Source organism: Alligator mississippiensis, chromosome 1 (genome assembly GCF_030867095.1).
Source record: "Alligator mississippiensis isolate rAllMis1 chromosome 1, rAllMis1, whole genome shotgun sequence".
In the NCBI taxonomy this organism is placed as follows: domain Eukaryota; kingdom Metazoa; phylum Chordata; order Crocodylia; family Alligatoridae; genus Alligator; species Alligator mississippiensis.
This window is the reverse complement of record NC_081824.1, coordinates 74502670-74574758: the sequence shown is the minus strand read 5'-3', so window position 1 is coordinate 74574758 and position 72089 is coordinate 74502670. Positions and strand designations below refer to the sequence as shown.

The following is a 72089-nucleotide window of genomic DNA, read 5'->3' as shown; positions in this document are numbered from 1 at the left end:
GAACCTGTAATAGATAATTAGAAACAACTGAAATTAGACCTCCATTTAGGAATCAGGCAGCTGAGACAACAAATTATTCTCCTGGACTTGCAGGCAGCAGATCTTATTAAAAAATCTACTAAAAGATGTTTCCCTATACTTTGATCATCTCTGGGCCTTTAGAATTGCTATTATAGCAAAATATTATTAACTACCTCTGGCTTACCTGAGAGGAAATAAACCAAGGGGGATGAATTTGAATACACTTCCTAGAGAGGCAGAAAACAGCAGAGACACTACAAAATTCAACAGGAGTTTTGTTCCTGGAACCAGGATTTCACTCTAGGAATTTGTTTGACTCTTATGGGTGGACCAGAGGTAGGAAATCTTTGCTGTTGGAATTGAATAATAAATATTTTCCCAGCAGGGCAATCAGATCTAGAAACTCTGCAGCTGATCACCTGGGTAGATGAACTGGATCTGACCATATCATCAACTAAGATGTGACTGTACATGAGGAGAGGAGCTCCAGGGGTTTGTTGGCTACCTGCCAGTGCAAAACGGCTAGAATGAACCAAGAATTTCAAAGTTTTCACCCTGAGTCTTCAACAAACTATAATAAGATGAACAGACAAGCACTTGGTATGGTAAGATAACAATGGCAATGCTGAGAATGTAGAGCAATGCACATCATCATAGCAAGAGCTGAAAGTCTCAACGGAAAGGTTACGAACAAACTGCAGTGAGTTAAAAGTAGGTGGGGACTTGGCATACAACAGCTGATCTGTGTTAACTGTTTGTGTGTGCCTGCTCTCACTCTGTCGCAAATGGGAGCTAACTTGGAGCATCTTAGCTCTCAGTGAAACATGACTAGCTGAACTACCTTGGTTCAGCTTGCACTTACTGGGCACATCTACGCATATCTATTAACACGCAGCAGTAAGCTCTGGAATTTATTGCTCTGGAGCTTATTGCTGCCAAGCGTGCTTCTGCATGTGCATCCAGACTGCAGCACATTGAGCCAGGTTGGGGCAGCCCTAGCTGGCTGGGGGAACAGCCTGCCAGCCTGGGGCTGTTCCGACCCAGCTCAACATGGTGCAAAGGGCCTGTCTGGGGCACAAGGGTGCTTCAGTGCAGTGCTAGCTGGCAGCTAGCACCGGCACTAAAGCACCCTTGTGCAGCCAGCCAGGGCTGCCCCATTGTAAATACAAGTAATGCCCTGCTGAGGAGTTTATTAGTTTCCTAAACCCTAATATGGGTGCATGTGCAGGTACCGAGACATTTATTGCTCACTTAATTAGTCAACTGTGCAGTAAACATCTCATGTAGAGATGCCAACTACCAAGTATGAGCTTGTGCATGGATAGTTACCAGGAAACAGCTGAGGAGTGGCAAACCCATTCTCCCTTTTACCTTACTCTAATTTCTTGGTTTGTCATACTGCTGAAGTTGTTCTAAGATCCTCATTTTTATGGCAGAAAACACAACTAGGAATTTTTAATAACCCTTGCATCACAAGCAGAATTGAGAGAGAGGGAGAAATGCAGAAAGGGTCCAGAAACAGTTGGCTTGGATGAGGTCAACCCTTCAGGAAAATATCGTTATTTTGTATGTTTACACATCACGACTCTACACATTGCTAGGCAACAAGTTAATAGCCCAGTGAATAAAATACTTCTTCTGCAAGCCTTATGAGCTGAAGGAAAGCACCAACACAAAACAATATAATAAAACTTCATGCCAAAAAAGTGATGTATGATCATTATAAATTAAATCATTTGTGGGACAAGGATTTCAAAATGTTGGGACCCCTATGGAAAGTTTAAGAGCCATGCAAGTATCGCCGCTGGTTACTAATTTTTTACCATTGCAACTTAGTTTTTGAATGGTTCTATATATTCTTCCATTAAATAATCCAACATAAGATGTATATAGACGGGCACTGAATGATTAGCTAGCTCTGTCATTGGAAGTTAGGTTTGAAACACAACTGAAAGTCGCTCAAAGGAATTTTGAGGCTGCATGTGGATCATTAATTAAGAGGTAACACTGCTGAAGCCCTACAGGTAGGGTGTGCACTGAACTGTATGAAAGATAATCAGAAAATAATTCTGTGAACAATTTTCCTGGCAAAAAACAGTTCTTGCTAATGAGAGGAATTTCAGGTGAAAAACAATACTAAACTTACCTAATGACTTACAAAAAGCCTCTAGTTTTCTGCTAACAAGTACAAAAGACACATTTAAATGTGTGTGTGGAAAAATACAAACAGCCTAGGTAAAAAGAGCTAAACACCTACTTTAAGTATCTTATACTGGTAGCCCTTCCATATTGCAGAGAGACTGATCTAGCTACATGAAAGAAAAGCAAATACTCTGTTGGTTGGGGTATTCAGCTGGGGTATACATGGCCTATATTATATGGAACAGGGTCTTGAACGTGAATCTTCCACATCCCAAGTAAGTACTCTAACCACTAATTCATGACCTGTTCTGGGATGGGTCTTTCATGATTTTTCTTTCTATGAAAATTTTTGAAACATCCTAATTTCATTCCATATCATAACAAGAACAAATAACAAAACCACAACATTTTTTTACAAAATGGAAATGTTGTTTTCAGGTTAGTACTATTCCACATGGGGGATTATCAAGATAATTAATTCTGCTAATTGTAAGAAAGCAAAGGAGATTTCTGAAGACAAGTAGAGCAGGTCAGGAATTCCTGTCCCAAATAGTTACAAAAGTCAAAATCTGAGAGAGGATGGAGTGAGGGGTAGGGAGACTGGAAGGTAGATTAGGTCAGGTTAATATTAATCTTATTAATTTAACAATGTTTTGTGTTATTTAAACTATAACTTAACTATCTATTTTAACTATAACTTAAATTTAAGTTATAGTTTAACTTAATTTTAAAAATGTAAAATTTAAACTTACATTTCTAAATACAAGTTGTTGCAAAGCAAAAATGAAACTTTTAACTTTGAAAATGTCAGAATTGGATGCCCTGATCCTTCCCAGTCTTTTTTTTCCTCATTTTTTAATGGGAAATTCATTGAAAAATATGCACTCTCTCCAAAAAATCATTTTAACAAATTGGCATTTTACTACGAAGAAATGTTACTGATGAAAGCACTTATTTAGTCCAGCAAATAAAATTATAAAGACAGTGAGAAATGGGCTCTAGACATTCAGGAACTGAATATGTGATACTAAATACCTGATTATGATGAACTAAACAGTAGGGATGCTAATACATTTTAATTTAGCAGTGGATTAACATCTCAGTGACAACATTTCCAACCTTGGGAAATGGAAGAAGGGTTAAACAGCCAGAAGCAGCACAAACTGCAGCAGAAATGAGTTGCTTACTAACAACAAACATTCCATCTTTGTCTACAATTATGGTCCCAACAGGTGAAGCTATAATACACATATAGGACAGCATTTTTTATCACCTTGTTTTCTGTGTTAGCAAAAGTGAAAAGAAGCAAAAAACATTTGAAGCAGGAACCAGTCAAGGAAACAGGGGAAGGATACCACCACGGGAGAAATAAATCAAAGGTGAGTCAGGACTGTTTTAACCTGTGCTGCAAGCTGCTATTGTGTGACAATGACTGTCAGGCTAGGCTGTGCTGGTCTCTGACCTGCTGCCTGGTGTTGCTAAGGATTTAATCCAGGGGTAGGAAATTATTTTGGGCAGGGGGCCGCTTACTGAGGTTTGGCAAGCCATCAAGGGCTACATGACAGGCAGCCCAGGACAGATAATATTAATATTCTAAATTTTTTAGCGGCCCCACAGGTTGGATAGAACAGCCTGGCAGGGTGCATCCGGCCTACAGGTTGCATTTTGCCCACCCCTGATTTAATCCCTGCCTGCTGGATCTGCTGCTCCAGGTTTGAACCCCTGTGATACTAACAGGTGACTGTAAACAACAAGGCTGGTTCTATCAATTGCCTACTTTCCCTAAATTGGTACCTATTTAGAGCACACCACACTTACATAGGCAATGGGGGTAGTCAAAGGGGGGCCAGTCCCCAAGCACAGCCATGTAGTTCCAGTGCAGACCCATACTGCAGTTTTGCGGGGGGCAGGAGAAAGGAGCTGTGGTTCAACCATCCAACAAGTCATCGAGGTTCTACTTTGAATGCTACAGCTAATTGCACACTACACCTGTTGTCTGATGTCTCCTTACCCAATTGTAAAGGTGGGCTTCCAGTTACCACCCCTGGAAGTGGGATCTATCCTGTCATGGGCTGGGTCTTCTGGGGCAATGGGACCCTGTTGGGGAGAGCTGGCTGGGAGGTCAGAAAAAATCCTGGCCCTTTTTGTCTGATCTGAGTCCATTTCAGAGCCTATGTAGCTCTGCTGGATGGCCACCAAGTCCATGTGGCTTGGCAGGATGGCCAGTGAGTCCATGATCTGGCCCATCACCCAGGTTGTTGTTTTGGCCTGCAAGGGCTGCATGTCTTTGACCAGGGTTGTGTTGGAGTCCTTGTCTTCCTTCTAGGAGGCATGGGCCTCTGTGTCCAGTGTGTTTTCAGACAGGACCATGTTACTGACTGAAGATGTGAGACAATTCTTTGTTGTGGGTGCACTATGAGAAGCCATGCTAGAGGAAGGATGGGTGGATGTGTGGGTCTGAACTTGCTGTGGTGGGTAGTGGATGGGTTCAGTGACCTTCCTGATGACTGGATGGTTAGGTGGATGGAAGACCTCAGTGCTTGGTGGCATATGAGGTTGGTTTGGATGCAGGCTCTGATGCTGGTCTTGGGTGGGAGGTGAGCATGAAATTGCAGGTAAGTTGCTGCCCCCTCCTATCAAAACCAAAATAGCAGTAGGGCACAGCTATAGGGGCCCTCCCTGCTGCACCTGGACTCATGCCCAGAGCTCAAGATATGGCAGTAGTTCTGGTTTCACACCCAGATATTAGGGCAATGAAATGCTACAAGTTACCACTTCATTTGCCAACACCTTCAGCTTTTTGCCTTGCCTCCAACCCTGAGAAAGTAGCAGCAATGGGCCTCACTCTGGTACAAACAACCCATTAGGGAGAGATAAAGGCACTTTATCCCAAGCAATGCATTGCAAACCACAGAGCAAAGACAGGAGAAAACAAGCAGCTTTTAAATGATAAAGTCTGCCACTTGGTCAGTCAGTACAGACCACTATAGCAGTTCATGTCCCTTCTAAGCACCCACAGCATGGGTGGTACTGTCCCAGACTTTTCTAAATGGTGAGGCTGACTTTAAAAGTCAGTCTGAGATCCCTCTTGTCCCCTCAGCCCGGCAAACCTGGTTTGTGCAGTTCAGGGTCATTTCACAGCAGGAAAGTATTAGTCTCAGGGTAAGCTAGGGCCCTGAGTCCATGGCATAAAGGAGGGAGAGAAGATAGTGGCAGACCCCCCTGCCCCTAAAAGGTTTTCAGGGCCTTCCATGATCCTTCCACATACAGTTCATATTAGTGTGGGCTCTTCACAGCAGTGATTGACTGAACCCCTCAAGGCAGGAGCAGGCAGGGAGTATTTGTTTCCTTTGTATTCTCAAGCCAGGTATTTTGAGTGGTGCAGTAGCCTCCTGCCTGCAACCTTTGTGAGGTCTGCTTTCCTACCTCTGATCATGTGCATGGCTCTCCTCTGGACTCTCTCAAGCTTCTCCACATCCTTTTTGAATTGTGGAGCCCAAAACTGGATGCAGTACTCCAGCTGCAGCCTCACCAAGACTGAGTATAATAGGAGGAGGATGACCTGGGATTTACTTGAGAAGCATCTATGGATGCAGGCCAGCATTTTGCTCACTTTACTAGCCTCAGCATCACATTGAAGGTTCATGTTTATCTTGTGGTCAATCATGACCTCCAAGTCCCTTTCATCTGTAGTGCTAACCAGCGTAGCACTGCCAAGCCTATAAGCATGCTGCAGGTTTTTCCTCCCAAGGTGGAGAAGCTTGAATTTTTCAGTGTTAAACTCCATAAGGTTCTCATCCATCCACTTCCTGAGCCTGTCAAGGTCAGCCTGGATCACCCTCCTGTCTTCAGGTGTGGACACTTTACCCCAGAGTTTGGTGTCATCGGCAAACTTGGCCAGTCCGCTTTTGATACCAATGTCCACATCATTAATGAAGATGTTAAATAGTATAGGCCCGAGGACAGAGCCTTGGGGGACTCCACTGGTCACAGGGCACCACAACGATTGACTTCCATCAACCACCACCCTCTGGGTCCTAGCATGGAGCCAATTCCCCAACCAGCAGATCGTGGTGTGGCCAAGGACACAGATGGCCAGTTTTACTAAGAGGAGATCATGGGATAGCAGATCAAAGGCTTTTTTAAAGTCAAGATATATGACATCAATCTCTTCTTCTTTGTCCAGGTGATTGGTCACCTGGTTGTAGAAGGAAATGACATTGGTAAAGCAAGACCTACACACAACAAACCCGTGCTGGCTATCCCTTAGGATGTTGTCATCCACCAGTCTGTTAAGAATGGCCTCTTTGATAATCTTTTCTAAGACCTTCCCTGGGATAGAGGTCAGGCTGATGGGCCTATAGTTTGCTGGATCCACTTTCCTCCCTTTCTTGAAGATAGGCACCACATTGGCCTTCTTCCAATCATTGGGCACTTCACCAGAGCACCAGGAGTTCTTGAAGATCCATGCCAGGGGCTGAGCTATGATGCTGTCCAGCTCCTTGAGTACCTTGCAGTGTAAACTGTCAGGGCTGGCTGACTTGAAGGTGTCCAGCCTCTCAAGGTGTTCCTTCATGAGATCAGCATTGATGGAGGGTAAGGAATCTCCCTCACCCGGGCCTCCCTGTCCTGTAGTGGGCAGGGGTGTCCCATGGGACTGATGAAAGACCAACACAAAGTACCCATTTAACAAGCTGGCTTTTTCCTGGGCGTCAGTTGTCAGTTGTCCCATCTGGTTTAGCAGGGGTCCAATGTTGCCCTTGCTTTTCCTCCAGCTCCCCACATATCTAAAAAAGGACTTTTTATTGTCCTTGATATTTGTAGCTAACTGGAATTCTGTCGGGGGTTCGTGACATCATTCTATGATCACCATTTTGGCCCTCAGCCTTAAGTCTGACAGAGTGGTCAGTCAGCACCTCTTACACATGCAGTGCTAGGTGACTGGCCTCCATTTGAGAACATGCGGACATGGCATTTGTAGGAGCTCTACCTCAACTGGCAAAGACTTAGGCAGGGGCTCCCTCTTGATCTTACAGATGTTGTGCAGCATGGGTGCAGAGGCCACAAGCCAGGGCACATTGTGTTTGCTGGCATCCATGTCTGTCCTCAGGCACCTCCAGCAAGGCTTGACATAGCCAAAAGCATGCTTCTCATCCATTCTGCAGCTGCTGAGCTGGTAGTTAAATACTTCCTTCTGAGGATCCAGGCATCCAGTGAAAATCTTTATCAGCAGGGGTACAGTGGATATGCAGGGTGCTCAATTAGTACAGGGCATTGGCACTGAATACGTGGGAGCCCAAGGTCCTTAGATCCCTCAGGAAGAGGGTAGAGTGACCACCTGTCCTTAATTGTAGGGACAGTCCCAAAATGGGACCATCAAGTTCCAGCCCTGGGGTGCATGACTGAGGCAGCATTTATACCAGATTGCCAGTCATCATCCAGGGATCCGTATCATCCAGGGATCCATATTTTCCGTTCACTATGGAAAAATGTGGCAAAAAGCAGGTTTCTCCTTGTAAGCTGACACATTTTCAGCCTGCAAGGGGCTGCAGGAAAAGGGACACAGGGGGCGTCATGTGCACAGTCAGGAATAAAGCCACAGGAAGTGGTGGAGAGAAGCTCCCCCAGCTAGCTGCCCATCCAAGATGGTGTGTGTGGCCCAGGGCCAGGGCAGGGAGTAGGATAGAGTCACAGGCAGCATATCTTGGGGGGAGCAGCTCCCAGCTGCTGCCTGCACTCCAAGGGAGCAGGGCATGGAGAAGCACATGTCCCACCCCCCAGATTCGTGCATGGGGTGAGGGTGGGAGGCCCATTGTGACCTCAGCATTCTCCATCCTGCTGCCCTCCCCCTGGGAGCCCCACACGAGCTTTGCCATCATGGTGAGGCACCCCCTGCTCACCTGGCAGCAGAGGGAGGGGGGCACAACTCTGGCGAGAAGTCCTGAGGCTGCAGCAAGCAGCCTGCATCTACTGCTGCTCCCCATGGGCTGTGCTTGGCTCTGCTCCAGCCATGTCACAAGGGTGTGTGTGGGAGGGCATCACCTTAGGCCCTCCCCCAGCAAAAATAAAAGTCAGCATCTATGGCACAGGGAGTATAGTCACTCCCTCAGCCTGGATGTCAGGCATGGGGGCCACATATAGCTATGGATCATCCATTGCTTGGCAGTGAACACACACAAGCTTCTCCCTGCAAGTGTTACTCCCTCACTCTGGGCACAAATGGAAGCAATCATAGTAGCCATCAGAGCTCATTATTGGCACCTTTTTCACTCATTCTTGTTTATGAGCTCATGACACTGGGCTAGCAGGGCAAAAACCTCATATGGATCCATAGTGGCCAGTGGTGGTGGAAGCTCTGGGTCCAGGTCAGTACTGGCAGTACAAATGCAGCAGAAATGTAGGTCTGTAGTTAGGGGCAAGAGCTTCAAATGGCGCCAAAATCCCTCCCACAAAAATGTCACCACCCACAATTTGAACACCCAGTGGGCACTTTTCTCAGTGCTGGCACAGTCAAGGCAACCTATGGACAATTTACCCGCACATGCATCTGGGGATATGTGTTCTCTCCAGCCACACACTTCTGTGGCTGGAAGAAGAGCGGTTGTGCATTTAGCCACACTTCCAACCCAGCTGGAAGGGTGATGTGTGGATATGCCAAGCCCGCAATTACAGAACAAGTTGTAGCACAGGTCCTGCAACAAATGCAACATTTTTTTTAATAGACTGTAAGTCTCAAATGCCTTAGCATAGTTGTATTACCATGCTTCTGATAATTACCAACATAGTCTACTCTGCTTTCAGATTCAGTCTGAGATACAGTTGTTGCCTGCTAGCTAGATTTACAAATATTCAGAGATCCTGTGCTAAAACATTATGCTAGCATTATGAGCTGTGACAAGTAGTGATATGTTTTAGCTGTACCTTAATAAGTAACTCAGAATAGCCAAAGACAGTTGCCAGGGCAATGTGCTCTCTGCTAGTAATAAAGATGTGTCATGCAATGCTAAAAAGCTGCCAATTTGTTTGATATATACAGTCTTGACCACACTTGACTACTAAGCGCTTGTCCACATGTGGTTTTGTCCTGATCTAATTATATTGGTTTAGAAATCCATAGGCTTAAGCAGGTTCAAACTTCTAGTGCACAATCAAGCCATGGATAAATGTTACATTTGTAGCACTACAAGTTCCCCAGCACGTTGAAGTGCTACAAATAATAGTGCTTATGTTGTTGTCCTGTGGGGCCAGGCCAACTCTCAGGATCTCAAAATTGTGCTGTTAGATGGGAGGGTGTGACACAATTGCACGTACATACACACACACACACACACATCAATTGGGTGCATACACGCACACTAGGCACATGCACACACAGTAGGTGCATACACACGCACTTGGTGCACATGCACATCCAAGATTACCAGTCTAAGTACATGCACACCTATCAGCAATTCAAGCACACACACACAGGTGAGTTCCTAACTTGGGCGGTGTGGTATGTGTGTGCTTGGGGTACTGGGGGTACCTAGGATGCTTGGTGACTATGGGAGGGGGAAACCAAGGGTCAAAGATTTCTGGAAGGAAGGAGATAGATGGGGGTTAAGATGAGAAAGGGAAAAATAAGAGAGTCAAAGTGCCAGGGCTGGGATTAGAACTGGCAGACTAGAGGGGAAGCTAGGGTTACTTAAGGTCAAGTGGCCCCGGGGTTACTTGAGGTCATTGGGGCTTAGGGTTCTTAGGGTTAATGTGCCCTGGGGTTACTCAGGGTTACCTGGTGCCAGGATGGAAGCAAGGGAAAAGCCCGGTGGCAAGGAGGAGACAGCCAGGAAACAGAGGCAGAAAGCTGGGAGATCATAGTTTCATAGTTGGTAGGGTCGGAAGAGACCTGAGCAGATCATCAAGTCTGATCCCCTGCCATGGCAGGAAAGAGTACTGGGATCAAACGACTCCTGCAAGGTGTTCATCCAGCCTCCTTTTAAAGACCCCCAGGGTAGGAGCCAGCACCACTTCTCTTGGAAGTTGGTTACAGATCCTAGCCACCCTGACAGTGAAGTAGCGCCTCCTGATATCTAGCCTGAATCTACTCTCTGCCAGCTTGTGACCATTATTTCTAGTCACATCTGGTAGTGCTTGGGGGAATAGGGATTCCCCCAATGCCTGCTGGTCCCCCCTGACTAGTTTGTAAACAGCCACTAGATCCCCCCCTCAGTCTTCTCTTGTGGAGGCTGAACAGGTTCAGGTCCCTTAGCTCTCGTAAGGCCCACCCTGCTGACCCTTGATCATGTGGGTGGCCCTCCTCTGGACCCTCTTCATGTTGTCCACATCCTTCCTGAAGTGTGGCGCCCAGAACTGGATGCAGTACTCCAACTGCAGCCTGACCAGTGTTGCATAGAGGGGGAGGATCACCTCCTTGGACCTGCCTGAGACGCATCTGTGGATGCATGACAAGGTATGGTTGGCCTTCCTGACTGTGTCCCCACACTATCGGCCCATGTTCATTTTGGCATCAATAATGACTCCAAGATCCTGTTCTGCCTCTGCACTGACTTATCAGGGGGTAGATAAGTGGTGGCAAGGAGGAAACAGCCAGAAAACAGAGAGGCAGAAAGCTGGGAGACAGCTGGGAAATGAAGGAGGAGGGTCAGGAGGCCAAAAAGACAAAAACCCAACTTGGGGTTTCAAAACAACAGGTTTATTAAACAGACAACACACTACACAGCCCCACAAAGTTATTGGTTCCTACACATACATACCCACACAATGGTAGCAGGAGAGAAAAAGGCTTGGTGGAGGGATTGAAGTTAAGGTGTGTAGGGACAGAGTCCAGGTCCTTTGCTTGGGGAAGAAAGGTGGGTGATAGCTACCTATCCTGGGCTGTGAGTTGATCCTTGATATCCATTTGGGGTCTTCTCCAGCAAGGTGCTGTTTGCTAGAGAGGGCAGGGCTTCTGGGTGGATAGGTGGTGCGGCGTAGTGCTGGTTCAGATGGAGAGGGCATCCCACTGGGTCTGTCTTCACTGCCTCCTTTTATACAGGCTGACCTTCTATGACCCTAGTGGCAGGGGCATGCCCAGGCAAGGGTCAGCCCCTGGTGTAGTAAGAATATGCATTCCAGGCTAGGACATCCAGTTTCAAGTGTCTGTAATGGAGGGTTGGCTGGTTTCTGCAGCAGTCTTTTTATTCCAAATCTTGAGCCAGGGGGGTCAATGCAGGGTGATGGCTGGGTCACCGAGTTGATGGTTTGGTCATTCAGAGGGAGCTATTTTTAGACCTACTGCTATTGTCTCTCAAGCACCCTCATTCATCCCCATTCATTCAGGAACTAGTTTACATAGGAGGGGTAGGTATGAGTCACAGTTGCAACATATGGTATAGGGCAGGGGACACAAGATGGAGGCTTGACATTACTTGACGGACATAGGCCTAAATCATATAAATTCAATATAAAACAGTAAAAATCAATACAAACATAATAGAACACTATTTACAATATAAAAAGGAGCTTATTACTATGTGGGAGTATAAGAACGTAGCTTGCCTAGTATTTCTTGTAATCACTTATAAAGGATAGAGGGGGCAGAGAGAAAGTCAGAAATGGTTGAGGAAGGGGAGGGAATGTATTTTTAAATTAAAAAAAAAAGAAAAACTGGGGGTTTTGCTACACTTATAGTCACAAGCACAAGCAGACCTGTAGAGCACCCTGGCTACACCACTACCAAGTTGCTTGCTGCCAGGGGGCATAAGAACGGGTGCTGGGCCCTGGGCTCTGTTCCACCCCCACCAGGGGAGGGGAACATATTAGTGAGCCTGCTCACTGACAACCTGCCAACCTGCCCTGGGGGAGTGGGAAGAAGGAGGAAGAAACAAAGCTGCAGGTCCCCCTTGCTTATTTTTTTCTCTTGAAAGCTTCTTTCAGGAGTACTCAGTGTGGTCCTGACTTCCTTCCTAATTAAGTCAATGCCAAACATCTCATTAACTTCAATAAGATCAGAATAAGTCCAAGACTGAGGAGTTTTTAACTTGGCCACTTTTTCCGTAGAATAATTCTTACTCAAAGCCTTGCTAGATTGCTCATATATACAGTGGCTGAATGTAAAAATAATCAGGTTTAGTGCTGCTTAAAAAGTTTTAAAATTCAAATTTGGCACCTCCTTCATCTAGCTCTTGTCAGCTCCTCACAAAAATACCTTAAAACACAGAGAATTTATGAATGGACCATTAAAAGCATACAAATAAAGTTGTTTTACTGAGGCAAATAGGATTAGCTACCTTAAGGCATTTGTATGCATGAAATGTTACTTAAAACCACTGTGTAAAGTCATAATATCATTAATTATGCTGCAAATACCAGGTGGGGTTTCAAATATGTAACAGTAATGATTCCCTTTGAAACTTACCAAGTCTAATTTACTTCTTTTAAGACTAATTGCAGGAATTTCAAATATAGTACATGTGGCAAGTGCTGAGTCTCTGCACACAATGTCAGCTTTTCTCCTAATTTGTTGCTGGTTGTTGCAGCACCTAGTAATGAAACCCTTTCCTTCCCAGTTTCCCTTGACTTCTCTTCTTTTGAAAGTTTCTATTAGCATTGTTACTTTCTTAAACAATTTATTACAAAAAAGAATTATTATTACATGTCAACAATTAATAAGGTGTTTGGAAAAGGCCAAGTTCTATTTAGGCAGCTTGCATTGTGATGAATGAAGTTGCACAGATGTAACTGAGAACAGAAAATAGCTTTTCTATTAGCTGATGATTTTTTTTGTCTATAATTGCTGTTAGTCTGCGGTACATCTGAGGACACCAATGAATTTTATTTAACTCTAGCTTCCTCCACAGGTTTTCAGTATTGCAAATATGTGATAGGAATAAGAAAATGGAATTTTAAAAGAGAATGACAAAAGTAATTAACTTGCAGTGTATGTATTCCAGAGAACCTCTCTCTCTTCTGCTTAGCATCTTGTCAAAAGGTGATTGGCTGTTGCATGGCTACTGCCAGGAATGCCTGATCCATGGTTTAGATATTTTCCCAATTGGTAGTCAGCTCTAGATTTGCTCTGCAATAATATTCTGATAGTAAGTCATAATCCAGTAAAGAGATGTCATCTTTAAGATGCAATATGAAATATCCTGCTTCATATGAAGTCCCACTGAAGTCAATCAGATTATTTGTGGAGTAAGGTATTGCCACATATATAAAAAAAAAGGTGTAAAATATGATTCCCAAATAATTGAGATCAAGGATATTTAGGGGCTTTACAATGAAGATAAGAGATCTGCATAAGAAGAGGCCAAGTGAAAGGTGGTTTGTAGCAGTATGTCTCATTTGCGTCTCTTGCATTCTAGCATATGCCAAAGCAGAGTAGAGATTTTCTGTGATTCGTGGTGGCTTCTTTTGTCCCCACAGGGGATATATTGTGCTGATTGAGAATAGCCAGTATACACTGAGAGTCAGCTGTGCTCTTGTTCAATGATATACATTTACAATAGGAGTTGGAAATAGAGCAAAGCATTAGGGCTGTGTGAAGCTTCAGTCCCTGTTTTGATTCGGCAAAGATTCACCCTGATTCAGTGGCCAAATCTCTGAATCCAAATCAAATCAGAGGACCCTTTAATCTCTCCAGATGGAATTGGAACCCTTCGAATCAATTCATATTCAGACTGATTTGGACATAGACACAACTTTAAATGTGTTTTCTAGATACCTCTAGGTAGCAGGCAGCTCGTGAATCCTGAGATGCCAGGGTGCATGGAGTGTCCCACAGAAGCACAGGGGGCACCCCAGTGCGCTCAGCAGCAGACCCAGAAGTGGACCAGAAGCACTTCCAGGTCAGCCAGAGACCATGCCAGGGCCCTGCCCCCCCCCCCGCTCCGCGCCCCCCCCCCCCTGCAGCTGGTGCCTCCTGGGTCTGAGGAGGCACAGGGGCCCCCCTGTAGCCAATCACTAAGCCAGAGGGGCACAGGGGGGCCTCCCCTACACGTTCCCCGGCAAACCTGAGTGGACCAGAAGTACTTCCAGGCCATTTCTGGGTTCGCTGCCAAGCATGTGGGCCCCTCCCCCTTCCTCCCCCCTGCCCACTCCTGTGAGACACTCCATCCACCCCAGCATCACAGCATTCACGAGCTGCCTGGTACCTTGAGGTATGTAGAAAAAACATTTAAAGCCGTGTCTATGACTGAATCACTGAGGATTTGAATCAGCATCAAATCTTCAGATTTGAATTCAGCCGAATTGAATTGGGGACAGTGATCCAAATAAATTAATCGAATCACTGTCCCAGATTTGGGCTGAATCTGAATCTGAATTAAATAGGGCCCATTTCACACACCCCTAGTAGTATGTTCTCAATTGTCTCTCTGGTTTTTTTTTTAATTTGAAGTACTAATAATATCATATAGGTTAGGTTTTTGCTCTCTATGTGTTACACTTGCTTTTAAAATTCCAACCTTGAAAAGGGAGAGAAAATCCAGAAAGTAATTTGCTAATAAACATATGAATTACCTTTTATTCCTTCAACCCCATTCTGTGCTGTGATTCTCAAAGTGTCTCATCACTGGCAGTGACAACCCCAGGGGGATAAGTCTGTATTCTGTGTTATCTGGCCAAGAGATCTCAATAGGGACTGGGGCCCAGACATTTTTACTTCATCACTTCTGCTTCCAGGCCCAATGTTTTTTCATCTGTCTAGGATAATCAGTGGGAAACTGCAAGCAGGTCTAAAAACATGCAGGTTATAGTAAAACAAAAAATATGTAAGAACAGAGAATGATCAGGTAAAGGAAATGGCTGCATATTCCATAGTTTGCCACTTGGGAAACCTGATCTAGCAGGCACTAGCTAAAGTTCAGGAGAGATCAAAGGGGATTGAGATGCTACGTTTTGAGAATAGAAATGAGGAAATAACTTCAGAACTAGATGAGGAATGTTAAGAGATGGAGGGCAATAACTACAGCGTGGAGAACTCCATTTCTTCACTGCACGAAATTAAACATTTTGTTGGTGAACTGCTGGTGTAATCTTAGACTCCCTGATACTTATAAAAAAAAGGGTTAGAGACACAATTATTTGGAACTTGGGTATCAAGAAGGGGCTACTGACACTACACAAGGAACAGAGATGAATTCTACAAGAGGCTGTATGACAAAATGTCAGAGAAGAATAGAACAGGTCATACCTTTGTATAAGAGATTTTAGAAAAAATAAGAACCCAGGGTATAATTTTCAAAACACATTAGGCCCAGATCCTCAAAGAGATTAAGGTGCTTAACTCCCATGAAATAAGCACTTACATATGTTTATAGATCATAAACTGAAGAGGGAGGACGCAGGCTACAGAAGTACAAAATTTTGTTCCTTCAGTTACAGTTAAAAAAGAATGGCTATCTAGCTCAGTTTTTGCTGGGTTTCAGACTGTATGCAATCCATTACCCAGAAATTCTCATTGTCCCAGCTGCCTGCGGAGGGTTCGGGATTGAGAGTATGGTCGAGGGTAAAAAGGTAAGAAAGATTTATTGACTTAACAAAAACACAACTACACGTAGTAACAAGACAAACAATGACAGACAAAAGCAATTCAAGTCGGCAACTTATCGGCAGTCCCCTCTGATGCCTGATACACAGCAAGCTTCTCTTTTCACAAAGTTCAGCGAAGTCGGGCATCCCTGAACAACACTGTCCGAAGGGTACCGGGAAGGACCCTGAAATGCAGTCCTTGGGCTCCTCGAGGTCCACGGGCTCACTGATCCAGGCAACAGCTAACTGATCCTTTTCACAGAGCTGTATCTTCCTTCTGAATGGTTTCCAGATATTCCAGCCAATTTAAAGCTTCTGAATGGTTCTGATAACATACAGCCACTCAGATTCCTTTTACTTCAACTGTCCTTAGACTGACCAATAGCAGTACAAGCCTTGCATTCTTTTGATAAAGTAATTTTAACTACGCCACAGGGCGTTACTACTTCAAGGCTTCGCTAAATTTACTAGGCCTTACTTTATACAAGGCGTCACTACATCTTAAACTTTAATTAGGCTTTTAGCAACAACATATAACTTAATATCTAAACAAATACAGAAAGACACTTTGTCTAATCTTCATAGGGCCTTCAGCAAGCACCTTTATTACACAGGCACACTTTTCAGCTGTCACACTCTACTCCTTGCTTGCTGAAGCACTACGATGGCTATAATTGAAATGCTAAAGCCATATGCGCTACATCGGGAAATGAGGAGGAATCTATAAATTTAACTTGCATAGCATGAACAGATTTACAACAACAACGATTAAAACACCATTTAGCTGTTGCCACTAGGGCAATGCAAAATACTATGATGCTTAAGATGGTTAGCCACGTAGCTGAGGTGACACTTGGTGACACACGAATAGTACAGATTACATCTTACCATTTACAAGGCTCAGGCACATTGACAGCTAGACTGATGATTCACCCACCCTCTTGAGCAAGGAGAGCCAACTAAGTGCTTTGTCGAGCCTTTGCCTCAAGGCTTTGCAGCTTATTTTTCACTTCATTTCAGTTTTCTAACCATGACATGTCTACATCTGATACCCATGAAGTAGGTATCGTAAAGTTGAGAGGTATAGTCTCAGAGGAAATTTTTGGCTATTTTAGGGCAAAAGTATGGTTACTTAATTGCAGTAGAGCAACGGCTCTACTTTTAGCTCTTAAGCAACATGAATTGCATAAAGTCCAGGTGGTACCATTTTTATGCAGCAAATGACCCGGTCCTTCCTAACAAACATGTTGTCCTATTGTTACATATGACACATTAGGTAACTCGTACATGCAGGTCATGTTAGGTGGGCTGGGAGGCCAGCCTCTCTATAGGGTCTCTAATCCAATCAAGGTGCTACTAATTTGAACTAAGGGGGTCTGTGCTACATGCTGAGGGCCATCGGGGGTAACTATTTCCCATATGGGGTGATGCAGATTCTAGTTGCAAAGGCATTCTCTGCTTAGCCCCATGTTTATTAAATAAGCAGTGGTCTAGTTTTCATCTTTTACTCCCTGCACTAGGATTTAGGCAGTGAACAACAAAGCATTTAGGAGGGTTGGTATTTTAACTTGTGACCTTCAGGGTGTGGAGTTATACACGGGCAGTGTCAGGGCCTCCCGTGGGGGAATGGCCAGAGATAGTAGTGAACACCCCGTTTTCTTACAGATCACATTTATCCTTCCTTCTTTGGGAGCCTGTAACTATGCTTCACCTCCCAGAGAGTGAAAGAGCTCCCACTGTCGCTCATGGGGACGATGCTGTATCAGATTAACGAAACAGCATTGTTCTGGCAGAATCATTGCACTAATTTGCTTTAGGAACTTTACTGGTATAAAAGGATGAGGATAAGTGTTGGAGACTTGCGGATACAGTTTCCTTTTGGTTGTATTGAAGTGGGTACCATTTTACCATGCCTCTGTGTAGGTATGATTTACAAACTATGTAATAACTTTGTTCTAACTTGTAGTGCGCTTTCCTACCTGGTGGGCCTCACACAATCATTGGAGAGTGTTGTCAGCCATAGGAATGGGAGGGGGCAGATTCTTCCATAAACGCAATGGCTCAAGAGGCTGAACAGATGCAAAATGCATTATTGAGGACACAAACTCAGGGGCGTTGAGCTCATCGGGGTTTCCCTCAGGAAGTATGTAACAACAAACTCTCAAATAAGCAGATCTACCACAATCACCTCCCACAGTTAGTCATTCCAGCCTTCAGGTAGGGAATGAACCCAAGATAATAACTGGTGCCACAGGTGCACTGACAGTTACCACCTTGCCAGTTAACTATCCTGTTTCTTATACTCAGAAACCAGGACTTCACTTGCTCCGGGGTGGCAGGTTTCTTCCAGTATGGATACTGCAGCTGGACCACATGAAGGCCATTTGAACGCATTTCCGGGGGATGCTCTTCAGGGTCAGGCCACTCTTTGAGGTCTTCAGGATCAAGTTCATTAATATCTGGGTAATAAGAAGGATAGTAGACACGCCCTGCCCAGGAAACACAATAAAGCATTAATAAAAAGAGTATATTCATAACATAGCATCGCAACATGTCTTTGATACTAATGGATTCTATCCATGCAGGCTTATAATACTGGATGCTTTTTGTCAAGGCTGGTAGTGATGGGATGGCAGCCATCAAGGGGTCAGTATTAGCATTTAAAGCTCAAAAGTCACTAGTCAATTGCCACTCTCCATTTGGTTTGCACACTGGCCACAATGGATTGTTATACGGAGAGTGGGTTCAAATAGTAGTCTCATCTTTTAATTGCTGGCTGATAATACACTGGATAGGTTGTGTGACCTCGGGGGGAGTTTGATACTGGGGTCTGTGTACTTCTTTCATGGGAGGCAGGGTTAGTGGGATTATCTACATCGTGTTACAGCTGTTATAGCTGTTTCTTCTGGTTCTTGGTGAGGCACTGCGCACTTAAACTGCCAATTATCTTGTTCAAGGGCAAACCGCTGTTTTCTTAGTACATTAAGTCCCAGCAAGCTTGGTCCCCCTTTAAGTATTACTGTGGCCGCTGTTACCTTAGAGCCATTGGGTAACGTGAAGGTTGCTCGGACTAGATGTCCTGGTCATCTGGTGCTTCCGACTCCAATTACTTGATAAGGGGTTCCTTTCTCCTCTTTCCAATCTGCGGAATCTAAAATGCAAATCTGGGCACCTGTGCTTAATAGCATATCAATTGACTTTTCACTTTTACTTAATTGAATCTGTACAGGTATCCAAATTAAGGGACTAATATTAACTTTAGATACCGGTACTCGGCCTGCTACTACCCCCATTATGGCTCCTTTCTTTGGGGGTTGGGCTGGCGGGACTCCTTAGGCCATGTGGGTAAAAGCTGGTGGCCCCGCATGTGCCTAGGAAAATGTTGACAGTTTTGCTATCAGGGCAGAGAATCTCTCCGGTGACACAGTTGGTGGTGCAGAAGGCTCTGCTTTTGGTCTTGCCCTTTTGGTACAGTGTTTAGCCCTCAGCCCTTGCAAGGCATTGATGGGCAGTCTATTGATTTGCACTTTATTATAACAGGCAGCTAACAAGTCTTTCTATATTTTTTCTTGCGGAGTCTTGAGCCGGTCTTTCTCGGCTTTTCTCAACAATTCAGGGGGGTCAGCAGGTTTATCTTTCACTGAGGCCACTGCCATGGCCTTGGCAGTTTTAATTGGCTTGGTAAGCTTTGGCTTCTGCAAAATGGGTAAAAGCTGCACTACTTGCTGGATTGCATCTCTTACCGGGTGATTCACCACTTCTGGCTCAAAGGCCAACAAGGCCAAGGTGCACTCTGTTGGTGGTTGCCGGCAAAACCTCCTCCACAGCAGTGCTGTCATGACTTCTGCATCTGGCATGAGTCCAAACCGCTGCACAAATGATATTACTATAAGTGGCTGCAGTGGCTTGGACTGCAGCAGAAAACAGAGTAACGTTTTCATCACTTCCTGCAAACTGATTTAACTGGAGCTTAGGGCGCGGAATGATTTTTGTAGCTTCGGCTCTATTCACTGAAATTGCAAATGCCCCTTTACTATACATTTGAACTAGCCAGTCTATTACTGGCTTTTCTGGCTTGAATTCATGCTGCTTTTGAATATTTTTAATCTTTGCATGGGTAAAGGAATGCAGCTCTGTTCGGGGATTCTCTCCTTTCAGCCTTGAATGAGTTATCAACATAGGAAAAACTTGGCTGAGTTTCTCCCTTGGGGTGGGGAAGGCCTGGCTAGGTTCCTCCCTCTGGGCAGGAACATACGGGGGTGTTTCAGCACCAGGCTCATCATAAATTTTCTCCTCTCCATCAATCTCCTCCCTTTGATCTTCCCAGAGCTTAACTTCTGGTTTATCTCTATACAGACACTTGTGGGAGGATCGCTCCCCAGCCTGTGCTAACTGCACTTTTTTCTGGAGGGGAGCGGCCAGGCACGGGATCATAATTTTTCCTTTCTTTCGTTTTAATGTTTCCAAGCAGCTCTGTGTAGCTCACGCAGCCTTGCACACCATGCTGTTGGAATTTCTCACATCTTTTAACTCCTTACTCAGCTGGGTGACCTCTCCCCAGAGCTGGGCATTCTCTTTGGCCCCTAACCACAGGCATGTTGCCAGCAGCCCTTCTCGGGCTTACCCCAGGCAGCAGCAGCAAACCTAGCCCAATGATCAGGTACAGTTCCCGGGTCACTCCAGGCAGGTCTCAAACTATCCTTATCCCACCTGGGATTCTCCATCCCTGTCACCTCCTTAAGCAAAGCCACTAACGGGGCCCACGTAACTCCCTCTATTCCAACCTCTCTCTCCAGACCAGAGCCTCTCAATCCTGTTTGTGATGTCAATTTATGTCCCAACTGCCTGTGGAGCGTTCGGGATAAAGAGTATGGTCGGGGGTAGAAAAGTAAGAAAGGTTTATTGACTTAACAAAAACACAACTACACGTAGTAACAAGACAAACAGTGACAGACAAAAGCAATTCACGTCGGCAACTTATCGGCAGTCCCCTCTGATGCCTGATACACAGCAAGCTTCTCTTTTCACAAAGTTCAGCGAAGTCGGGCATCCCTGAACAACACTGTTTGAAGGGTACCGGGAAGGACCCTAGAATGCAATCCTTGGGCTCCTCGAGGTCCACGGGCTCACTGATCCAGGCAACAGCTAACTGATCCTTTTCACAGAGCTGTATCTTCCTTCTGAATGGTTTCCAGATATTCCAGCCAATTTAAAGCTTCTGAATGGTTCTGATAACATACAGCCACTCAGATTCCTTTTACTTCAACTGTCCTTAGACTGACCAATTAGCAGTACAAGCCTTGCATTCTTTTGATAAAGTAATTTTAACTACGCCACAGGGCCTTACTACTTCAAGGCTTTGCTAAATTTACTAGGCCTTACATCTTAAACTTTAATTAGGCTTTTAGCAACAACATATAGCTTAATATCTAAACAAATACAGAAAAACATTTTGTCTAATCTTCATAGGGCCTTCAGCAAGCACCTTTATTACACAGGCACACTTTTCAGCTGTCATATTCATTACCATATTTCCTCTTTTTGCTCTTGAATTGTGTTTTATTCTGTTTGTTTGAGATCATTGGTGCTTAGTTGCCTAACTGATGTGGGCAGTTTTGAAAATCCCGCTGGGTACCTAACAGCTTCTTTAAATACCCTTAGTACTTGTCTCTAATGCTGCTTCAGATGTAAACTCTCCCGCCCACCCCAAAAACGTGCTTCCCTTTAAACTTGGAGCACCCCTATACTGAGCACAGCACATGCCCAGAAGAAGCATTGCGTTAGTTGGACCCTGCTTGCCCAATGTCTGTATCGATCGGGTGATTAAGTGTGGCTTTTTGGCCCTTTTGTCTAATAGCTGATTGAATCAGCTATTAGACAAAAAGACCAAAAAGCCCCACTGAAGCAGGCAAACTATGCAGTCACTGCAGAACCGGGTCAAAGTAACGTGCTACCTCTTCTAGTAAAGCACTCTTTTTTTTCCCCCGCATCTGTCAGCATCCTAAGTCACTTTAGAAAATGGGAGTTAGATTTCTAAATCACTTAGGCCATAATCTTCAAACATACTTAAGTGCATATCCCATGGGAGTTAAGCACCTTAATCTCTTTGAGGATCTGCACCTAATGAGTTTTGAAAATTTTACCCTGGGTTCTTATTTTTTCTAAAATCTCTTATACAAATGGTATTATTTATAGGATAAAAATCACATTTTTACCATATGTTTTTCAGAAATTCTTTACAATTTGATCTATAGACCAAAATTCTGTCTTTATTTACACTTGTGCAATATTGCTGGTGGCAGTAAAATCCCAGATGCAGACAAAAATATGACCTGGTTCATTATTATTTATAATACAGTAGTTTGCAAAGTCATACATATATATGATGGATCAGAGGTGACCAACCTGCAGCATGTATGCCTCAAGTGGCACAGGCAGCCTATAACAGGAAACCCAAACCTTGTTACCTGCATGCAACGGGGGGAGAGGAGAGAGGAACAGACTCCTTCTAGGACCCAAACTTTTGGGATTCACAGGGGAAAGGGGATGCAGCAAGCTACTAAAAAGAGCCTCAAACCCAGAGGCCAGGAGCTGCTAAGGAGCTGAGAAAGGCTGCAAAGCTGAGGAAGCCGGTCATCTCATTAAGCTAAGTAGGGACACTTGGACAGCTCTTTCTGCCGTGGGGCAGTGGCCGGGTGAAAAATGAAGGCAAGGCTTAGAAATATAAACCCAGGCTCTGAGCTTGGAGTAAGAGGAACTCCTAGGAGCTGTGGAAGGAAGGTTCAGTAGCTCCAGACAGCATTAACCTTTGCTGTAACCCTGGAGGGTTAGAAGTAGTATGCAACAAGGTGATCAACCTTTTTGTCCTGCTTGTTTTGTTTTGCAATTGAGTTAAAGGACCAAAGGACTGGAAGTGGCTGTAGGGGTGGAGGATCCCACAAGCAGGCACTAAGGCTGTGTGAAATTTTGCCCAGCATTTTGTTTCGAAGCATTTTGAGCTTGAAACAGTAAAATCAAAACTAAACAAAAGCCTTCGAAACAGCATTGAAATGAAACAAAGGAACTTGAAATGTTTTGAAAGTTTTGATATATTTCAAAGCCAGGCTTACTGGCTTCAGTGTCACTCCCAACCAGCAGCACCCGGCTCCTGTCATCCGGCAGACAGTCCTGCAGGGGGGTGCAGGCCGCCAATCTGCCTGCCAGATAACAGACTGGCGCTGGGCACAGCCCACACTAGCGCTGGGAAGCCTGGTGCTGCCTCTGGCCCCAGGTGGCAGCACCCAGCTCCTGTCACCCAGCAGGCAGATTGGGGGCATGCACCCCCAGGAGGACTCCAGCACAGCCCCTGCAGCCCTCCTGGGAGTGCCCACAGGCCCCCAATCTGCCTGCTGGGTGACAGGAGCCAGGTGCTGCTGCCTGGGGCCAGCAGGACCAGGGCAGATCAGCTGGTGAGGGACCTGCCACCCCGATCCCAGAGTGGGGGAGGGTCCCTGCACCAGCTGATCTGCCCTGGGCCCACACCTGGAGCCAGCTCCAGTACAGGGCCTGGGCAGATCAGTTGGTGCAGGGACCTGTCACCCCTATCCTGGGGCAGGGGAGGGTCCCCACACCACCTGATCTGCTCCGGGCCCCCACCTGGACCCAGCTCCAGTATGGGGTGGGGCAGATCAGCTCATGTGGGGACCTACTACCCCAATCGGGGAGTGGGGGAGGGTCCCTGCACAAGCTGATCTGCCCTGGCCCCATACTGGAGCTGGCTCCAGGCAGGTGCAGGCCCCCAGCCAGATCAGCTCGTGTAGGGACCCTCCCCTACCCCAGGATCAGGGTGGCGGGTCCCTGCACAAGCTGATCTGCCCTGGCCACGCTGGCCCCATGCAGCAGCACCCAGCTCCTGTCAGCTGGCAGGCAGATCGGGGGCCTGCCAGCACCCCCAGCAGGGCTGCAGGGGCTGTGCCAGAGTCTTCCTGGGGGGGTGTGCCCCCAATCTGCCTACCAGGTGACAGGAGCCAGGTGCTGCTGCCTAGAACCAGCAGCAGCACCAATCTTCCTGGAACTGGGTGTAGGCTGCACCCAGTGCTAGTCTGTCATCTGGCAGGCATATCGGGGGCCCACACACCCGGGAGGACTCCAGCACAGCCCCTGCAGCTTTCCCGGGGGTGTAGGGGAATCCGCAATCTGCCTGCCACATGAGAGGATCTGGGTGCTGCTGCCTGGGACTGGTGGTAGCAGCTATCTTCCCGGCACTGATCCCAGGCAGCAGCAATCAGCTTTCATCTGGCAAGCAGATTGGGGGCTTGCACCCCAGGGATGACTCAGGCACAGCCCTGGCAGCCCTCCTGGGGGTCCTGATCTGCCTGCTTGCTGCATTTTATGTTTCCCCATAATAACCTATGAGTGAAATATTGAAACAGTGTCAAAACAGCAAAACAGTTTTGATGAAATGAAACAAAACAGTGCTTTCAAAATGAAATGTAACTCAAACAAAACACTGTTCCAGAGAATCATCAAAACATATGTTGAAACAAAATGATACTGTTTCGCACAACCCTAGCAGGCACTGTGCTCTGAAGGGCTGAGACCTGGAGAGCCAGGGCCAGAAATAGTGGACCTGAGCTGAGGGGTTTCAGCTAAGGGAAAAGGAGCTGAAGCTGAAAAAGGCTGAAGCCTGAATAGGATTTGAGGCCTGAGAGGTCCAGTGCTGACTTTCTGCAAAGACTGAGTAGAAGGAAGAGAGTCCTACAAAGGAGCAGATGGACAATCATCATCAGTGATGTAAGGGCATGGCTATGGGGGCAGCAAGGCAGCCATGATAATAGCCCTAAGGCACCAAGGAAAGGGCTACCCCTGTCTCAAGGGCAGCCTCACTCTGAATACATACCAATTATCATCAAGTCATGGCAGATGAGGAGAAGAAGGCACAGTAGGCTGGGGAGTATGAACAGGAAGAGGTGGGGACCAAGCCCAGAACTGTCACACAGCTTCTGTCCATAGCACATGGCAGATGGGAAAGGGGACAGGCAGCAGAGTGGCAAGTAGGGCAGGGAACAGAAAGCAGAGAAGGAAGGGAGCATAGAGCAGAAAGCAGATCAGGCAGGGAAGGGGATCAGAGTGGCACTCAAGGAGGTTTTGGGGCTGCTTATGTGCCATGCCTGCCAAAAAAGGTTGGCCCTCACTGTAATAGATAAATATACTATGTGACTCAAAGGACTTGAAGATCTAGAAAGAGGGAAAACAGAAAGAGGTAATAAACAGGCACAACATAAAGCTATCCCTATTATCACAGAAAAAGGTCAAACTCCATGAAACTTTATACAGTAGGATTTTAGCCAATATGTAGTAATATAATAATTTATATTGCTGTCTTGGGTATTAAATGGCTCAGTACAGTCCCACAAGTAGTGTTATATAAGGCACACAAATATCTGCCACACAACTATCCTTTCCACTCAGATCCTTAAATCCAATAAACAGATGGATCTGCAACAGATAAAGATCACTGTTAAATCAAGGCTTTGTAACAGAAATGACAGAGAGAGGTTAGCTAAATGTCCAGTTTAATGAAAAACCATATGTCTCATTTTGGTTCTCCGATACAAACTTCCTCCAAAATGTGCTGTTGAACTTACCTCATAGACTTTCTTAATAGTATTTTAAGGAACACAGCATTTCAGTAGCAACTAGGCTATGAGAATAGGCTGGAAAAAAAAATATATATATATAATAAAGTAAAATGGACTTGTGTGTGCATGGAATAAACAGAAGGGGGACATAATTCTCTTGTATGAATGAATGTGGTATCCCTTTTTGGTCAAGCAGGTAGGCAAAATGTAGGTCTTGTGGGTTGTTTCCATTAGGAAGAGGAATTGAGGATTCCCAAGGAAACTCATTAGAACTAGCCTGGGTTCCTCAGCATAGTCATGCCCTCAGTGTTCGCTTTTAGGGTTGAGCCCAGCTCTACTTTCCTTTCTACTGCCTTTTTGTGTCTTTCTGTGGTGTTTCTCTCTCTGCTGCAATCCAGTTGATTCACCACCCCACCTCTATTTCCTGATTCTCTAGGAGGCCCCTTGGGCTGCGTGGGTCATCTCATCTCCTACTCCAGTCAGGCAAAACAGTAGCATAACCAGGGGTGAGTAAGCAGAACACAAGATCCAGGCACTGACTTAAAAGGAAAGCGTCTTCCCAAGAGGGAGGGTCCTCCCAAGATTCCCTCTGTTTGCTCATTTCATTCAGCATTTCCCAAGCCTGGTGGGCCCTCTCATGCCCTCTTAATAGTGCCCTCTACCTGCAGTTTTTCTGAACTGTTTCTCCACATCCCTCTTTGCAGGGCCCCAGACATACCTGTTCCAAGCCCAAGAAAGTTTCATAGATTCATAGATTCATAGATGTTAGGGTCGGAAGGGACCTCAATAGATCATTGAGTCCGACCCCCTGCATAAGCAGGAAAGAGTGCTGGGTCTAGATGACCCCAGCTAGATACTCGTCTAACCTCCTCTTGAAGACCCCCAGGGTAGGGGAGAGCACCACCTCCCTTGAGAGCCCGTTCCAGACCTTGGCCACTCTAACTGTGAAGAAGTTCTCAGTTGTCTTGCTCTCTTCTCACCCTTGCTGCCCAATTTGGCTCTGTATATTGTCTTCAGGTGTGTATGTCTGTGGCATGTGGTGGGGTAGATAAGCCCTCAGTACAGAGCAAGAAGGTTTTGGGGGCAGGAGAAGGGAGACATACATGTCAAGGCAAGCCGCACCACAGCAGGTGAAAGCGACCATTAGGGGGCCCAAGAGTGGTCACCAAATTTGCAAAACCCTGGTCCAGGTGTAGACCTTGCTAGTTATTTCTAAAACAGGGATTGGTGCTAAAAGGCCAGTGTTTCAGATGGAGAGCCCTAGGGTTCCAGGTCTTGGTTCAAAACTGAAGCTCAAAAGTTTTTTAGATTTCTCCTAAGTGAAGCAAGGCTCTTATACTCAGCTTCAATGAGGACTTCCACAACCTCTCTCCTATGCAGCTGCTTAAGTCACTCTTGAAAGTTTTATACTCACAAAGATCAAAATGCCTACAATGATACTGAAACAGAATAACCAAGATAAAAGTAAAAATGCTTTTTAAAGAAGTAGGATAACTGAAAGCCAAAGAGTGTGCCAGTAAGCAAGAACTAGGGAATAGAGCATTACATGAGAGAGAGAGAGGACCACTCAATAAATTTCACCAGAATGATATCTTGCAATGTGCCATATATTTAACCATTTAACAAAAGGGTCAAGGCCTTGGAGTGGATGTCCTGATGCACACTGTTGGTGCTCCACCGAGGCTGAGACAAAGGTTTGCCTGTACTGCCCTGGGCCCTTCCTTCATGGAATCATATTTATTGTGCATCACCAGGTTGCATTCCTTTGGCTGCACTTTCAAGGCTGAAGCACACATTGTTCTTCATGTCTTCTGGAAGGAAATTTACAGTGTTAAAACAGCTCCTAAGCAAGGCCTGTGCACTGCTGAACCACCCAAGGATGATACAGGAATCAGACATAAATACAGGGTAGCTTGAAGAAAGTTTGCTCATTTGGGAAGTTAATGTAATTTACACACTGCTGACCCTTCCTTATTAAACTATATAGTCCCCTTTACCTGAAGCAGCAGCAGAAATTCACTGTACTACGTTCCCCTATTCATGCAAATGCTTTTTATGCCACTTTCTATTTATCATAACAGAACACAAAGTTGGACCTAATAGAAAAGAGGCATACTTGAACACATGCCAGGGTACAAAAGTAAAGGGATGTGGTTTAATCATATAAGTTAGGCGGCCAAGAGGCAGTGTAGATCCTTTAAATCACATGTTGAACTGAGCAAGTATAGAACCAGTAAACCCTTGGGTCCTTCACGGCAAGGTGCAGGCTGATAAACTAGGCACCTAAATGGGCAGCATGTAGAGGAATTCCCCAGCAAGGGGCAAGTTGATCAACAGGATGGGTGCCTATCCTGCAGCAAGTAGTGCCATAAAAAGGTAACCTGTCCTAGCTCTGTACATACAGTAGCTCTAGAGCCACAAGTATTAGTACAGTGCTGTACCAGGATCATTAGCTCATCTAAACAGTAGGGTTTATTGGTCTGAGCACCACAGGAAGGTGCCAATTTTACTTCTGATGCTCAAGCTGCCACACACACAGGATCTCTGAACGGTGCTGCCTTTCACAGCACAGCCCCATGCCCAGAAGTGTATCTGGGAAGGAGAAGGGGGTGGAATGACACCCGCCCTCCCAGAGAGTCTTTGCCCCAGGAGGCACAGTGATAGCCATGCACCTGGAGTGAGAGGGGAACAAGCAGGGCCTCAGGAGAAACCGCTGGGGAGCTGATGCCATTCCTTGTGCCTCAGCTGCAGCAGGCCAAGCCTGTGCCACTACAGTAGCAGTCACAGGAGTAACAACTGCCACCTGAGTAAGGCAAATGACAAGTTAAGACCCCGCTCCCCTTACCGTCTCCCACCCTCTACCCCATCTTCAGTGGACAGCACAATTCCCATACACATACACCTCTTCCCTAAGTATTGAAAGAGCTCACCACATCTCTTCTCCCAGCTTTTATGTAACAGTCTAGTGGTTAGAGCTCTCCCATAGGGAGTGAAAGACCTGGGTTCTAGGATTCAAATGGATTTCCCTAGAAGAGTGGGCTAACCAGCAGGGTACACAATGTCCTGCCTGGGGAAACCAGGCCCTTGCCAACAAAGGGTAATTGGGTCAGAAGGAGAGCAAACATGACTGCTACCCAGTGTTGGAGGGACTGGGCTGGGAAGGACGAATCCTTGTGCCTCTGGTCTCCTAAATTTATTTAAGTTATTTATTTATTTATTTATTTATTCATTAAGTGCCTGCTTAATGTAAAATGAATAAGCAGTCCAGGGACTAGGGACCAGAACCCAGGGCTCTTTTCTCCCCTGCTGAGTGCTCACATCACTGGACTACAAAGTCAGGGTGCCACTTGCTCTCTCTACTTCTGTTCCCATAACTCTTGCATTCCTGCCTGTCCAATGCTCCAGCTTAATCTGCAGGGGTAGAGGGTGCCGCCCAGATTATTCTGTAGCCTGGTAGTTAAAACACTCTCCTGAATGTTGGAGCACTCACTTGGGTGGGCCTCAATCTCTTTCATGTAAGGACAGCTCAGAGCCTAGGTCTTTACTTTCCTGGTTGAGTGCTTTAACCACTAGGATATAAAGAAAAAAAGTGAGCAGCAGCAGCATCGGCATCACCACAATAACAACACTCAGAAGAGGGCAATGTAAGCCTAAAAGCCACCTTAGTAAAATGCTTAGGATAAGCAACTAAAGAAAGCTTGCAGAAAAAGATATTTTTTTGCAATTTCTCAGTTGGTCTAATAAAAGGTATCATTTTGGAACCAGGACTTCTAGATTTTTGCATTAGGATACGCAATGCCATTTTTGTGCCTTGACATAACTAACTAAAAGCAGAACAAGTTGGTCACAGTTTAGAGTGACCTCTGTATAACCTGTCAGCGAAAAAGTCAAAAGAGGATGTGGTAACAGTCTGAGACAGCGGGATACAGATGGCAGTCTAACAGGAATGGCCACTATAAAAGATGACTGGTGGACATTTATGGCATATGAAACATACAAAACAGAACTACAAAAAATGTATAAAATCATGAAGAAAAAGACTTAGGCGTGGGGGAGAGCAACACATAGGAAAAGAAGAAATAACACTTATTTGGATCCTGGACCAGTGACAAACACCTAGCCAGATGAAATCATTGTATTCATTGGGAGGCTCATGTGAGAATATTGTTGTTGACTGCTAGGGCTTGCTTATAAGTTAGGTGCTGCATTTAAAGCCTGGGTTAAATATTGGCATTGCTTCTGTGTTCAATAAATTAGGATTTTAGACCAGAATAGTCTGACTGATCATTTCATTTCTATTCATCCCACCCCCTAACTAAATTTAGTACAACAGACAATAGGTCTGGATCCCAAGTAGACAGAGGGGTCTACTGTGCAGCACTAAATCAGCCACAAACAACTGATGCCTCCCGTGACTGGGAGGGCACCATGGTGGTGTGCAGTGAGCAGGGACTGCCTACAGCCACTGCTGGCAGTGTTGGCAGCAGGGGGGGTTAGCGAGTGGCGACTGCCCGCAGAAGCCAGCGGTGGCTTCAGCGGCGGCCGGTCTCATGGGGGGCACGTACTCCCTTATGACCCCGTTTCACGTCACCTATGAAGTCAGCCATCTAAGCTCTAGAGAGGAGTAGAAGTTCAGACATGGCCTTGTATTTAGTGTTTCCCATTGGCCAGCTCTAAGCAGCTCTTGATCAGCATCTGGAGTCTCTGAATAACCCTTCTGTGGTCCCTAACGCTCCTCACTGACTGTATAGGAAACCTAATCTACTAATCTTGTTTCTTCGAATTTCTTTTCTAGGCCCAGGCTCCTAATTTTTAAGCAATGGAACACTTAAATTGGAGGTGCCTAAGTGGCCAATCCAGATGTTGACCTTACTGCATATGTGTTTATTTTATAGCCCTGGTCTGTCTCAGTGGACATGCTCTGGAGCATGCCCCACCTGCCAGCTCTCACACACACACCAAACCCAGAAACCTGTCAGTGAAGGATGAGTTCTTGAGAATGCAGTCAGCAACATTTTTAGCAGCAGGCTGGAATTACCCAATCTGGGCCTCAGAAAGGCTGACACTCAAATCCAGCCACTGCTGCTGTTGCCACTTCTCTTCACTGCAATGTGAGTGAAGCTCCCCACCATCCAACTCCAAGTGAAGCCCCCTACTACCCAGCTGTGTTGCAAAGGCCTCTGCTACCAGAACGTCACCAAAGTCCAGTGGCTCCTGGGACACTTCTGGCCCCTGAGCTATAGGTTGCTGACCCATGACCTACAGGATGACTGAACAGCAGTACCCTCCAACCACGGCACAGCAGTCACTTTGCAGCCCAGATCTTGCCTGTTTGCACATCCATGGGTGTACAAGCTTGCATGAAAATTGTGAGTCTCAGCAAGCTTGTAAGCCATTTCAAATATTTCAGAAGCAAACTGCAGCCCAGGGGTCAGTGATGCTGTCTATCATTGCAATAAAATTATGTGATTTGACTTAGTCATGTCAGGATAGCTTCCTAAATAACACAATGCTGCAATGATTGACAAGATGCAAGGACTTCTGCATAGCATGTAAAATTCTACAGATGGAGCACAGTTCACCAAATTAAAAGGTTAGTGGATGAGAGGTGAATTTGATTCTGTATTTCCATATATGTCACTAATGTTCTCCAGTCTTACTGTCACAGCAGTAACCTTGAACCATTAGGATGCATCTCAATACTGATTACATTAAATAGGGAAGTGCTTTCAGACTCTGGCTTTTGCCCACAGTAGTTGAGGTAGCATTTATAAAGCATGTTCTCAAGCTGTTCTCTATCTGTAAAAATTAATGAGTCATTTTTAAGAGAACAGCAGTTATAGTCTTTTCCACTTTATAAAACTATAATCAAAAGAGAACTATCATTTCCCTAGATGACAATGTACAATTTATAGCTGGAGAGAAGCTGAGAAGGTTTCTGCAGTTTAGCTGCAGAAGTAAAAATGAGTATGGTACTGATAGAGCTGTCTATGAATGGAGTCATACCAAAGTCAACTGTGAAGGCCTTGCAAACACTAGAAATGAAGCAAAACAGCTCACTCACTGAAAAGCTATTAAGGACAACAAGAATTACCCTCAAAATTCTCTTGTTGTAAGGAAGCAGACATAGCTTGGTCATATACATCCTGCCATGTTCTGCACATGTACCAGCACATGCTGACAGCCTTGTGCATAATAAAAGTAACAACAGCAGCAGTGACATGTTGCTTGAACAAAGGAAATGTGTTGATGCAGTGTTATGCTCAGAACAATACCAGAAATGCAAGATTCAAATACAGTTTCATATGAGTCACAAGGTACTTGGACTAAAAGCCAAAAAAGCATGATCCTACAATGTGACCTTAAGATATTCATGACCCAAGCCAGTCCCCATTCAGCAGCCCAAATGCAATTACCTTGTCCATGCCCACCAGCTCTTTCTTCTTTATTCTCAATGCTCACAACACTTTTAACAAATATAAATTATAAGATTATAAGATTTACCATGAAACAAATCATTTCCAAGAGATCAACAATCCTGCCTGCCCTGGTAATAATGCACAGAACTCTGCCTTCATTTCTATGATTGCGTCTTCTGACAAAGGTCCATTGCTTCAAAATAGATGCTCTCTGAAAGGGCAATAATTACTAAACTGAACAGATAGAAATATTGGGCATTTCTGCAGCAAGACAGCACTTTCTTTCCAATCATGCAATGAAGAAAAATCTCTCTTGTACATCTCTGCAGCGAACATTTTTTGACTATAGTGACTGATGTCCCTCCTACATTCACATCTTGTTTCAAATTAGGCAAGGAGTTTTTGCAAGTGGTTTAATTTTTTACATGCCTTTTCTATATGGAAATCTACCTACCTGATTTCTTACAACAGCATGAGAACAAAATTGAATTCCTCTGGAAATCCCTCCATCTCCTACTTTCACACATTTCACATACAATAGGTTCTCATTTTTTATCACTGAATTATAGCCTGGCTTGTCTCTCAGGTGCTTCTGTTCCAGTATGGAAAGCCTGTACTAACAGTAACAGTCCCAGTAATTTCAACTGAAACCTTCAGTTCCTTAAAGACCTGACTGGAAAGGGGTGAGATTCTTCATGTGCTTACAGTTTATTATGTGCTTAAGTGCTTTTACAAATTAAGGTTGGTGCAGGAAGATGTCCCAAGTTTCACCCCCTCACTATCCCTCCTCCCCAAAGGTTTGCAGGATAATTCCAAACACATATATCTCAAACCACTAAAATTTAAAAAATAATCTAAAATCAGAATGCAGTTTTGCCTGGGGATATATTTTTACAATACTTGTCTGCCCTGGGTCTTTTCATACTATCGCACTTCATGTTATTGCTGCTGAAGTATTATTTGAAATCAGAAATAATCACAATTACTGTTGCATTGTGCTACATGTTCCTTCAACTGGACAGATTTCTGTTCTTCATCATGATCTGTGATCTCAACACTCTGCATTTCCATTTCAAAGTACAGTTCTAGTTTTGAGAGTTGTTTTTTATTGTTATTATTTTGTTGATGGCACTGATGAGTACCCTTGAAACTTTTATATGTTTTTTTATACTTTGGGAACAGCTTTGTATGTTTTGAAAAAGTATTTTATCTAACCAAGGGCATAGAGTAAGTTGTTTAGGCTGGGGGAGATTGCTTGTTGCCTAGTTGCTTATTTGCTGACCTCGCTAGAAGGGAAGGCCATATAAGCGAGGTCCCTGGTGGGGTTGGAAGGGGGGTTACTTGCTGGGCTTGCTGCACAATTTACCACATCAGCAAGTTCAACCTGTCACGTAGCTATATAAGGCTGATGCCCACTTGGGTGGGTGTGCTTGCTTTGCGAATGATTGCCAAGCACCGCTTTCTGCGCAGAAATAAAGATTAAGTTGGATCCTTCACCCCTGTGTGTTTATTGGCACAAGCACACTGGGCACAAACTCACTGTCCTTTGGGGACAACAATTTCTGGCGACCCAGATGGGACCTAGTTAACTGCTTTGCCCGGTTCACCTCTTCGGCTCCGGCAACAACTGTGGACGGCGCGAGGGCCAGGCGCCACCGACCTTATTCGTCGGAGGTCTGACCATCTCCTAGTTTCCTGATGGAGTCGTGGAGGGGCACAACAGCGCAACGCTTGAAGGACCAACTTAATCGGGTGGGGCGAGGGAGGTCTCAATGGACTGGTGAGTACTTCTTTTAATATTTTGATCAGGTTTGGGAAAGAGACGGCTTTAAAAGTTCCGACCGTGTAGACGCCCTAGGCGAGTGAGATCGGGTGGTAGTCCCATGAACTCCCTTTAATCAGTTTGGTACTGAGGCTGAGCGGCGGTCACCATCCGGTAGTTGGATAATGGGAACTAACCAGTCTAAGATTCCGTCCTGCAGTCCCCTAGGATGCATTCTGAAAAACTGGCCAAAGTTTGGAAGCAACCCTATGACGAAAAACCAGATGATTCAGTATTGCAATACATGTTGGCCACAGTACCAACTCGTGGATGGTGCAGCCTGGCTGGAGAATGGGTCTTTGGATTATAACACAATCTTGCAGTTACAGTTGTTTTGTAGGCACCAAGGAAAGTGGGATGAGATGCTTTATGTAGAGGCGTATATGATTTTGTATGGGGATGGGGCTACACAGAAGTCGTGTGGGATATTTAGGGGAAGCGGGGTAATGGCTTTACAGGGGGTTACCGCAGCATGTCCGGAGGAGCTGGAGGAGGACGACGTACAATTGCTAGTTGCCCCCACGGCTCCTCCGCCTTATCCGGTGAGCCCTGCATCACCACAGGGGACTTCCACGGCTGAAATGGCTCGTCAGGGACTCCCGGCTGGCTCATCCAGTCCGTTGTCCCCCACCTCCCCTGACAGCCCTGGGGTGCTGTCCCCAGGTCCGGCAGATGCGGGTGGTAGCAATCTGGCGGTAGAAGGGACTGTAGAAGATGGGGCGTTTAGCCCTGTGGCGAGTCACTTACGATCAGGGGCCCAACCAGTAGTTCAGGCCCCTTTGCGCCAAGCGGTGGGTCCTGAGGGTAGACCAGTTTTTGTCCATATGCCATTCAGCACGGCAGACTTGATAAATTGGAAACAGTCCGTGGGCCAGTACCGCCAGAATCCGGAAGCAATGGCACGGTTGCTTTCTACCATTTTCCTCACCCACCAACCAAACTGGATAGATATTCAGGCCTTATTGGCCGCTCTTCTGACTCTGGAAGAAAAGAGGTTGGTCTTAGAGAAAGCGCGCACGATAGCACAGCAGCGTCACCCAGCCGATGATGTAGATGAACTTTGCCCTAAGGAAAATCAATACTGGGATCCCAACACCCGGGGGGGCCGGCAGGAGTTAGCGCTGTATCGGGAGTTTGTGCTGGCTGCTCTTTGGAAGGCTATCCCCAAGCAGAAAAATTTGTCTAAATTGTACGAAGTGCGGCAGGGTCCGGAGGAGGATCCGTCCAGTTTTTATGGGAGGTTGTGTGAGGCGGCCAGACAGTGGACGGATTTAGATCCGAAGCTGCCAGAAAATGCCAAGATGTTTAACACACTGTTTATAGGACAGTCAGCCCCAGATATTAGGAAAAAACTACAGAAGGCTGAAGGAGCAGCTGGAATGAGCGTCAGCCAAATGATTGAGATTGCTTATAAGGTGTACTCCAACCAAGATCAGGTTAAGGAGAAAAAGGAAGAGAAAAGAATGAAGGCTCAGGCGTCGTTACAAGCATCGTTGTTGGCAGTGGCAATTGTAGATCAGAGGAGTAGAGGATGGGGCAGGGGAAGTAGAGGGCGTGGAGGAAGAGGAGGCATGAGCTATGCTCCAGGAGGCTACGGCCAGGGTCCCAGGCTGGGACCTAACCAGTGCACTATTTGCAAGCAGGAAGGGCATTGGAAAAATGAGCGCCCCAAGAGGGGGGAGAAGAGACGAGAGAAGGAAGAAAGATTGTTGATGTTAGATGGCTCTGACCAGGAGTGACGGGAACCAGGGGCGAACACTGAAGTAAACCCTGTCTCCCCCGACGAGCCCCTGGTTAAAATGCAAGTAGGGGGAGAACTTATTGATTTTTTAGTGGATAGTGGAGCCACACATTCAGTTGTAACCAATTTTAAAGGACCCTTATCAAAAACCAAGATCCCCATAATCAGAGCCACCGGCCAGTGGACACATCGTCCTTTTGTGCCACCCATGGAATGCAAATTGGGAGGAAAGAAAGTGTCTCATCAGTTCTTGTATATGCCTGAGTGCCCCATACCCTTGTTTGGGAGGGATTTGCTGTGCAAATTGCAGGCCCAATTGACCTTTTCAGAGGACCAAATTACTATGAAGATACCAACTGAGGAGGCCTGGAAGGCCCAGATGTGTCTCCTATTGCGGGAAGGGGAGGAAGGGAGAATTCCCCCTGAAGTAGAAGATGCTGTAATGCCATGGGTATGGGCGGGAGAGAAGCCAGGAAGAGCCAAACTGGCCACCCCTGTAAGCATTGATTTGAAGCCGGGAATTACTCCGCCCAGGGTACCCCAATATCGGTTGAAAATAGAGGCTTGGAAAGGCCTAGAACCGCTTATAAAGCGATTCCTTGAACATGGTTTGCTTCGAGAGTGCCGATCATCTTTTAATTCCCCCATTTTGCCTGTCAAAAAACCCCACAGTAACGAGTATCGTTTTGTGCAGGACCTCAGAGCCGTGAACAAGGTCACGGTGACCCTCCACCCGGTGGTGCCAAACCCTTATACCTTGCTGGCTACTTTGTCTGCAGAGGAACAGTGGTTTACCGTCCTGGACCTGAAAGACGCCTTCTTTTGCATCCCACTTGAAAGAAACAGCCAAGAGATTTTTGCATTCGAATGGGAGGACCCGAATACTAGGAGAAAAACTCAATTGTGCTGGACAGTTTTGCCTCAGGGTTTTAAGAACAGTCCCACTATTTTCAGCACTGCCTTAAGTACCGATCTTCAGAAGTGAGACAGAAGAACGTCAGGAACCCTGTTACAGTATGTGGATGATCTGTTGATTGCAGCAAAAACGAGGGAAGAGTGCCACCTACTGACCATAAGTGTACTGAACTTCCTGGGACAAGTGGGATACCGGGTGTCTCGGAAAAAGGCCCAGATAGAGCAAGAGAGATTGCGGTACCTAGGATTTGACATCTCGCAAGGCCAGAGGATGTTGGGCCCTGAGAGAAAAGAGGCCATCTGCCGGATGGCAGTCCCAAAGACCAAGAAACAGTTGCGAGGCTTTTTGGGGATGGCAGGGTTCTGCCGGATCTGGATCCCCAATTTTGGACTAATAGCCAAAGCTCTTTATGAAGCCACTGCTGGTAGCGAGGGAGATTTGCAATGGACAGCAGAATGCCAAAAGGGCTTCGACACTATCAAACAGGCCCTCGTGATGGCGCCGGCCCTGGGCCTACCTGACCTAAGTAAACCATTTCAGCTTTACGTTCATGAATGCCAAGAAGTAGTGTCAGGAGTGCTGACCCAGTACTTAGGTAGCTGGAAAAGAGCAGTGGCCTACTTCTCCATACAACTGGATCCTACTAGTTTGGGATGGCCAGCATGCCTGCAAGCAGTGGCAGCTACAGCTATGCTGGTAAAGGAATCTAAGAAACTTACTTTAGGACAGCCAATGACCGTGTATACCCCACATTCAGTGCTGGCGGTGATGGATGCAAAGGGGGGAACCTGGCTTTCCCCTGGACTCATGGCTAAATATCAAGCGGCTCTCCTGGATCAAGGAGACATCAATCTGCAGACCTCCAATACACTGAACCCAGCTACACTACTGCCCTTGGAACAAGACGAAGGATTACAGCATGATTGCATTGAAACTATTGAGAGCGTGTATGCTAGCCGGCCGGATCTTAAAGATGCCCCACTACCTAATGCAGACCTTGAATTCTACACAGATGGAAGCAGCTTCATGGACAATGGAACCCAAAAGGCGGGATACGCCGTGGTTACATCATGGGATACCGTGGAAGCAAAAGCCTTGCCTCCAAATACCTCGGCACAGAGAGCTGAGCTTATTGCGCTGACCCGAGCTCTCCATTTGGCAAAAGGAAAGACAGCCACTATATACACGGATTCGAAGTACGCTTTTGGAGTCCTACACGCCCACGGAGCTATATGGAAAGAGAGAGGACTCTTAACGGCAAGCAAAAGCCCAGTAAAGCATGGAACAGAAATCCTGAAACTACTTGAAGCCGTGATGGAACCAGCAGAGGTAGCTGTGGTGCATTGTAAGGCCCATCAAAAAGGAGATGGTGAAGTTATAAGAGGAAACCGACGAGCAGATGCTGCAGCAAAAAAGGCTGCCAGAGAACAAGTCAAGGAGACTCCAATATTGGCACTGGTGCCTCAGGTGGTGCTACCTGAAGACCCTCCCAAATATACTGAAAAAGAGAACCAACTCGCAGAGAAATTGGGAAGCAAAGAACAACAAGATGGATGGTGGGTCTTGCCTGAAGGACAGGTCCTGGTGCCGAAATTGATTCTTAGCAAAATGCTCCAAGAGTACCACCAGAGCACCCACATGGGAGCTGACGCCATGACCCAAGGTCTCCAAAGAATTGTAGTGGGACCTAAGATGAGGAAAACAGCAGAACAAATAGTGTGAAGATGCCCTGTCTGCTGTGCCAACAATCCTAAAATTTCCCCCAAACCTCCACCAGGAGCAGGAAGGCAAGGACTATTAGCAGGAGAATGTTGGCAGATAGATTTCTCTGAAGTTCCCAGGAAGGGACACTACAAATACTGCTTGCACTAAACACCTATGACTTAGTGGGGCTAACAGAGACCTGGTGGGATTCATCCCATGACTGGGCGGTACATATTGAGGGCTATAGATTGTATAGAAAGGACAGGTCGGGGAAGAAAGGGGGGGGTTGCACTTTATGTCAGTGAGCAGTATACATCAACCCTCATCAAGACAGAATCCGAGGTTGAGGAAGTAGAAGGATTGTGGGTTAGGCTACATGGGGGGCAAGGAGAAAGGGATTTGGTGGTAGGGGTCTGCTACAGACCCCCACACCAAGGGGAAGAAATAGATGCGGGGCTCCTGAGGCAACTCTCGGAGACCATAAAAGCTAAAGAGGCGGTAGTCATGGGGGACCTAAACTACCTGGACATCTGCTGGGAGACGCAGACAGCAAGGTCCCATCGCTCACGCAGGTTTCTAACCTGTGTACAGGACCTCCACCTGACACAGGAGGTGCATGGTCCCACTAGGGGGAATGCCATACTGGATCTGGTATTGGCAACGGGAGATGACATGATAGGGGACCTCCAGATCGGTAGCCATTTGGGAGACAGTGATCACCTTATAATAGAATTCAACATAAGACGGCGAGTGGGTAAGGTAACTAGTAGGGTAAAAGTGCTAGACTTTAGGAAAGCTGATCTCAATGCACTCAGGCGATTAGTCAAGGAAGCACTGCAGAGTAGGAGTTTTGATGGGATGGGAGCCCAAGAAGGGTGGCTGTGCCTAAAGGAAACGATCCTTCGGGCACAAAGCAAGATGATCCCCGAGCGAGGCAAAAGAGGGAAAGGGGCCAGGAGGCTTCCATGGCTGACCAGAGAAATCCAGGGCAGCCTAAGGGACAAAAGGGGAGCACATAAAAAGTGGAAACAGGGTGAGATCACTAAAGATGAATATACCTCCTCTGCTCGTGCTTGTAGGGAGGCAGTTAGGCGGGCCAAAGCTACCATGGAGCTGAGGATGGCAACCCAAGTAAAGGACAACAAGAAATTGTTTTTTAGATATATTGGGTGTAAAAGGAAGGCCCAGGGAGGAATAGGACCGCTGCTAAATGGGCAGAAACAATTGGTGACAGATAGGGGGGACAAGGCTGAACTCCTCAACGAGTTCTTTGCCTCAGTGTTCCTAAGTGAGGGGCACGACAAGTCTCTCACTGGGGTTGTAGAGAGGCAGCAGCAAGGCGCCAGACTTCCATACGTAGATCCTGAGGTGGTGCAGAGTCACTTGGAAGAACTGGATGCCTTTAAGTCGGCAGGCCTGGATAAGCTCCATCCGAGGGTGCTGAAGGCACTGGCCGACATCATTGCAGAGCCACTGGCGGGAATATTTGAACGCTCGTGGTGCACGGGCCAAGTCCCGGAGGACTGGAAAAGGGCCAACGTGGTCCCCATTTTCAAAAAGGGGAGGAAGGAGGACCCGGGCAACTATAGGCCGGTCAGTCTCACCTCCATCCTTGGTAAAGTCTTTGAAAAAATTATCAAGGCTCACATTTGTGAGAGCCCGGCAGGACAAATTATGCCGAGGGGAAACCAGCACGGGTTTGTGGCGGGCAGATCATGCCTGACCAACCTAGTCTCTTTCTATGACCAGGTTACGAAATGCCTGGACACAGGAGGAGGGGGGGATGTCGTATACTTAGACTTCAGGAAGGCCTTCGATACGGTATCCCACCCCATACTGGTGAACAAGTTAAGAGGCTGTGATGTGGATGACTGCACAGTCCGGTGGGTGGCGAATTGGCTAGAGGGTCGCACCCAAAGAGTCGTGGTGGATGGGTCGGTCTCGACCTGGAAGGGTGTGGGCAGTGGGGTCCCTCAGGGTTCAGTCCTTGGACCGATACTCTTTAATGTCTTCATCAGCGACTTGGACGAGGGAGTGAAATGTACTCTGTCCAAGTTTGCAGATGACACAAAGCTATGGGGAGAAGTGGACACGCTGGAGGGCAGGGAACAGCTGCAAGCAGACCTGGATAGGTTGCACAAGTGGGCAGGAAACAACAGGATGCAGTTCAACAAGGAGAAATGCAAAGTGCTGCACCTAGGGAGGAAAAATGTCCAGCACACCTACAGCCTAGGGAATGACCTGCTGGGTGGCACAGAGGTGGAAAGGGATCTTGGAGTCCTAGTGGACTCCAAGATGAACATGAGCCGGCAGTGTGACGAAGCCATCAGAAAAGCCAATGGCACTTTATCGTGCATCAGTAGATGCATGACGAATAGGTCCAGGGAGGTGATACTTCCCCTCTATAGGGCGCTGGTCAGACCGCAGTTGGAGTACTGCGTGCAATTCTGGGTGCCACACTTCAAGAAGGATGCGGATAACCTGGAGAGGGTCCAGAGAAGGGCCACTCGTATGGTCAAGGGCCTGCAGACCAAGCCCTACGAGGAGAGACTAGAGAAACTGGACCTTTTTAGCCTCCGCAAGAGAAGGTTGAGAGGCGACCTTGTGGCTGCCTATAAGTTCATCACGGGGGCACAGAAGGGAATAGGTGAGGATTTATTCACCAAGGCGCCCCCAGGGGTTACAAGAAACAATGGCCACAAGCTAGCAGAGAGCAGATTTAGACTGGACATTAGGAAGAACTTCTTCACAGTTCGAGTGGCCAAGGTCTGGAACGGGCTCCCAAGGGAGGTGGTGCTCTCCCCTACCCTGGGGGTCTTCAAGAGGAGGTTAGACGAGTATCTAGCTGGGGTCATCTAGACCCAGCACTCTTTCCTGCTTATGCAGGGGGTCAGACTTGATGATCTATTGAGGTCCCTTCCAACCCTAACATCTATGAATCTATGAAAATACCTGTTAGTGCTCGTGGACACATTGACTGGATGGACCGAGGCCTTCCCGTGCCGAGCCAACAAAGCAAAAGAAGTGGTCCAAGTGATGTTAAAAGAAATGATTCCACGATTCGGAATCCCGGAGGGATTAGCCTCGGACTGAGGGCCACACTTTGTGTCAGAAGTAACCCAGGCAGTTTCCCAGGCTCTGGGGATACAATGGGACCTTCACACAGCATGGAGACCACAGTCAAGTGGACAGGTGGAACGAATGAATCAGACTCTGAAAAGACAACTGGGTAAACTTTGCCAAGAGACTCAGTTGAAATGGCCCTAAGCTCTGCCTCTTGCCTTGCTTAGAGTGCACATAGCCCCTAGAGCTAAATTGGGAGTTAGTCCATTTGAATTAATGTATGGCAAGCCATATCCTAAGAATCCAGTGGTGATGCATGGGAGTCAAATGCATGTAAAAGGGGAAGGCTGGGTAAAAGATTATTTGTATTCTTTGTCTGCTGTATTGTCTTCTCTCCACAGGTATGTCCAGGAGCGACTTCCACTCCCCTTAGATACACCAGTCCATAAGTTCCAGATCGGAGACGAGGTGCTGGTCCGAATGTGGAAAGACGAGCCGCTTCAGCCCTGGTGGAAGGGACCGTATCCTGTGATTCTCACCACTCACGCTGCAGTAAAGGTTCAGGGGGTAAAACCGTGGATACACTACACTCGGGTGAAGGCCGCACTAGAAGCACTACCTGCGGGAGAAGTTGCTGAGAGTGTCGCACCGGAAGCCGACACAAACGGACACCATTGGACAGCAGAGCCAGTAGAAGGACTTAAATTTCTGTTTAAACATCAACCATGTGGAGGAACATCGGTTGAGGATATTTTCACGTCATGCCTTATAGGGGTGCCCACTCCATTGGAAGCACTCTGGAATCAGACTTGGTTCGCATCTGGGGGAATAGGAGTTCCAATCAATTACACTAACTACCCCATGCAGGGAACCATTACCACAGAAAGAAACGCCAGTACCTTTGAAATAGATTTGTTGACAGTCACCTCCCCTGGTAACACCAGCTGTGCCAATTTTGTGAACTGTACCAAAGCTTGTAAAAGCCTAACCAAAGAAATGAAAATTTTCAATTGCTCAGACGTGACTAATGTATCTTGCAACTACGGTCATGTTGTATTACCCCGGGGGTGGTTCCTTCTTTGTGGGAAGACTGCCTATTCATATATCCCAGCCAATGCCACAGGAGGCCCTTGTGCTCTGGGCCGGTTGACTGTCTGGCTACCAGGTATGCCTATGACCTCTAGTAAACGTCACCGGAGAGTTTTGAATGTGCTAGATGAATCCTGTGATAGTGACGTAGACCTCCTGAGTAAGGCCGAGGTAGTGTCCTTAGCAGTTTCCATAGTAGGGGTGCCAGGCCTAGCAGCGGACGCCGAGAGGCAGCTTAGTAAAGTGGCCTGTGCCCTGGCAAAGGGCCTAAATACAACTTCACAGGCCCTAGCTGCCCTCAATACTGAAATGAAAGAACTAAGAGGAGCTACTCTGCAAAATAGAGCAGCCATAGATTACCTGTTGCTGAGGCATAACCACGGATGTGAAGAGTTCGAGGGAATGTGTTGTTTCAATTTGACAGATAATTCCGAGTTGATCGAGTCAAAAGTGCAGAACTTGAAAGAAGTTCTGTCCCACATCAAGCAAAAGGAAGGGTTTGATTTCTCTTGGCTTACTTCTTGGCTTCCTAATTTTTTCTGGCTTAAACAAATTTTCCTGTTAGCTGTAGCAAGTATATGTGTTTTCTTGATGATTTGTTGTGGAGTACAATGTGTACCTATGTGTTGTGATATATTCAAGAGATCATTCCTTCCCCTGTTAATCGTGTGAAATCATCAGTTACAAATCTGATCCAAAAGAATCGGGAGGGAGCCAGGAAATTCCTGACGATGAAAAAGATGGTTGAGGACTATGGTCCTAGTCCATAGGGCCATAGCCTCGAAGGGGGGATTTGAGTACCCTTGAAACTTTTATATGTTTTTTTATACTTTGGGAACAGCTTTGTATGTTTTGAAAAAGTATTTTATCTAACCAAGGGCATAGAGTAAGTTGTTTAGGCTGGGGGAGATTGCTTGTTGCCTAGTTGCTTATTTGCTGACCTCGCTAGAAGAGAAGGCCATATCAGCGAAGTCCCTGGTGGAGTTGGAAGGGGGGTTACTTGCTGGGCTTACTGCACAATTTACCACATCAGCAAGTTCAACCTGTCACGTAGCTATATAAGGCTGATGCCCACTTGGGTGGGTGTGCTTGCTTTGCGAACGATTGCCAAGCACCGCTTTCTGCGCAGAAATAAAGATTAAGTTGGATCCTTCACCCCTGTGTGTTTATTGGCACAAGCGCACCGGGCACGAACTCACTGTTCTTTGGGGACAACAGCACTGCTAGCATTATTTTCTTCCTGTTGGCTAAACTAAATTTGGAGCATTGTGGGGCAGAAGGAGAGGGGAAGGTTAAAACTATATGTCATTATTGTGACTTTTCTACTCCCTGGATATGGGCTAATTAAATTATTCAGCAATCAAGTGCTTTCTTAGGGAATTGCAAGTAGTCTATAGTCAATAAGTGAGTGATAATATATTAAAGTTGTTTTCCTTGATTTGTTTAAAAGAAATGTCATTAACCCAAAAGCAGATTTTAAGGTATAAAGTGTAACAGGGATTTACATATTTGCAGGTATGATTTTGCATCCACAAATATTTTTGTCCACAATATTACTCCAGCAACAAGTTGTATGTACAAATGATAGTGAGTGGACATCTGCCTGCCTGATTTGTGATATTTTGAAAGCAAGGACAAGTATTGATACGCGTTAGTGAACTAATTTAATGCTCACTCAATCAAAACTATATTTTAAAAATGTATTCATATCCATTAACATATGAAAGATTGGAAAGATTGGAGTGCCTTTTTTAAAAGAAGCAATTCTTTTAAGCAAGTGCTCTTTTGGAGGGGATGAACATTTCATTCAAAGTTCACTGAAGTATTTCTATCGCTTCCAATGGGCTTTTGATCTGGCCCCATGCTGTTATTTTTCTTTTACAACATCAGGTTGAATTTAGACCTTTTGCATTTCTGTTGTTTGTAAAGACTCTAGTATGCCTTTAATAACTGCTAGAGATGCACTGTCCATGTAGATTCAGTATCTTTTGAGTCTTCTGCTGGCACTTTTAACACTATAGAAGGGCTTATTTAAAGCCAGTGTAGTCCCTGTCACTCTTTCTACATGACAGCATGTAGAAATGTATTGTAAGGCATTGATTCATTTGAATATCATGAATGCCTTTTTTAAGCTCACCCCCCCCCCCCCCCACACACACAAAAACCCCCACTGAGTCAGTCTCTTGTACTTGTTTCTAACACAGTGGAAGATTGTTACTGTTCCTAATGCTGAAGAAAGGTGCTAAGGTACTTCTGATCTATAACTCATCCACCTTTTCTCATCTACTATTAAAAGTTTCTGACAATGGCATTGTGGTTGATTTTTTTTTTCTTTGAGGAAGTTGTTCCTTCTCACTGATTACAGCTTTCCAGCCATTGACAATTTTGCTAAAAAAGTAAAAGTGTTGAAATCTGGCAATAATGTTGACATTCATGTGGGTGAGACTAAACCTGTCAGATTATTAATCAACGAAGAGAGGCTGTTAGGGAGGTGAGACTTTAAATACAGAATAACATATCAACTACTGGAAAATAGGTAGCAACTCCCTTAAGGAGTTCTATCAGAATCCCTTTAAAAGTCATTTCTATCAGAAACTCAAGAAGAAAGAGTCTACATTTATTGCCTTGACAATTAGGCAAGGGAATTATAGTAATAATGGGATTTTAATATTAATCTTGTGATAGTTAGGAATGGGGCTCTGTTGTGCTGGGTGCTGTACAAAGGGTCCACTGCTGATGCATTTACTATCTAACACCCACTCCTGCACTGTGATTTGTATGAACAGACTGATGTACCAATACTGAGACTGTCTGATGTAATTGCGGCTCCACGTTGGGGGACAGAAGAGGTATTAAAACATAAATGCCAACAGTGGCACAGAGCAAATGGGTATATGTGGTCTATGAATAAGCGTAGGCTGAAAATCAGAAGCGGGGTTCTATTAGCGTGAGATTCTGTAATAGCTTTCCAGCTGGACTGCTGGGGAAAGGAATGAAAGGATTTATGTGACATAGCTGCTCGCAATAGCAAAGAACTAGAGTCAAAGACTTGGAACAGCTGCAGCACCCTGGGATTTTATAAGATCCTTTTAAGGTTGCTGCAGAATATCAGGTTTGCCAGACATCTTCATGATTCACAAAATAAGCCCAGAGATTTCTAATAGGAATCCACAGCATCAAAAACTTTCTGACCTGCTATGGACTTTCCAAGATCTTTGCAACAATAGAATTACTTTATTATTTTTCCATAATCAAGAAATTAGTGAAAACTAAAAGCTGGCATTTTTGGAGGGGTGCCTTGAGTCTAACAGGGTGGGGGCAGTGCTTTGAGTCTAAAAAAGCCTGAGAACCAATGACTTAGAAACTGCCTTTTAGTAATATGTTCCAATGATTCTCTATGATGGTTGCAAATCATGTAAACATTTAAAAATCTGTGCCTATATTTTTTAGAAAACCTCAGTCTGTGTCCAAATTTTTCTCTAGGAACCTCGGCCTAGTTTTATATTTAAGCTACTATCAATTTCTATTCTTCCAAAAGAATTCTTGAAGCAGTGCCTATTTCTATTTTTGTACAATATTGGGAAAAATGAGTGGGGCAAGCAAAAGCTATTCTCACAGTCAGAGGAGCTTCTGAATAAATCTCATTCATGGATCCAAAAATCTACTAATCAACTATTTCATTCATCAGCAAAAGGTTCTACATTGCAAAATATGGAAATAGTACCTGCAAAAGAATAAAGGTGCTTCAAAAATAAATCTGTACAATGTATTTCTCTTAAGGGACAGAGGTAATTAGTATGTATGGGTTTCACTCCTTCATCCTTCATGGTGGAAGGCCTCCTAGGGAAGGGGTGGCCAGCCTATGGTACACGTGCCATGGGCAACAGCTGTGTGTGGCATACAAGCTCCAGTACTCAGTAAAGAGAGGCCCCAAAATAGAGGCAGGGGGACTTGAGCCTCTGGCTATGTGGAGCAGACAGGAGCAGGGTGTTGTCAGGCGTTGAAAGGAGTTGTCAGATGTCACCACCAAGAGCCATGTTAAGTTTTCCCTTATTCTGCAGTTACTGCCAGGGCTTTGGATCTTTACTCACCACATAAAACTATGGCCAGGGAAAAGTTAATCTTGCTCTTGGCAGTGACACTCCTTTTACAGCAGTGATCTGTCCCCACTCTGCTTCTCACAGACAGAGGCTCAAGTCCCCCTGTCTGCATTTAGGTGCCCTAGTGCGAAAACTCTGTCATCGTAATGTGTCTATACCCAGCTGGGGCTAACCCAGCCCCAGGACGCAGAATCAGAGCCTAGGCTGAGTCATCCCAGGCCTTATAAGCCCCAAGCAAACATTAGTGAGCTGCTGGAGAAAACTGACTGTCTTGCTGTGTCTCCTGGCCTGCTTAGAACCCTTTAAACTTGGGCCTTTTTCCAACCTGAATCCATGCCTAACTCTTGCCTGCTCTGTCAGCCAGGCTGTAGATGGTCACTCAGCAGATTACTGTAAGCAGCTCAAGGTCACACCTGGTATCAGTCGAAATCTAGGACTTCAGGCAAAGGGTCAAGGCAGTATCGTAGTCAAAGTAGATCAGAGCTGAGAGGTCCAAACAGAGCAGGGGCAGGGACTGTGGTGAGGCTGGAATCAGGCAGCAGCAAACAGGAGTAGGGCAGAGATCTAGGGAGTGTATGCACACATACACGCATGTACACACACACGCAAGAAAGGGTGCTGGGACAAGTCCCACAGGAAGTAGGAAGGGTTTATTGCCCTCCTATCAGGGGCTCACAGTGCCTATAGGTTCCCCCTGATCCCCTGACTCCTTGTTAATATCCTCATGGGAGGAACTAGGCTGGGCTGGGACTGCTGTCTGACCAGGTATGTGGTGGTAATGAGGACCCAGCCTCTGTCTGCTGGCCCAGCCAACCTGGATTTGAATCCCTGTGGTCCTAATGCCTACCCACTCCCATCCTGTATTGCTCCATGCCTGCCTTGCCTCTTTCTGATTGTTCATGTTTCTGGCACAACCAGTGGCTCACCTCAGCCATGAACCTATCATGATTCTGGCTTGATACCTTGGACTCTAATACCCAGATTGATTTCTTCTCTCATCACATGCCCCCTTAGACTTACTGCCCATGTCCTGGGTCTAACAATCAGGCATGGCTGGGGGGAGGGAATCAGAGGGAGGCATTGGGACTTAACTTGTGGCATGCTGCTAGTCAAAAAGGTTGGCCACCGCTGTCCCAGACCACACCAGAGTCATTGACATAAGCCTTATTAAAGATGCAGCAACCTTCGGAACAAAATCTTTAGAAAAAAGGAAGTTGCACCTTATCTATTAATCATCACAGCCTAGTGAATGTCAAAGGCTCTGCCTTCCAAGTGAAGGGAGAGGGATATTGAAAAGAATAGGGTAACAGAGAGCATTATCTAGGCAACAAAATGCCTCCCTTTGATAAATGCTATTTAAAAAAAAATGACATATGCATTGAAACCTAAGGTGAGTCAGTGCAGCAGAAGGAAAGATAGTTAATTGTTAGGCACTGTTTTCCTTCTTTTAGTTGAGGGGAGGAAGGGTGGTTCTGATTATTATTTTCTAAAGATCCTAAAGCAAGCACTGTCCACATTTATAACAGTAGGAGTGTGTAGACTGAACTTTGTAGTCCGATTCAAGAATACAAGTTTCCATGACTTCCCTGAAGTTAGGACTCTAAATAAGTGAAGTTTAGCCATGCTGGGCTTGCTACAAAGTCCACAAAACCAGTTGGCTTTGAAACAGGCCCTCTTTGTTCTTCAAACAATTGCTATCCATAGAATATATGATTGAGCTGATTCCAAATTTGCTTGTTTCTGTGCTGGAAACCTCAGAACTCATAAGAAATCTCAGTTCGGGTTGGGGGTTGGGGAGCAGGGAGGAACAACTCTGAAATTGAGATTACTGGATAACATACTTAATCTTTGAGGCAGCCATGGTCAAGATTTTTAAGAGAAATATGATTTTGAGTGCTGAACTTACAATACCTTAAAGAACCCCAATTTAGAGAGAGAGAGAAAGAGAGAGAGAGAGAGCACTTACTTTCTGCAAACCAGTGTCTCATGGTAGGCATGAAAAGATTAATACATGCAGAATCACTAGTAACTTTTGAAAAATCTTAGCACAGGGCCAAGACTAGTAGGTATGAACTTACTTAGCTCACTATCTGACCACTCTCGTAAATCCAGTCCATGAAGGGAGACTTGCTTAAATTTAAAATGACTAGATGGTCAAGAGGAACCTTCTAGCTTCTGATTGCATATTAACCCTTCTGACACACATGGCATTCTACACCTCTTTGCTTTGGTATTATATGGACTCATTTTACAACATTGAGAAATTAGTCCATTATCTGGTTGAACCAAATTTCTTCACAATTACTTATATTTATTGGTAATGTACAAAAATGTTAATTTGTTGCGGTCACAGACATGTTTATGTTGAAATCTACAGTAGGTAAGTCCAGTGATTCTGTAATTAAATCAACCTTCAGCTTTTAGGAAGGCTTTAGCTTTCATGAGACTGCATTGTCTCCAAGGATATGCCAGCAAATATTTTCTTTTAGGCTGAAAGGACAAAAAATACTTGCAGTCTGTTCTTGCTCATTGTGCTTCTGGTGGCCAAATAAAGCACACTGAAAATATCATTCATATGGCCATACAAATTACTAATATCATTATACCACCTGTATCATTTAATCAGAATGAAATATAAATGGGTCAGAAAGCCTATTCCAGATAGATATGCTTTAAAACTTTGTTCTCCTTGGGAATAAATAATTTTATCTGCTGTAGCTGTAATACAGTATGGTTTGTAATTAGCAAATTACAGGGTCCAAAAAGTGTAATGATTCTACAAGGGTAGACAAAGATTCAGCACAGGTACCTCCCATTAGAGACAGGGAGAAAAACAGAATGGAGAAAGGGATTGTCTTCACTGTCATTACCAGAAGCCTGTTCCTCCTCATAGTATACCCTCTTGATCCAGGTTACCCTGCCATTTTAAGTTGTAATATTATCAGATCTCATGATCAGATCTGATCTGCTCAGTAGTAGGATGTGGCTTTTACAAAGACAATCCAGTGTATTTCAGCCAATGATTCAATGGGCATTCTGTTTTTTCTGCAATTCACCTGGTGCTAAGGGCACTGAATTGCTGAAAGATTGCAAAGTCTTCTCTCTGTCAAAACCCCACACTCAGCCAGCTCCCTGGAACCATGGAAAATGTGAAACCATGACCTCACCTCCTCTCCACTTCCTTAGGACTATTTATATCCATGGAGTCATAGGAGGACACCGTCCTTGTATTTACCCCCCACCCCCAACCCCTCCCATTGTAAAATTAGGTAGAAATAAAAACTGCCTTAAAAATAAAAAGAAAACTTTTGGGTTTTGGGGTGGGCCATAGGATCAGTATTCCCAAATTCTGCTCCATAAATAAAATGGAGGACTCTACCTTGGATCTACAGAACCAGAACCTCTCTTCTACCTGTTTTATCGTAAAAAGATAAAATTCCTCCCAACCTTGTTTTGCTCTAGTATTTATATTTTCAATGGGCTTATTCCAGTTCAGAATTTTTGCTAAAGTAGATCCCAAAGTATTTAAAAGAAGACACTACCTCTAGTTTCTATTCCTGTAAAAATCAAACTCCTTTCATTCTCAGAAACCAATATCTTGGTTTTAGCTGTGTTAATTTCTAAGCTATTTCAATACTGCTGAAAAGCATCTAGTAACCTTAGGAGGAGGCCTATTTGAATTTGTGAGATTATCAATGCATCATCTGCATAAAGCAAGACAGGTCATTCAAAATCATGGGTGTGTGAGATTGATATCCTGTCGGCACCTGTTTTAGATCATTCAAAAATAAATTAAAAGGTAGCAGAACAAGCAGACATCCTTTTCATACCATTGTCTTACTGAACAGGGCACCTGCCAATCCCATAACACACCCTAGCTACTCTGTTTGAATAGTAAGAAATGTTTAATTGTAAAAGAGCTTTATCCATGTAAGTTATTGCCACTTCCATAATTTTACTCTATCTATGGCAGTGGTGCTCAACCTTTTGGTGTGGTAGGCAGGAGTGGTGCAGGGCCTCTCTATGGGCTGGACTGGAACCCACATTTCAGGATCAGGCCCTGTGAAGTCTCCCGGGGGCCCTGCACTGCCTTCTTTGGTCCCCCACCACCAGACCAAGACACCACACTGCCTCCCTACGGCACAACACCACCTCCTTTGGTCCCCTGCCACCAGATTAGAGCCCCATACCACCTCCTTCTGCTTGGCACTGCCTTCCAGGATTTGCACCACTTCTCTCAGCTCTGCAATGCCTCCCTTGCCCCATGTTGCCTCTTCTGCTTGGCCCTGCACTGCAGGACCAACCCCCATACCACCTCCAGACAGCCCCTTTGTGCCCAGATCAAGCCCTGGGCCCCAGGGCACCTCTGTACCCTAATAATCATCATTAGGGATCTATTTAATTTGTGGCAAGACAAAGCAATTTTTGCAGCTTGGTCACAGCACGAAGAGCCAATTTTGTGGACATTTCCTGCAGGCCCTGCTCCTTGCTGCTGATTGTCAGAGAGGCATATATCATATAATTTAATAGCAAATTCCACAGAAAGTAAATTATATCATATAATTTATCATATTATTATAAATATCAATATTAAATTTAAATCTACATTTAAACATATTATAAATATAAATTTATATATAATATGAATTTTAATTGTATCATTATAATTATTATGTGCAGCATTCTACAAAAGTTTAAAAATAGTAATTAATGCTAACCTTAATAGAAATAATTCATTTTAGTTGTTAAATGCTAGCATGCAGCATCCGCCATCAGTTGCAGCTGACATCCTCTGTCTCTGTGATGTGAAGATTTTTCCAATCATTAAGATCGCATTTTCTGCATCCACTGAACTGGTTGTAGTTGTAAGGCAGCATTTTGCCAAGTTGTCGAGATGTGGGAAACAATCAGAAACAGAATCCCAAAATTCAGTTACATTCAAAGGCATTTGGCATGCTTTGGCAAATTCATATAAGCAGAGCATTCATTGTCATGCTCTTTCAGGAATCCAAGGATTGATTTAATTAGCTGAGGGTCAAAACTCAGAAAATACACCTGATTTGGGTCAAAAATGTGAAGAGCACTAAAACAAAGTAGGTAGTCAGTTGTTTAAGTCAAGGTGGTAGTGACTGATCACACTTGTACTGATTTAATTTTGCAGCTATTGCCTAGAACAGTTCTTATCTCTGCTGGTTTTCAGTTTGATAGCCTGAAAGTTGTTGTGATGTCATATCTTCTACCCAGCTTATCACATCCATCAGTTTGTTGTGTGCTTGGTGAATCAAAACCTGCCAACTTTCCAACCAGGATAGAAGCTCCATGAACCAGATCTCATTTTCAGCCACAGGACTTGATCTTCAGTGTCACCCTGTTTTAAGAGATTGCATAGTTTAAACATGCACTGTGTGCCAGCTGTGATTTCAAGCTCATCGCACACAAATTGCTAGTAGTACTTAATATTTTTAGGCATGTAATGAATTGTGCTAAACCCCAAATTCCATCTCATAAGAACTGATTTTGATAGAAGTGACACAGTTGCATTTAGATCCCTGTTTTGATTGGTGATGGACTCTCTGTATCAAAGGTTATGGCCTGGACAACATTTGAATGCTTTTAAAAGAGGAAATCAGTCTATCTACGTCAGGAAAATGTGTGCACCAGATATCACTTACTAAAGAAAGAATGTGTTCATTGAGGGTAACATGAATTGTGTTGGGGATCATTCCATGGAGCACGTGAGAGAGCTTTGCACATATACATGGTGTTATCAGACAGAAATGCTGAGATCTTACTAAATTCTAAGCCATAGTTTACAACAGCCTTCACTACACCTTGTGCAACACTTGAAAAATGTATAGATGTGAGCTGAACTAGCCCTGTTTGAAAAACAGGCAGGTCACAGTCTTTCCAGCTTTCAGGTACAAATTAAATATGGAGTACATAATCATCCTGTGCATCTGTTGTGTTGTCTGCAACAGCTGAAACAGATTCATATACTGCCAATGCAGACTTTGTAGACTGAACATGAAAAGTAGTTCCTCCTGGTGAAGTGTGTTTACACACAGGAAACTGTCAGTATTTGGTATATGCTTGTTGAACTACTCCCTTAGTTATGGGTTATCAATTTTTTCCAAAGGTATGTTGGCAGTAGTGAATGCCTCTATTAGCTTGAATGTACCTTCTCTTCTTGTTAAACTGCTTTCAGTGGTTCTTTTAAATACTGAGGACATTGTTGTTTGTTTTTTGTTCTGACCTTCAGCCTCTGCCAAAGCCTTTTACTTTATATGTAATTAGGACTCTTTCTGAATATATACACACATATAGATATACACATACACATATACATACACACACACACACAAATATACATACAAATTTATATTCAGAAAGAGTATGAATATATATGTGAATTGCTTATAGATATATAGAAATAAATGTCTATATATCTATATCTATAAGCAATTTGCTTTATATACTGTGCCACCTGTCAAAAAGGCTTGCTTGCCCTCTCTCTCATTCTCTGCTTCAATAGGACCCAGGTTTTGAGGTGTAATGGTAAAGAGGACACAAGAAATAATAGGAAAAGGCTTCTCCAGGAAAGCAAAATGCAGAAGTAACACCTGCTGGAGGCAAGGATTGAACCTACAACCTTTAGATTGGTAGACCTTGGTTGCCATCTTGGGACCAGAAGTCCCACCCCCTAGCCCATGACCTTTGCCACCAGCATTCCCCCCCCTTACCCCCAGAAGTACTCCTTTTGGGAAGGGGGTTTGCCATCTTGGAACTGGAAAAAAAACAAATTATATTATAAAAAATAAAACATTGACAATAACATATTTTAAAATATATATTTTTGTCCTGATTTATGTGTGTTTGTGTGGTGTATGTAGAGATGACTGTGTCACAGAGCAATGAGGTGCCCTGCTCCTACAGAGGGGAAACTGCCGGGGAAAGAGCCCTAGCAGGGAATAAGGGGCACAGCTGAGGGTTGCCAGGGCAACCAGGAGGTCAGCTGACTGAAAGGGGTAGGGCCTGGCTCCTATATAAATCACAGGCAGGAGGCCAGAGGCAGTCCCTGGCCAGTAGTCAGAGAGAGAGAGGAGCAATGATGTGAGAAGAAGCCTGACTGCAGGTACTGCTTTAGCAGAGTAAAGGATGGGAGATCTAAGATGTCTGAGCAACATGGTTTTAGTCAGGCGGTTTTAAGTTATGTTACAGCCTAGGGGCTTGAGTTTGTGTTGTATTTATTACACTGGTGGTTTGGGTGAGGCTATTAGGGGTTGGAGGAGGCCTCATAGGGGACCCACAGCAGTGTGGGGGGCCCCAGCGCCAATAAGGGTGCTGTGTATGGGGTGCATAGAGAGGGGTGGTTGAGAAGCCCTAGTGTGGGTGTGGTGAGCCCCAGAGAAGGGGACGGCTTACCGGTGAGCCCCAGGAAAGGGGCAGCATGACTGAGACGGCCCAGTGCGGGCACGGAGAGCCCCAGGAAAGGGGCGGCATGACTGAGAAGGCCCAGTGCAGGCACGGAGAGCCCTAGGAGGGGGCGGCAGTACCAAGAAGGCCTGAGCGACGGGCGGCAGTACCAAGAAGGCCCGAGCAATGGGCATGAGTGTAGACAGAGACCGAACAACATCCATTCCAACTGCGAGGCTTGGGGCATGGTATAAGGGGTGGTTGGAGCCACGCATAGCCCATAAGGCTAGGGTGCCCCTGAAGCACCCATCATAGAGTGAGAACCCATAAGGGGTCCGGGAAACCACAGGGTCTGAACCAACACCAAGAAGTGACCAAGAGGGCGTAAGGCAGCCTCCCAAACTTATCTAAACATCAAAGACGTGGCAGATGAGAATCAGAGGGTGCCCTTGGGCTGACTTGGCACGGAGGAAGGGGCCTTAAGGAGATCACGGCCCTCCTGTAGGACCCCGCCATGACAGACTGCATAATAGCTCAAAATGAGGTCTTGCTCTTGTATATTGTAGGGGCATATGAGGGGGTGGTAGGGAGTATGGGAGTGGGGTGTGCTTGGAGATGTGTGTGTGGGGGAGGGTGGGGTTAGTGGGAATGGTGGGGGAGGGTGTGGGTAGGTGCAGGGTTTGTGGGGTGTGTGATTATGTGTGGGGGAGGGTGTGCTTTTGCAGTTTGTAGGAGTGGGTTTGTGGGTAGGGTGGGGTGTGCATGGGACCCCTGCATGTGCCCCCAAGAGCCAGTCAGCACCCAAACCTGTCCCGCAACAGCTCAGAGTCCACGTGCCCTGTGGCACCTTCCCACAGCCACCAACAGTGAGCAGCCCCTGCCCCACCCCACCCTGCTCCAGAGTCACCCCTGGTAGAGCAGATTAGCTGGAACCTATGCATAGCCCCAACCTGCCCTGCCCTACCCCATGCCTGCTCTGAACCACCTGCCCATGGTGCATCCTGCTGCCCCCTGAGCATGCAGTGAGGTTGGGGTGGCTCCATAGCTGGACTGCCTTTCTAGGCAGCTCCTTCCAGCTACCACTGCCACTGGCCCCAGCCCTGCTGCACGAACCCGACCCTCCATGCCCTGCACCTGCTCCGGGCTTGCCTGTCCAGGCTCTGCAATGGTGGCATGGGGCAAAAGTTGTTGCAAAGTGCGAAGGGAAAGTGGCCCCTCCCCCTCCCACTGCCAGGAGTTCCCTGCTACAGCCACCCAGAACCCATGCTGGGCTGCCCTGTGTCTGCTCTACGCTGCCACCACTGCCGCACAGGGCAGCCCAGAGACCGTGGTTATGGTGGCGTAGATGCAGAGCAACCCAGGGTGGGTTCCAGGCAGCTGCAGCAGGGAACTGCCAACTGCGGGAGAGGAAGGGGCTGCTTTCCCCTCATGCTGAGCAGCAGCTTTTGTCCTGTGCAACCACTGCTCAGCTCAGATGGGCAAGCCTGCAGCAGGTGCTGTGAAGTGCAGGCCACTGGGGCTGGCGGCAGCAGCAGCTGGAAGGAGCTGCCTCCGACCCAGGCTGCCTAGAAAGGCAGTCCAGCTGTGGAGCTGCCCCAGCCCCACTGTGTGCCTAGGGGGTGGCAGGATGTGCCACAACTGGACTGTGCCTGGACCAGAAGACTAAGGGACCTGCTGCAGGCCCGACAAAGACAAGGATCCGGCCTGTGGGCTGTATTTTGCCTGCACCTGTTCTAAATAATATTAAAAATTGTGGTCAGAATTCGACACAATCAGTCAGTGAATTGCTTAAACATTTCTGAAGGGAAGAAAAGCAAGGCTGGGAGCTTTTACATTTTTCAATGAAGATGTATATGATCTTACTTGAGATTCAAAGGTGAGATAATGATCAGCTTGTAACTTAACAGGTAAGATTCCCTTTAGAGAGAAGCCACCATTTCCTTCACTATCTTTGATTAAGTTCTTAAACTTATTTTTAAAAAACAAGACCCATATATCTTCAGGAACATATGTATCAGGAATTAAGCTGAAGTGTTTGGTCCCTTTGGCTATAATTTGCCAAAAACATTGCTTATTATTTTTCCTGTGGCTACCAGCTCCTCCCATAGCCTCATTTGATATTGCTTCTTTTTATGTCTATAAATGTTTTATAGTCTATTTTAATCTTCTTGATCTGTTCAATGCTAGCATAGTCATTTTTAGACTTCTATTCCTTCTAGTCATCTATTAAATCCGCTTTAGCTTTAGCTTACTCCTCATCAAACTGTTTTGTACCATTGATACTGCCTATTCCCAGCAAAGATGCTTGCCTTTGTAAGGGCATTTTCCAACTCTTGGACAACTGCTTCATACTGGGTATTTGTTTTGTGGGATTGCATCCATACAATTATAGTTTAAATATATATACACCCCCATTTTATGCTCAGATTGTAATTCACTTCAGAGGGGAAAGATGAAATCCATAAGGATTTAACTAAGCTGCATCATTATATAGGAGGAGAAATCATGTCATTAATTCAAAAATGGTGTGTTATTAGGTAATGTTCTACCCTATTATCTGGGTTGAACTAGAAATTAATTTTCATAATGAGAAAACTTTATGAATGAACACATACACATCATGCCTAATCCAAAGCCCACTGAAATCAATGTGGATTTTTCCATTGACTCTACCAGACTTTGGATCAGCTGAAAATGCAGAAGGTTGGACAAATTCAACAATATTAGAAGTTAAACATTTATTTTAAAACCTATATATGGTATGAAAGCTAGAAAAGTGACTGTCAGCTTGCAGTAGAAGGTGGCATGTTGCCCATCCTCCTGCCTGAACAGTGAAATGACTGACTTACAGGCTGCTATAAAAAAGTATAAATATTCCTGTTAAAAAAGAAAAGCTTTTCTTTCCCTCATATTTTTCACTGCTGCATCCTTTAATAATTGAGATGGCCACAATGAATTCCAGGGTCCACAGCAATAAATAGCAGTGTTTGGAAGGCCACGCATCATTTGATTATTATAACCTTTAAGTAACAGTGCCAGTTCACAGTAATCCTAAAGGTATGTGTATAAGTGCTTAACAAAATTTGCTTACATTCCTCCTATTAAACTAGTAATTCCAATAGAAGTGTCTATATAATGTCAGAACATAAAAATGGTCTATTCTCAGCTAAGTGTATAAGACACCAGTAATAATTTGCTGCTTTGGTAAAGTAAAGCAAAGTACTCTTTGAATAGGATACCTGAACTAGCCTACATGGCTTTGCATAGTATACATATACAAATACTTGGAGCTTAGGCTGTGCCATTGACTGGGTGTCCCTGAAGCCATGTATTATCCGTCTGAACTTTCTGAATATGAGGGTGATAAAACCTTGGAACATGCTACCTAGGCAAGTTGTGAAATCTCCATCCCTGGAAATCTGCAAGAGCAGGTTAGACAGACACTTGGCTAGGATGGTTTAGTCAGGGATGATCCTGACTTCAGAAAGGGTCTAGACTAAATGACCTTGTGAGGTCCCTTCCAGGTCTACTTTCCTGTGATCCAGAATTTATTCTTTGGCACTGAGACTATTCAGCCAAAATGGCACAGATACTAGTGACTGTTAAAATGAATGGTTAGTCTGGAAATTGTTTTTAGATACAAAAACTAGTGCATAAATATTGTATGTTTATAGACAAGCAGATTATTTTCAGCCATTTGTTTTCTTTTAATCCACGTGTAGATGCTTATCATTTCCTTGTACTATGGGCTTTTTAAACTGTAATTTGTCTGTTTTCCAAGTTAAAATGGACAAGAAAAATGTATGCATAGATCACATTATAGAACAAGCTGTATGACTGTGCTACAAAATATTTTTGATCCCCTGACCATAATAATGCAAATATTTGGGACGTAAAGAAACATAAGCAGCTCATTAACAGAAAAGAAAGTCAGCCACCAGACCTGAACTAGTCCAGATAGTTTATTGTTTGAGCCCAGCCAAATATCACAAAGTAGAGACTATAGACATCTCATCCCATTCAAGTCGAGGTAGGTTTTTCAAAGCCATTCCACATAAAAATAATAAGGTATAGGGCAACTGTGCTAAATTTATCAAGATCAGTAAACTATACTAACAAACCATATTTGGACTATGTATAATTTAATACTAAACTATTCTTTCAAGATCAAATTCATGGTATTTGCAAAACCTCAAGTAAACAGCTTACTGCAGAAAAACCACATAAGGATTGGAGCCAGTCTTCTGGACTGTGGACAAAGTTCTGATCAATCGTGCAGAAGGTTTACACTGCTGTTTAGGGTCACCTCAATATGCCTGAACCCTATTAGCCACCGTCTCCCATTTATATCTTACCTTCCAGCTCGGAACAAAGACAATGCCATGTATTTCCTGTTCCTTGAGCACAGCCCTTCTAGAAAGCAGTACATCCGCTACTTCTCTCTTCTTGTACACTTGTTTCTAATTATAGGCAGTAGAAAGAGGAAGTGGGATACAGAAGGGCCATTTCCAGGAAGAGGATGTTGTGGGATTGGTGCGGTTAACTCTGTCCTTGTGGCTTGCAGCGCTCCAGTGATTTCTAAACTCACTGCAGGGAGATGTGGGCTAACAGGATATAGGCATCTGATAGCAGGCTGGATTGCCACTAGGGTTGAGTTAAGAGGTTTAATTGCATAGATAGCTAGCAGGCATGGGCTTGAGACTGTGTCTAAGGTTGACGACACCAAGTAGCAGTTACAGTTTCAGGGGTCATGGTGCCTGCATACCTGATGCGTGCAATTTCTGAACAATGAATCCACCTCAGTGCGGTCCCACCCACTGGTTTTGGTTCTCCCCATACCCTTCCCTCCCAAAGCACAGAGCCCAGCTCTTCAGGTCCAAAAAGTATGTCTACACAGTGACTGAACTGTAATGTAAAGGTAGCTCAGCAAACTATAAACAGAAAAAAAGGGTACTAGGAGCAGGCAAGCTGCAGCAGTGCAATAGGGCTTTGGATCTGTGACCACTAGGGCTGTGCGAAGCTTCATTGGCTGTTTCATTTCAACGCTGTTTAAACTCATTTCAAGCTCAAAACAGCGAAATTGAAATGAAATGAAACGAAAACAGCCCTGAAACAAAATGAGGGTAGTTGAAATGTTTCAAAAGTTTTGAAACGTTTTGAATTTTGAAGCAGCCCGGTGGTGGAAGGCATTGGAGAGCCAGGGGCTGCGCTCCTAGCAGCTCCACAGCCCCATGTGGCTCAGCCCTGTGGGGAGCGCAGCCCTGGCTCTCCCTGCTTCCTCCCCTGATCCTGAGGCAGTGGCAGGTCCCTGCATGAGCTAATTTTCTCTGGGCCCTGCACCAGAGCTGATCAGAGGAGGGTGCAGGGCCTGGGACAAATCAGCTCCAGTACAATCCTGGGGTGGGGAAGGGTCCCTGAGCAAGCTGATATGCCCTGGGGCCCGTACCGCAGCCAGCCCAAGGAGCGTGAGGGTCCCAGGGCAAATCAGCTTGTGTGGGGACTCACCCCAGCCCCAATCCTGGGGCAGGGACAGGTCCCCACAGAAGCTGATTTGCCCCAGGCCTGCTTGCTGCTGGCTCCAGCCAGCAGCACCAGCCTCCTGGTGCAGTCTGACACAGGCCCTGCAGACCTTCCAGGGATGCGGGTGGGCCCCAATCTGCCAGATGGATGACAGGAGGCTGGTGCTGCCGCCTGGGACCAGTAACAGCACCAATCTTCCTGGTGCTAGGTGCAGGCTTCCTGTCATCTGGCAGGCCAATTGGGCCCCCCACTGCACCCCTGGGAGGGCTGCAGGGCTCTGACGACTCCTCTTGAGGGTGTGGGGGGCCCTGAACTGCCTGCCGGATGACAGGAGGCTGGTGCTGCCATCTGGGTGCAGCCCATGCCAGGAAGATCAGTGCTGCTGCTGGCCCCAGCCAGCAGCACCAGCCTCCTGTCATCTAGCAGGCAGATCATTGGCTTGCCCACACCCCTGGGAGGGCTGTGGAGGCTGTGCCAGACTCCTCCCAGGGGTGCGGGCCCCTGATTTGCCTGCCAGATGACAGAAGGCTGGTGCTGCTGCCTGGGGCCAGTGGCAGCATTGATCTTCCTGGCACTGGGTGAGTGAAATGTTGAAACAGCATCGAAACAGCAAAACAGTTCTGACGAAATGAAACGGAACAGTGATTTCGAAATGAAACAAAACTTGAAACACTGTTCCATCAAAATGTTGAAACGGAAATCAAAGCGGAACCATGCTGTTTCGCACAGCCCTAGAGACCACCATACAAAGGTACCCAGTCTCCTTTACATGTCCTGGTGATACTCATCAGGACATTAGCAGAAGCTTCTGTTCTAGCACTGTCTATTAATCCAGTGCTTCCCAACCTTTTCCAGCCCAAGGCACACTTACATTAATAAAAATTTTCCACAGTGTACCTGTTAAGGCATTCCCCATCCTCATACCTATTGTAACTCATTGCCATGGCAAAATTCCATAACACACCTGTTCATTTCTGATGGCAAGCTACTGTGCCATGGCACACTTGAGAAACACTGTATTAATCCATTTCAGTTTTATGCTCTTCGGAGCTGCACTAACCATCTGATGTATTTCATATGATGTGCTTCAAGGTTGAGGTATAAAAATGCCTGACAGCTCATTCTTCTCCTTGAAGGGACACTAAATTCTCCACATGTTAACATGCTGAAGCAAGGTGAAGCAGCCTGGAGAAGCGCAGGCTCAGTGGGGATCAGGTGGCTGCCTATAAGTATATAAGGGGTATACATCAAGATCTGGGGGAACGTCTGTTCACCAGAGCACCCCAAGGACTAACAGTCATAAACTCCTCCAAGACTGTTTTAGACTGGACATAAGGAAAAATTCTTTACTGTCCAAGCCCCCAAGGCCTGGAATAGACTCCCTCCAGGAGTGGTGCAGGCACCTACTCTGGACTCATTCAAGAAACGTTTGGATGCTTATCTTGCTGGGATCCTTTGACCCCTGCTGACTTCTGCCTCTGGGGCAGGGGAGTTGGACTTGATGATCTGCAAGGTCCCTTCCAGCCCTAACATCTATGAATCTGTGAAGGTGATAAGGAACTCGGAATAAACCCCTCCCTTCATAGCCATAAAAGATGTCAGAACAAATTCCTAAGAAATGTGTATTGTGTTTTAATGAAATTCTCAAATGCACATCATTACAGTTTTATTTTTGACATTAGACAAGGTGCCTGAAAAAGAAAGCTCACATTTCTTCTGAGACTTTGGACTGCTTTTTCTGAAATGCATATCTGACTTTAATGCTTAGAGCTGGTCACAACTAAAACTTCCATTCTGTGGAAGTAGCTGACATTTCCAGATATTTTTCATTCTGAAAAGTCCAATTTTAAAATTTTCCTTCAAAAATTACATTTCTGAAAAATGCCACTGTGTCCCAGTAATGCTAAATATTTTGATCCCATAGAAATGTTTTGATTTTTTTTTCCCTTGAATGAAATTTTGTCAAAATCAACATGTTCCCAAGGAATATTTTGAGGTTGAGAAATGAGCATTTTTTTCCAGTGGAGTAATGTTCTGTCAGAATATTTTCAGGCTTTTTTAATAATGCCAAAGCAAAGTCATCTTTATAGCACATGAATCTGCCTTCAGCTTTCACCAGTAGCAAAATAGTGTTATGTTCTTTAGGATAGCATGACTGTGACAACACTTGAATTTTAATTAAAATCTCCCACTGTTGTGCTAAGGCTAGCAGAACTAGTGTAGTCAAGGCCTATTCTATCCTTGATCTTTGACCAACCTCCCACTGACAGAGGACATCTCACAGATTAATTGAATAGACAAAAATCTATATCCTTTCTTCCTGCTGTGACAATGCAGAAAGAACAACACTGCCACTGAAAGGAGACAGAAAGCTGGTGCTTCTAATTTGTCATACAAAGGAAACAGAGGTGTGTGATCCAATTTGCCATATTAGCATTAATCAGGATTCTTTCCTCTCCTTATTAACTGCCTGCTCAAAGATTAGCTGCACTTGGTCAGATGAATTTAAAAAAATACCTGAACAAAACACCTTAATTCGAGCCAGAGCTCAAAGCAGGATTATAACAAGCTGAATACAAATGGAGCTCTCACAAAATTGTCAATGAAATCCTGGTATAGGTATCAAATGAGAGGCTTTGAACATTACAAAGCTGTGGCAAGGAGCATGAACACTCTTTTTCACTGTTCAGTGTTAATGGCTGAGACAGCAGATGCTATGACTGTGGTAATGCGACACGTTCCCTAAGAGAAATGGCAGATCGGTGAAGAAAGGGCAGCAATATAATGAGGGTGCTTACTCCCACAAGCTTCACCAGCATCTGCAGAATCTAAATGTACTGTTACAAAGAAAGCCATCCAAATATGAGCCCCCCCCTGTTGTGTGAAGTTTGTGGCAGATTGTGAGAGCTGTGAATTCCTCTCTGTCTAATCTCAACAGGGCATTAACTGTCTTTGAGGGGCAATTTAATTGCCAGCATGACTATTTTATAGATAAAAGAGAAGTGGGACATACAGTAAGTCTGAGGGGCAAGGGTGCAGGAAGCCCATGGGAAATTCAGGGACCCAAAGAGACACATTGAGTAGCTCAGGAATAAACAGAATGCTTAAAAGGTTGCTTAATAGCCTTAGTTGTTCATCTGTCAAAAGTACCCACAATAGGGCAGGTAGATTTGTGAGCTTCAGGTAAACCTGTCCATGAGCAAGACACAAGAGGTAGTAGCAGTGACTGAAAACGAAGAGGAAGAACATTAGTTTTCTGTAAAACCTTCTAACTACAGCTTCTAAGAACACTTTGGATTTTGGTTTTCCAAAGAAAAAATCAATCTTTTTGCAGAATGCAGATACATTCTGTGAAAATTTTCTTTTAATTGAAAACTTGATTTACCATTTTAAAAAAAAAAGTTGCTATGAGAAATCTCTCTCTCTCAGTTTTGATAAGCTTTGGCAATGAAGTTAATTTGGGGTGGGTTGAAGTGTTTATCAAGTTTTTTGTCCTCCTCTGCTACCCAGTTCCCTCTCCTCCTCGGTGCCACTGCCAGAGGAGTGAGGGCCAGTGGGAAGAGAAAGGGACCCAAGAAATGATCCAGAGATAGGAAGGTAGGTACCGAGGAGGTGGGGATCCAGTAGTTCATAACTGGAACAGGAGGAAAAAGAGGAGTAGAAGACTCCCAGCCACTGAGGGAGGGAGGGAAGACATAGAACAAAAAGCTACAGATACAGACAAGAGTAGACAAAGTGCATAGGGAGAATGAAAAATAAAGAGTCAAGTGGCAGAAAGAAACCACCAAGGGAAGCATCATAACAGGAAAATGAAGTGGGGGAAAAAACAAAGTTTGTAGGCCAGTAAAGAAAACAAAGCCTCTAGCTATGCTTGGCTAAGTGCACCTGCTCTTAGAAATGCAATAGTCCCAAGCCCGGTTAGTATTTGAATAGAAAATGACCTGGGAAAGGATGGTGTTGTTGGCACAAGCCAGGGGCTGTGGCTTCACGCGAAAGATACTAGCCTACAGCAACAGCACAGACTTCATCTAAATTCATTGCTGCTTCTGACTGCGGAGAAAAAGAGACCAAGGACAACGGAACTGTAAGGAGTGACAGCCCCTCTCCAAACCTTGCTGCCTTGGGAGACCATAATTGTCGCTTCTAGTTTCATTCAGAAATGTGGGCGGGTTTCCTGCAAGTATGAACTCCTTGGGCACATCTACATAAGACATTGACTGCACAGTAGCCTGATATTACTGCACAGTAACGTTGCATGGCAAAAGCCAGGCCTAGATGCTACTACACAGTAGTATTAGGCTACTGTGCAGTAGCATCACTTAAAAGGCATTTCCTGGCACTAATTCCAGTTACTACGCATTTATTCGGTACTTGCTTATACAAATACTGAATTAATGCGCAGTAACCACTGCGCAATATCATCTCATGTAGATGTGCCCCTTGTTAGGAACAGCTTTACCACAGATTGAGATGTGTTTATTTTGCTTGTTCCTACAAAGGGAACTCTACAATTTTCCAGTTTAAAAAAAAAATCAAAATGACCAAAGGGACATTTGGGGGCAACTTTAGGTTTTCAACAGAAAAGTGGCAATTTAGTTGTTTTTCTTGAACCAGACAAGATCCCATTACATTCATCACAGACAGCTGTGCTGGTTATTTTTCATAAAGTTTCTTCTGTCAGGTCTGGGAAAATGGGAGGAATCTAGTGGGAAGCTCCCTGAGAGAATTCCTATCCATCCACTTACTATTTTCTGTTTCGAGCGAGCGTCTATCTTGTGCATTTTCTTGGGAAAACCTGCAGCAGTGCTGACAACACAGAGAACCAAAAGTCATGAGTCAAGCCCCTAAATCATGAGGCTGCCTTTATAACCATAGTAATAAGAAAGTAATAAATAAGGGATTCTCTGGTATCCCTCTGCTGGATTCCATGTCTTGAAGTTTTTTAAGATATTCTCTGCAAGTATTGCAGCTAAAATCTTCTTTTTGTCGTGGAAGCTGAAATTTTGATGTAGTTACAAGACTGGAGCTGGACTTTTATAGAATCATAGATTCATAGGGGGTGGAAGGGACCTTGAAGGATCATCGGGCCCAGTCCCCTGCATGAGCAGGGAAGACATCTGGGGTCAGACGACCCTAGCCAGGTGACCGTCCAGTCTTCTCTTGAAGACCTCTTGGGTAGATGATTGCACCACCTCTGGGGGGAGCTTGTTCTACAGTCTGGACTCCCAAGTTGTAAAGAAGGTTTTCCTAATGTTCAGCCTGAAACTATCTTCCAGGAGTTTGTGGCTGTTGTTTCTAGTTTTCTTCCAGGATGCCCTGGTGAACAGTTGTTCACTGAGCCCCTGATGTATGCCTCTGATATAGCAATAAGCCACAATCAGGTCTCCTCTCAGCCTTCTTTTCTTTAGGCTGAAGAGTCTGAGATCCCTCAGCCTCTCCTCATATGGCTTGCCATGCAAGTCCCTGATCATGTGGGTGGCCCTTCTCTGGACCCTCTCGAGCTTAACCATGTCCTTGTTGAAATGCGGCACCCAGAACTGGACATAATACTTCAGCTGTGGCTGCACCAATCTTGAGTAAAGTGGGAGAATCACTTTTTTGGATTTACTGGAGATGCATCAATTGATGCATGCCAGAGTTTTATTGGCCCTAGCAGCTACTGCGTTGCACTGATGGCTCATATTCATGCTGAGGTCTACTGTTACCCCCAGATCCCTTTCATTTGTACTGCTGGTCAGGTTAGCGATGCCCAGCCTGTAGGTGTGCTGGGGTTCTTCCTTCCCAGATGCAATACTTTGAATTTCTCTACGTTGAACCTCATTTGCTTCCGTTCTGCCCAACATGCCAGCCTGTATAGATCTGCTTGTATCTGCAGCTTATTTGCAGGTGTGTCCGCACAACCACATTTCTTGGTGTCATCCGCGAACTTGGCCAGTGGGCTTTTCACCCCCTCATACAGGTCGCTGATGAAGATATTGAACAGCACTGGGCCAAGTACCAACCCCTGGGGTATGTCACTGCCCGCATCTCACCAGGACAACATTGATCCATTCATTTGGACTCTCTGTGTCCTACCCTTCAACTAGTTTTGCGCCCACTTGACGGTCCCGGAGTTGAGCCAAATATCACAAAATTCATGCAAAAAGGGTGGGAGCTGGGAGCATTGTGGAAGTATGTCAGATTGACAGAGTAAGTGAACTGAATACCATCACACAACCACAGAAGTTCACAAAGCCTGACACTTTGAAAAGGGGAGAATTTCCAAGAGGATTTTTTCATTTTTTTTTTTTTTTAAAAGACTGGTAACACTTGTTGCCCCCATATACAATTGAATGCTCTTGTTTTAACATCTTTTTTTCCATTATTTTTTCTGTTCATATTATTTGCTTCAAAATGTCACCACCTCCTAACACAATTCACATGGGAAGTGCTGAACTCCACAAAGAAGCTGTCTGAGAAGCAATCCCATTGACATGTACATAGATTTACTGTCTCTCATGACATTTGTTCCAGTTTTAGCACAAGAATTATCCTTTTGGGTCATACTACCCTAAGTCACTTCAACTCTGAAGCCACATCTTTTTATCCATTCCAGAATTTCCTCCTCCTTCAGCAAATTCTATCTCTAATCCCCCCTATTTGCCTGCACCCAAGCCACCAGCCCAACTGCCTAGCAGGGATGGATCCAGGGGGGAGTAGCACCTGCTTTGGGTTGTGCATGCTGAGCTAGCTGGCATGTCAGCACAGCCCCAGCCAAAGCTCTGTACATGCTGTGACTTCTGAGCTCACTAGCTGGTTGGCAAAGGGTCTGGCCAGAGCCCTGCTTTCATGCAACTCCAAAGCCCAGGGAGTGAGCACTGCTGCTATTCACCTTCCCCTTCTTCCTCCTATCCCCAGTGCTGAATTCAGCTGCAGGAGAAAAGAGGAGACAAGTGGTGGTGGTGGCACTGGTACCCTAGGCTCCAGAGTTGCACCAAAGCAAGGGCTGAGTACTGTTACTACTCATTTCTTCTTTTCCCCGCTGCTGAATTCAGCAAAGCAGGGGGTAGGGAAAAGAAAGAGATGGCAAAAAGCAGCCTCACTTACCCCCTGGGATCTAGACCTGTATGAAAGGAAGGACCAAACCCTACATTGAGCTCACAGCTGGCCCATGTGCTAACACAAGCTCAGTGGCAAACAGGATTGTGGCAAGGGGGGCTGCAGGTACCCCCTGAGGTCTCTTTACTGTGCATGTGCCGCATAGCCAAAAGGGGGGTGGCTGAACCCCCCCTTGGCCCACCCCCCACAGATCAGCCCATGCAGCCTGTTATAAGACTTCCCCACCCACATTATTCTGACTGATATTAGACTGTTCTTGACAATCACAACTAGGGCCTACAAAGTTGAAGCATCTTGCTGCCTTCAAAGGTACCAGATCATCACACCCAAACTATCCCTTGCTGCCTTAAACACCTTGGTGATCACAGGTCAATGATACATTTTCTTGTGTATTATTGGGCATCTGAAGCACTCAAGAGGCTTTCTGCAAGGACATGAAAAGTCCTTTCTGAGCACAAGACAACAACCATGGTTCCCAAAAAGAAGATACTTGCAAAAAGTCTTCTAAAGAATGACAGTGCCAGATATGCTCCCAGATTACAGCTAAATAAAAGACATAGCTGATAAAAGTCCCTGCTGGCACTAATGGAGCATATTGTATTTGCAGCCAGCTTAGTCGAATCAAATTGTAATGAAATTTAGAAGTGAAAGGCCTGGCATCTCATCTGATTGGTCATACTTGCTCTTAAAAGCTTGCCAAGTACTGTTTTGGCCACATCTATGAAGTAGACTTAATACGCCCAAAAGCAGCACCCTCAAGAACACTACAGTGGTCCAAACAAGCTGTCACCTAAACCAGAAGCAGGTTAACAATATCCACCTGGTACTTGCAGAAGGCTAACTGGCACTGCTGAGTGCCAGTGCCAGGTACCCTGCCCCTCAGCTAATTAACCCCCGTACTATGCAGTATGAATATGGTTACATTGTTTCCATGTTAGAAGGTATCTAATGTGGAATAACTGAGTGCAATAAGTTTATAATTTTGACATGGGTTTTCTATTTACTGTCTGGTCTTAGAGAGTGATTCAGTTTGGACTGAGGAAATCCTGTGCAGGACTGATGTCAGTGACAAGGAGTTGGAGAAGCAGGTAGAGCATACCACAAAAACGTGTAATGCAAGCAAAACTATTTAAAATCAGCTGATTGAGTGTTTTCATTTAAAAATAAGCAGCACATTGACTATTAAATTATTTGTGAATGCAATTACAGACTGCAAGTATAGAGGGGAAACAAAACAGAGCACAAACTGTGCACTCAGCTGAGTGAGATAAAACTGGACTTGGACTTTCTGATAAACCCTGAGAGAAATTCTGTTTCCTTTTATTAGCCCATGTTCACTATTCTAGTTCCCACCATCTACCAAGAAGGCTGATGAGGATTGTCAGTGAAGTGCAGTGCCATGGACAACATGGGAAATCTAAATTGCTGTGTCAGCAGTTACTACACTTGACTTTGTCCAAATTTCTACTACTTTTGGCACAGCAGCACTCTCTTTAACTGTGTTTTGTATCAGGTTGTTGGTGTGTGGTGGTTCACAACAAGTTTCAAAGTTGGCCACTAATTTTGGGTGTTCCAGATTTTATTGAACCAACTTAAGACACCTTCCCCATGCTTCTTTACAGGTGCAGAGCACCTGTAGCTCTCATTAGGTGTCATAAGAGAGGCTGCAGCATAAAGGTATCTGAGCTAGCTCAGGTATTGGCAGTAATCTAGTTGTAGCACCTGAGAGAACAGTGCAGGGTAAAGTAGCTTGTAATGCAGCCTGCCTCTCAGATTCTTGGCTTCAGTAGATTACCTTTCACATCTTCCCCTGAGGCTTTGTGGCCTTTTCTTTTTAACCAGGAAAAAATATTTTCCACAAGTTCTAGATAGTTGAAGATGTTTCTTCATGTGTAGTGTTATGTTTTTACATCTGCTGTCAGTATCAAAGGAGAGAAATGTAAGGACATTTATAAATTTGTTTTTGTTTATCCATAAAATGAGATTATGAATGAAAAAATCCACAGGTGTATGTTAATTGACTGAGGTACTACCCACCTGGTGATGAGATGTTAAAGTATCTAATGAGGACCCTAGCAAGTATAGACAGAGCTACACTGGAAGGACTCCATTACCTTCTCTCTAAAAGGACCTATGGTAGAGTGCTGCGTGACTACACAGGGCTACCTGAAGGGAAGTGTTCATCTTTCTGTAAGGCCATCCAGGAAGTGAGTGAAGCGATTCATAGGGCAGTGCCTCCAGTAGGCTGAGAAGACATACATTCTCCTCTAAGCCCTTGTTTCACTGAATCTGGACAACGTGGTCAGCCAGCTCTCAAACCATCTAGGTGAGAGAGAGGCTTGAGCAAGAGCCAGCTGTTTGCTGGGTAACATGTACAAAGGTTGGAAGGGTTGAGAACACAGGCAACACATAGCATGCACACACCCTGAGTGTGTCGGTACACCCCCCATGAAAAGGCGCCACTGACACTGCTGGCAGTGCCTGTGGGTGGTCGCTGCTCACCACCCCTGTCCTCGCTGCTGATACTGCCAGCGGTGTCTGCAGGTGGTCCATGATTGTCACTGGCCAGTGCCAGTGGCATTTTTTGGGTGGTTACTGACCACTGGTAGGTGCTTACTACCTCTCCCCACTGTTGATAGTGCCATGGCTGCCTGTGGGAACTCCCTGCTTACTGCCGCCACGCTCCCACCTCTGACAGTGCCACTGCCACCTGCCAGAGCTCACTGTGCCCTGCCAGCCTCTGGGGGCACGCAGCGTTCATAGTTGAAGGGATCACAGGAAATGGAAGAGATATAACTGCCCCCTCAATTAAGAAGGATGTGCCCCTCCTCTGTCATTTACATTTACATCTGCTTGTGAATGCTCAGAGAGCATTTTGGGCAGGTTCCTATTCAGTTTACATACCCAAATAGCACTTAAGCAGTTGCATAACTGCTATTTTTGGCACTTACATGCAGTTTGTGATTGTATCTCACACAGTGCGGATACATAAATTTCCACATTGCTACTGAGCATGTGCCATAAAATGCACTCTGGGTGGGTGTGTACATGGGTCTATATACCAGTGCAACTGGGGGGGGGGGGGGAAGGAGGGCACAGGGGGAGGATGACATTAACCTGGGACACTGATTTAGAGAGGGCGCAAGAATGCAGCAGCCACTGCTGCCAGTGCTGTCACCGCCTCTGCCCAGGGCACATATATTACACATAAAGTGGTATATGTGATCAGAAACCAGTTCAAATCTGTAACACAACAGAAGTTCAGTGCACATAAACTGCTTTCAAAATGGCCCAAACCAGTTTAAGATAAACCTGGATGAGCATAGTATCAGAGCTAACTGATTTAGGTTAAATCAGTTGATTGAATTTCTGTGCCCAATCCCATCCAGGTTCAAGTTAACTCACAGTCCCCCAGAATCCAAGGATGCTTTGCACCTCCCCCACAAACCCCGGCTTCACTGGGTGGGCAGGCTAGCCATGGCCCAAGCTGTCTGCTGCAGCAGAGTAAGGAGGCATTCTTTAGCGCCCCCCAGCTTCTGACTTGGGCCACTGCAGGCATGTGGCTGCATTTCCAAAATCAACAGCGCATGTCTGTTCACTTGCTTATCAGTTCCATCTACGTAGCGCAAACTAACCTGCAAAGATTGAATCAATTTAGCCTCAGGCTTTTTAACTGTCTACATTTAGCCTTCACATTTTAGCAGTGGGAGCCAACCTTTTTGGCTGTTCTACCACAAATTAGACCTGTATCATCCCCACTCTGATCAGAGCACCAGATCTGCTGCTCTACTTTCTGCTCCAAGCCCTGTGCTCCCTGCCTGACTTGTTGCTTCACTTTCCACTTCCTGCCCTTTCTGCTACTATGTTGCCTACCCCCTCTCTGATGTGTTACATGCCACAGACGGAGGCTGCTTGCCATTTGTTTCCAAGAACCCATTTCCATTGGCTTCTGACAAAAAAGTTGCAACCTTTTCTTTCAAATGTAGATCTTGCCCAGTTGTCTGTGCTTGTGTCAACTACAGAATGGGTTACAGTAAGTTTTCTGCATGGACAACACCAGAAGACCATAGAGCAGGGTATAGTTAGCCATTTTACTTGTTAGCATCTGTCATCTAGATCATATTACAACTTGGCTCCAGAAGCCAAATGGCTTCCAGTTAGTATCTGGACCTAGTTCAAGGAATTAATTTTAATCTATAAACAATTTAGTTACAGATATCCTAAGTTTCTCTTAAGTCTCCTCTTCTTATCATACACAAACAATTGAAATCATGTTAAGGTAATGGCTGAAAAGCACAATATTTTCAGTGGAAGGCGTTCAGCCTTCTTTTTGAAAGTCAATGAGACTTAGGCACTTAAATACCTTTGAGGTTTTGAGGGCCTTCATCAATAGAATTGTCTTCACCTTCAACTTAGTCTGTCAGAAGAACCCAAGCTGGTTTCCCTGCTGGGCCCACAGTCAGGCATATTTATTTACCAGCACCATCTGAGTTACATGATTTGTACAATTAAATGAAGGTTGCATGTGCATCTGTTGGCTCGCCTGTAACAAAATATAAACACTTCTTGCTTTTCTTTCTCCATATGGCTTGACCTAAATAAATGTAATGCATCAATTTCAGATACCAGTACCAATTTTTTCTTGGCTTTCTCTGTAGGTTAAAGACTTCCTGGTAGGCATTGTGTTTTTCCTCCTGTTCTGCCCAGGAAGATGGGACAACAAATAATAAAGCCAGAAAAACAAATCCTCTCAGGTAGAGTAATAATAAATAAAAGTTCCTAAAATGAAAAAGGAACAATAGATAGAATGAGCCCTTCCCTTCCCAGACTCATTTCCCTTTTTCTCCTTTCTCATTTTCTTCTCCTTCTTTCTTAGCTGTTCTTCCTGTGATTCTACTCCCCTCATTTTTTTCTCTGTGGCCCTTTTAATATTTATGTAAGGACTCCATTGGAAAAAACTATGACAACTTCTGCTTTTTAGGGCTCAGCAAATAATACATTTACTCCACTGTAATCTGTCTTTCCACTCATATAAAAAAAGGACAGACACCATAAACTTCTTCACTAGCATTACTTAGGTTCAGAATTATACTTGTGAAAAATTCAAGGGTTAAACTACACCAGTATAAGTTAGACAGCAATTACATCAGTGTACTGTTTCCATTCTCATGGCAAACAGGCCATTACCATCTATCCTGTGATAAAAGCTATTGCCCCAGGATGGCCGCTCATCTGTCCACTCTAGATACTGATGTAGCTTACACTGCTGTACAAAGCCAATATAGAGGTAGGTATCCAAGTCAGAAGTCAGGCAGAAGGCAGGGTAGAGATGTACCTTATAAACTAATGGATGTATATTGGGGGCATGTCTACACAAGACACTTTACTGAACAGCAGACTAATTTGCTGCACAATAACATGTCACCACCTAAACATGCACAGCAATTAGGGTGCAGTAGACTCATTCATGGCACTACTGGATATTCTTATCAGATGCATGTGGTATCCAGAAGCACAGTAAATTACTGCACTTAAACACATGTGTAAATGGTGATGTTTGGATTAGTTTACTCCAGCTCAAATTGACCCAGAGTATATTCAGTCTGTAGTAGAGCCTGAGGTTCCCTGTTACTTTAAGATACAAGCAGCCCAGCCAGGGAGCACTGTAGGCTAAGCAGGTTCAGTAGCTGTTGGTTGCAAGGGCAACAAGGCAAACAAGGCAATTAGGAGGCACTTGCAGGCAGCCTGCTGACCAGAAGTGAGCAGGGCCCTGGGAGGATATAAGCCAGGGCTTGGGCTGGCAAGCCAGGCTAGCATTGCCAACTGCAGGGTTAGGAGCTCCTGCCCAGGATTGCTACCCAGGGATGCTAGACTGATTGTTTTGCTGCCTGCAGGAACAGTGAGGCTGA

At 45.2% G+C, this 72089-nt stretch overlaps 1 long non-coding RNA gene across 1 annotated transcript; it reads right to left on the bottom strand.

Moving 5' to 3' along the window:
- Positions 1–15653: 15653 nt before the first annotated feature.
- On the bottom strand, positions 15654–58152 carry LOC109285547 (uncharacterized). Its single transcript, XR_009463667.1, has 4 exons — positions 57918–58152; positions 50868–51517; positions 18711–19544; positions 15654–18164 (listed from the first exon to the last, which is right to left on the bottom strand). It is a non-coding gene; the product is annotated as an uncharacterized LOC109285547 (long non-coding RNA).
- Between the last annotated feature and the right edge of the window lie 13937 nt (positions 58153–72089).